This window comes from Coturnix japonica, chromosome 2, assembly GCF_001577835.2.
Source record: "Coturnix japonica isolate 7356 chromosome 2, Coturnix japonica 2.1, whole genome shotgun sequence".
NCBI lineage: Eukaryota > Metazoa > Chordata > Aves > Galliformes > Phasianidae > Coturnix > Coturnix japonica.
In genome coordinates this window covers 61824221-61896309 of record NC_029517.1, presented here as the reverse complement: position 1 = coordinate 61896309, position 72089 = coordinate 61824221, and positions in this window count along the sequence as shown.

The following is a 72089-nucleotide window of genomic DNA, read 5'->3' as shown; positions in this document are numbered from 1 at the left end:
TATGAAATTTCTGACTGGTGTCCTGATTCCCAGGCCAATGTGGCCTATAAAGTCTATCCTTCTTGTCTGAAACATCCTTAGCACAGAATACTTCCAAAAACAAAAGTATTTTTCAAAAGGCCAATATATTTGCACTGGAGTAATTAAGATGAACCCTCAATGCTAACATTCCTTCAGGATGTATTTGGCATAAAATACTCTATGAGATTTTGGATTCTCCATATACTTTTATTCAGCCACAAACCTTTGCAAGCACCAGTTTGGTATAACAACCAGAAGCTGCCCAAATACAATTCCCAAGATTGAGATATAGATGAATATCTCACAGTGGCATAGCCATTAGCAAATTCTATGGAAAAGAAGAGGGGGAAAAACAAACCAAACCAAACCAAACCAAACCAAACCAAACCAAACCAAACCAAACCAAAACAAAACAAAACAAAACAAAACAAAACAAAACAAAACAAAACATGTATTTGGAACACAAAAGCATGATAAAATCCTCAAGTGAGCATATTTGAGACCCTGTTTTCACATTTGATTTACAGTTTCCAAGTATTTATCACTTCAGGTGGGATTCTACATATTGACCATAGGTAGAACACACCCCATTTTATGATTCCCTTATCTTACCTAAACAGGAGACAGATAGTGACTTCTATACCTGCACACAACTTGACAATAGAAAGGAGTGATGTATTGAAATTTTTCTTATCACCTTCAGTTCCCACACAGGTGTTCCTGGCGATAAAACTGCTAAGTGTTATAAACAATGATTTCAATTAAAGGTAACAACTGATCTGTAAGAAAGTTTTTTTTAGAAAAAATCATTTTCTGAGTGGGAAACTGAAAATTCTTAAATACAGGAGCATCTGAATTTTGTCACTATGGCCACAAAGCATAGAATTACTGCAGTAAGACAAGTCCATCTTAGACTTTGTAGACTTTTATTTTCCTGTGAGAAATCAACAACCTCAGACCTATCCATTTTTATTTTATGTCTGCCTTATGCTTTCTGTATCTGTTTTATGCCTCAGTCTCTCTAGACCTTTCCATAATCACCTTTCTTTCACATATAGGTGTCTCTCTATGTAATCTTTGAAATTTGGAGTGAGACACTTGGTGGGTAAATTTGTTTTAATTGGTGAGAGGTTAGTGAAAGTAAGAGATTCTTTATCTTTCTTACACCTAAACTGCTGTTTATACCTAACAGTTTAAACTACTTGGATGTTTTCATAAGGTCAAGGCTTGTCTGAATAATTCTCTTTTAGCATCTACAAGAGTAACCATGTTAAAGGCAGAAGTTTCCAAGCCCACAATGTGTGATTTATTAGTAGTAGGATTCAACATACCTCAGCTACCCTTTACTTCCTATTGCTCCACATAAAATGCACAGTACCAGTACATAGGTGCAACATGCCACTACGCAGCAGGAACATCTCTACAGTATCTGCTTAGCAAGCACTGCTTTTTCAAACCCTCTCACAGAGAAAGGGTTCTTCATCTGAAATGGACAAGATTAGAATTTTATATTAACAGAACCACTGGCAGAACAGTTGTTGCAAGGGCTACTTCATACAGAGTATCAAATATCTCTAGACTATTTCTATACCTTCTGGTTAAGCATCAGATATGCTTAACACTTCTCAAGAACCCACTTCAAAGAATCAGGACTCCATCAATATAACCTAGCATGCATTAACCAAAATGGAATAGAGCTCTTGAATTGTTTTTACATTATTTTTATCTGGAGTGTCACAAGCTGTTACACAAGTAGTCTTTAACCTTGTTGTGGTTCTTGTAATGTGAGGGTTGGCTGTGGGTTACTCCTCACACTCCAGCACCACCAGTACTGTCTCATGGAGTTAGCTCTTTGTTGCTTTGCTCTGCCAGAGTCCAGTAGGATGCCACCATCTGTCAGAGCCTACGAGGAGGCATGGTGTTTAAGAGTGGATTCTCATGAGAAAGACGGCAATGTGAACAGGAAACAGCCCACTAGGAATCCTTTCTTGGGACGAGCTCCTGTGGAAAAGAACAAACCCTTATTGTCACTATTGCAGTTTTAACTTTATATTCTTGTGCTCATCCTTTGATTCATTCTCTCTCCCCCCACTCTATTCCCATCCTTCGGGTGGGAAACAGGATATTTTGTGAAATTCTTTCCTTCCTGTGTGGGTCTACATGACATCTTTAATTAGCAACTCCTTGCAATGGAAGTGAAAAAATAAAAATGTAACTATCCTGTCAAGGGGCTTATAATAAAGTTGCTTTTTGAGCAGGTATTTAAGGCAGCATTTTCTGTCCCTTACTAAAACTACTTATATTATTGTTTTAAAATATCACTAAAAAGACCTATTTAAAAAAAACATAAAATTGAAACATACTCCCCTGCAGACCTTGGAACCAGGGAGAGCTTTACTAAGAGCATCTCTCTTTGTGCCTCACTGAAGAAGAAAGGAATGATGTGAGAGGGACCTCTGTCTGCTTCCCCAGGCAGATCTCCAGCCAGTTGGCAAAACTCCGACCTGGAGGGAATATTTATTTCATTAATTTACCTGGGAATTGGTCAGAGTGTGATTACCTTCTGTGGAGATCCCCTGTGGCTGAGGGGTCTTTTCTAAGGGTAGGATTTTATGTTATGCAGGCACAGACAACAGTGCTGGATTGAAATGAGGTCTGAACAGAGAAAAACCTGGCAAGCTTGGAGCACCTGGCCCTGCTACTTCACTGCCTTGCTCTGTATGATGGTGTGAGTAAAGTTCTGTAAGACTCATTTAGAAGTGCTGGCCTTAAACACCATCAGTCCAGTCCAAGTGATTGCTCCCAACTCCTGGATCTCTTCTAGCCCTTTCCTCCAGATCCACTGAGCAGAAATTTCCTTTTCTAAATATCTCCAGGCTGCTGGTAGGGCTGCACAGTCCCAGGAGACACTGATATGGTTTCTGATACTCTCACACATATGGTTTTATTCTCTGATGTTTTACTTGGCATCTGGGAAAACTTATTTACACCACTACAGAGCAGCCTGCACTCGCTTTATGAAAACAAGCAGTAACCGCACAAGAAGGAAGAGCAGGGAAGAACCACGCTCTGCATACCAGTGTGGCATTCCTTCTGCACCAAAAGTGCAAGGGTGTGAACCAAGAACACCGTGGAATGAATTACAAAGTTGTGCTATCTGTAAGGTGTCTGACATGCCCCAAATGTACTCAAAGGCTGGTCTGCAAAGCACTGGAGGATCTCAGCATGCAAGAGATCACATTGGAGAAGTGTCTTACAGAAAACATGTAAGAAATTTTCATGCCAAATTTGTGCGCCCAATCTCTGAGCTGCTCTCCCACACTGTCCACAACCATGACATAATATAAAGTAACTGAAGGCACTTCCTCCTGGTTTTCGCACAGATCTAATCATGAAATGTGTGTGGTCACGTTTGTACTGGAACTGCACGTACAAAGTTTGCACGCCCCAATCAGTTATCTTACAGCAGAAAATAGAAACTACTGCTACTGCCAAGGGCCAAACCCAGCACTCTGAGCAAAGACTACCAGTGTGCGAATATTATTAATAGCATTAAATGTTTTTATCACATCTTGTAAAGTGTTATCAATCAAAGTATAGGTGTTAAGCAGGTAAAGGCTGTAGCTTGAGGGAATAGATAAGAACTTTTCTCTATGGATTTTAAGCACCATTCCATAGTAGCTCTTAGAGAATGTGTCAGGATATCAAAAGGAAGAAAAGGGAAGAATTTTTTCAGGCTTGAGGCAGAAAAAAAGAAGGAATTTGGTAGATAGTTTTAGGGGAAGCATCATAGGCCTCTCAGAATGACTTTCAATGCCAATCTCCTTCCAGTCACAACCAGCTGTTGCTTATACTTATGAAATAATCTGCCTTTTTCTTTTAAAAAGCATTTTCTGGTGTTATTAACAACTATGTCTTGTGAATTTGTGAAATACATGTGGGAAAATGGGAAAGGACATGTGAGCCATGGGAGCTTGTACTCCCATGGGCATCCAATATAAATGTGCAGCAACATTACACATAGGCCTATTTGCTACGCTGGGACCTATTGCACCTTGCTTGGCTTGCACCAGTCCTGTACCAAAGTGTTATAAATATTTAATAAACAGAATATAAAGAAATCAATTTTAATGCTATAACTGAGCCCCCTATAAAGTTCCACTATTACTGCTCTGCTGTATATTACACATAATCAATTCCTCTGGCCTCTTTTACAAATGAGGTGACTTGGTGGGTTGGGGCCTCAACCTTTTATCTACATTCAGATTCCACCTGAGGTTGGGAGGCAAAATGAATCTGATAGCTTACCCTAAACCCCTGTTTGAGTACCAGGCTCAGGGCTCCTGCAACAGCAGGCTCTGCTCAAGGCTGACATAATTCCACAGAGTGGCATGACTGAACTCACTGCACTGTGCCCACTTTCTCTGTTAAAAATGCCTCTTTCTCTCTGCAAGACCAGAAGGAGCTGTACACATAACAAGGAAAGACAAGAGACCCATGCCCATTGAAATGTGAACAAGTTTGTGTTTTTGAGCTGGAAATCTGTAATTCAGAGTAAAATTTTGTTGTTGTTGACCTCATTTTTTCCTTAAGTACTTTCTTCATCCTTTCTTCTTACATCAAGAAGGAGAAGAAATAACCCAAAGGAAAGACTGGAATAAGAGGTATGGGTTCTAAGCAGCCTAAAAAGAGGTGAAAAAGTAAAAGCTGTTTTTGAGTCTGTAGTCAGTTGTTGTTTTACAGCTGGGAAGAAGGGCAGAGTTGTAGCAAAGGATGCTGCTTGAATCAGGCATCAGGAAGCAGAGACCAGAAATTTGGCACTGCTTCTCCAGTTCTGAATTCCTGCTTCTGAAGCTGAATTCTGAAACCATGGGAAGTTCAAGCAAAAACCAGTCACAACAAAGCAAAACATTTACTCTACTAGAAAAAATAAAATAAATCTCTGCAATATTTTCTACATGTAAACTGGTATCAGAACTACCAGCCTCCTAAAACAAACCACTGCAGATGAACTTCCTCATACACAGGTGCATCTTTAAATGAGTTGATTTTGTTAGCATTTCAGCTGGCACTTGACTGTACAGTTGGTTCAGTTAAAATGTTTTTAATTACTGTATTTTATTACAGTGAACCACTCCTGTAGTCTCACAGCTATCATGAAGAGCCTTACTCTGTCTTTTTTAATCCAATGGCATAAATCTGTTTGCAAAGGCAATGCCCCTGAAAAGGTGAGAATTGCTTTGTGCCTTCACTGATGGTGGGTTGAAACTCACTTCCTGACTCTGAGCCCTTTGGAAGCTGGAGACAAAAGCCCTGAACTTGCCAGCCCAAGTTTTAGCTACCTTTGTGATCCAGGTATGGAGAAGCTAGCTGTCTAGGTGCACTGAGAAATAAGTGAGTTGATTTATCCCACTCACAAGTCTAATCTAACAGATCAGTCCCTCACCTGAATGCCCAATCCCAGTTACTAAGATTGACTAATTTGAGTAATTGAAGTGATCTTACTTAATGTTTACCTTAAATGATCTGGCAGTCTGATTCAGTTAAAATTTCAAATAGTCTCTGTGCTTTTGATCTCAAATTGACTTCAAAATCAACACAGGCTTGGCTCAGACAGAGTCCAAAATCCCTGTAGTATATCCTGTACCATAACCATGCTCAAGCACTCTTCCTGATTTTACCAGCTTAACTAAATCTCACCTCGACCCATCACACCTCTATTGCAAAGTGGGGTCTGAGCTGCAGGACAATGCTACAGAAACTCCTGAGGCTGAAAATAGGAGGGGGGAAGGAGGGAGATCTCTCTACCTCTTTCTTTAAGATGCTGTGATTTGATGGCTGCTTATCTCCTCAGATATAAGAAACTGTCTGTGCGTAATAAGATCAAGAGCCAGCATGTCCTTTCTACACAAGTGACACTTAATTACTTTATATAAGACACCAGAAAAAAGCATTTCTATGAATGAAAGCTCAAAGCAAGTTGAATCCTTTAAAAGCTTTCCTTCTCCCTCATGCTGACTTCACAGCACTGCTACAGAGAGAAGAGCTTCTAATATTCAAGGGCACTACACAAGGCACACCACTTCTTTTAACATGAAAAGCCCTCCTTAGTTATATATGCTTTTAACAGCTCCGTTCCTTTGTGTGTTTGTTTAACAGGTACAGTGTAGGTACTTCAGAGCAACTCTATAATAGTCTTTTCAACAGTGACTTAGGACCCTACCTACAGGTGTGGAGTGCTGAGCTTGCTGGTTTTCTGAACTGTGACAGCTAAGTATGCAGGCAGATGCCTGGGGAGGATATTTCAAGTCAATTCTGCAACTAAACTTGTACAAAAAAAAGACTCCCAGGCACCTTGTTTACAACCTGGTATAACAATATACCTTTGAAAATTGCTTTCTAAAGATATTTTGGCTCTCATTTCTCTGTTCATGCTTAGGCTTTTTGCTGCTAATTCCTGATTTTAAAACCAAGGGAGCATAAGTGCAAATAGCTGCAGACACACAGCCAGGCACCCGAGGCCTATTAATATCATTACCTGTAATTAGCATCTCTCTTTATCATTTACCCTTTAATACTGTTGAAAGGAGTAATGCGTAAACACTTCCAAAAATCTGGTCCTAAGAGGTGAAGTATTTTCAGGTTAAACAGAGGTTCTCAGCTCCCTTAGAAATACTACTTTATTATTCCTTTTTTTACCTCGAGTCTACAGAAATGTTTGTATACCACCTAAAACCACAAAGCCTGATTTTTATTAGGCTCTCGGTAACACTGGTAGGTTATTATTCTAAGATACCATCGTGGAAAAACTTCAGTTATAACTTAATTAATTTAAACACTGTCATTACTTTTGAATGGAAGCATTTTATCCAAGCAAAGGATCGCTCCTGAGTGGCTATATTTGTACTGCAGAATAAGCATGGTTCTAGGGTTCAGCTGAGGTCGGCAGTTGGTTATTGTATTAACACTTATGTTATACTGCTGCCTACAGGTCCATATTTAAAGTTAGGGTGTAATACTAACTTGTGCTTAAACAAGGCTCTTGTCCTGAGCCTTATAAAACATGCAGGATAAGAAAGGTATGGGAGAAGGTGCATAGCCAAAGCAATTTTATCTTTTTGACACATTTTAACACAATCATTTTTTGTGAATACAATTGAATGTATCTCTTCAGCTGCCTCGTAGCCATGACACAAAGGGCTGGTTTTATTTTGTTTGTTTGTTTGTTTCAGTAGAGCTGCATACAGGAAAGCAATTCAATAGGAAGAGGGTGATGCGGGTGCTTGTGTTAGTGGTACTATGGAACTACTGGGAATGCCAGCCTTCCCTGCAACAGGGAGTATGGAACAGGTACTATGGAACAGTGGCAAAATCACTGATGATTATTTGTAGCAAACTCTGATTTACATTTGTGGACAAACACGTATTTTCTAAAGCAAACATAGGTGTACTTTGAAATTCTTACGTATACAGGTTATGCACAGAAAACACAAACTTCTAATACCTAATCTATAGTCTACATAACCCTTCCATGTTGCCCATGGACACTAAGAACTTCTCACGTTGTAGCTCACTAGTATAATGAAAAATGAAATGTTACACTTGCCATCCACTTCATCAAAATAAAAAAATAAATCACTCTTGGGAATTCTGGGGTAAAGAGAAGGCAATTTTCTTCTTCAGTTCATGTTCACAGTTCTTCCTTGGGCCAGTACCTCTAATTGCCACAAACATGTTTTGGATTTTAGAATACTGTCTGAATACTAGAAGTTTTCAGCCTAGTGCCTATAGAAGAGCAAAGCACATCTACAGACACTGCGTGTCCTTACACAACTGATTTTGACAACCCACAATGCCACTGACTTCAGGAAAAGCTAATGGCAACTGAAATGGTGTTCCTCCATGTGCCACAATACTGCATTTGCCTGTAAAAGAGATCCCTTTATTTGAACTATTAGCAAACTGCCATCACATGAAGATCATATAACCTAATAGAAATGTTAGCATTTCACAGTCAGCATCCCCTGCACCCTGGAGGCTGGCTGAGGTATTCGTCATCTCTAATTAACGTTGTCTAACGTTCCTAATGCTAGGAAGTGATTGCCACTATACAATTTTCTATGTAATGATTGGTCAATTTGTTGTAATATGTCATCAGGATTATTGAATTATTAGCTATAATTACAATCGCAGAGTCAATAGCAGAGTCACAGCAAGGGTAAGTAAACACTACAGAATTATGAGGAATGGGAATACCTTTCTAACAGCTATGGCATATTAGTAGTACAGAGACCACCCACCGTAACAGTGAGGCACAGTGATAAATTCCTGCTCAGAGAAGATGGAATTGGGTATTTCCCCTTAATGGACTGAAGTCATCTTGGTGACATCCCTTTAAAGCTCCTCTCTGGTTTCTACCCACCATCTGTGGAGCATGTGTGTTAGGTGGTTTAAACTAGGTAAAAAACATGCATCTTGCCAGACTCAGTTTACAACTACCACTTGGAAATCATTCACACTGATCATACCTGAGGATGTACCTTTCACACTCACAAAAGTTTACAGCCTGCTTTCATACACCACTTCAATTACCCCAAGTCCTATTTTCAGAAGTGGCCTGAAAACTTCCCACAGCCTTTCAAGGCATAGGCAGATGCTTCATTCTCCAATGCCCAGATCCTCAAACAGTGTATAGGCATTAATTTCTTGGTATCATTGATAGGTTATATGATCTCTTGGAGAGCTCATCTTAGTTATTTCTGAGAATGGCTCCACAAGGTCCTCTATGGAAGAAAGGTTTGATGGAAGTGACTACTGCTTTTCATTATACTTTTCAAATAACAGAATATTTGCTCTTAAATGCCGGACCCCACTTTTTAGATGTATTCACCATTTTAAAGAATGCCAAAATTTTAGAAAAAGAGGATGTCCAGGTCAAGTTTAGTACTTTCAAGGAACCCAAAGGAAAACTGTTTGAGACAAGATATTCCAGATTTCAATCTGACTTCAAGGTGTGCTGGGAAATGGCCAGAGAGTTGAGTGGATGGAAACACAACCAGCAAATTCCAGCAGAGACTGCAAGATTCAAAGTCTAATTTAGGGCTGTTGCACAGATTTATAGATTATCTAGCTGATGTGCAATCACAGCCTCACAGGTTGAAAACGTGACACCATGTTTTGAAACAAGAAACAGATCATTAAAATTAAATCAGCACAATTAACATCACAACTTAAGCTTGTTCAACCAGCTGTGGATATCATTCAAGCCACCCTTTTGGAGGAATTTGAAGTCAAACATTTATAGTTATTTTACATGTTTACAGCTGCCACAAAAGAATTCTGGGTAGGCTGCAGCTCTGCCAAAACCCAGGGTAGGCCACAATGGTATTGGAGCTGAAAGCAGCCGGACTACAGCAGTCAACCAGAGCCATACGTTGACTGGCTGTGCGCAGCTGTGTCCTGCCCTAATGGCCCTTACTTAGTCTGTTTCAGTGGAAGATAAAAAGGTTGCTCAAGCTTTAGCTATGGTGAAAGCGATTTCCGAGTAACAAAACTGTAGCTGTAGTCCTGCACCCTTTTTTGGAAATTTGGCACAGCTGTTTGTTGAAGAGGAGGTCTTGATCCAAGCTGGCTGGGTGACAGTGCAGTATGTTCATTCCAAAACTCCGCAGGTATTCCAATTCGTCTATGATCTTGAAATGAAAACAAAAGCTTTTCATCTGGAAGGATGTTGAGACATTTATTTTTGGGTTAGAGAGATCAAGTTTTCAATCAAGCTTTCAGATCAAACATGACTGGAGACCTCAACCTGGAGTACTGAAAACTCCCCATTCATCAACACAAGGCTCTCTGCAAAACATTTTGACATTCAAGCAGACATATATTTCAGTTAAAATTTATTTCATCGAACGTGTTCTGACCAATTCTATTCTTGAGATGACATTGTGTCACCAGTCTGTGGATGGATCAGTATTAAAAAAAAATGAAAAAGCACTCATAAAAATAGAAGTCTGGAAAAGAAGCAGAGAAACCACCAATTGGTCAAAAGCCATTTGTCAGCAAAATTAAATATAAATGTAGACATATTCTGTTTCATCACATACTGTTCCTTCTAGGGGTGAAGGGCACTTAAAGTCATTTCTCTATTTTGGAATGAGACTGTAAGACAAACAGTTTATCTTCAGCTTGGCAAAAGAAAGTTACATTAACGTCCATCTAGACAAAAGTGGTGCGAAACAGAAAATTTTACAGTTTAAATAGTATCTCTTCTTCAGCTGAGTATAAACTACTTCTTTTTCAAAGGATGCAATTGAATGCCACTGCTTTGATAGAAAAATTCCAGGGAATTTGGGAAGCACAAACCCATGTGCACACACACATGCATATATATATATAAAAATATATATATATACAATATATATATATATACATGCACACTACGTAGGATTTATGCATAGATATATTGGTGTATACATGCATACAAATGACATCTAGAGTTCCATTAAAATACTTTTCCTGCCTCCTTAATAACCATAGTTACAGTAATCAATCTCCTTAGATGGAACAGAACAGGACTAAGCTCTGCATTCTCTGATCACCAGTATTCATACAAGGTAATTTTACGTTTCATTTGCACTAGTGATGACAATCAATTTTTCCCCATAAGAAATTTTCTAGTAAAAGGAATGTTTGAAATGTTGAAAGATTTCCCCAAAGAAAGGTTCTTGAAATGAATGGGAGCTCATTTATCTTTTTCTTTGCATGTTGGGAATGGAGAAAATTATGAATCTCTCTCCTCACACCATTATGTTATCAAACTACAAGGAAGTATGAATGGCATTATTTCTGATGAAGCAGAAACTGGAGGGGAAAAAAAAAAAAAGCAGAGAAAATGCAGTGTTTAAAAGCCAACCTCCTATTGGGTGGAAACATCACCATTTTTCATTCTAACAGTCTTCTCACCTTTTTAGAGGAAGATGAACTGAAACATGATGCACATTTTCTGTCAAATTTGAAACAGTATTTCAAAAACACCTAACTTCTCATGAGACTTCATAGTTTGCTCTTTTATTTACTTTGAAACAAATTTCAGTGTATTCTACTTTGCATTTTGAATTATCTGAAATTTCAAACTGAAAACTTCAAAGCAAGCCATCTCCGCAGCCATTACTTTTGCATGATTTTGATCAAAGCCATGGAAATTCCTGGTTCCACCCTGGAATAATGAACTGGTCCTGGTTTCACTTGAAATCCAGCTCTGAGGAGCTGACTTACCTATCTGGCTTGAAAGGATCCCGCTGTCTTCACCTAACCTGAGAGCATCTCCTCAGAACAAAGCTCTCCTCCAACTGGAGCACATCCATGCAACAGTCTTCATCCTTACTATGTGGGGGGCATCAATGTTTCGCTGTCAACCTCCAGTTTACCAATCTCCTCCAAGTTCAGAAAGCTCTTTCCTCTGTGTCCTGAAGATCAAGGTTTTTTAACAATTCACTCACTAGCTGTGTTTGCCTGAAGAGACCCTCCCACCGCTCTTTTATCCTCTGAAGGCAGGCCAATTTTCAGCTACAGCCTGATGGTTGCCTGGGTTAACCTCTGCCTTGTTTCATGAGGCTTACAAACCCCAATACACATTCTGAATAGCGTGTCTGATCACACTTCTTTGGCAGATAACCAGAAAAATAGGAAAGCACAAGCATGAAGCTCCTATCATCTTCTGGGGGAATGCCCAGCAGGCAAGCAGGCAATCATTCTTGTGCATTGATTTCTAGGTTGTTTGCAATGGAGACCCAGAAAAGGCAGCTCTGCAACAGTACTGTAAAAACACCATTTCAGTGCACATGCAAGGCAAGACCCTGGTGTTGCATTAATGCCGCATTTTCTCCTACAGTGACTTTGAGATGAGCATCTTGATAGAACTTTTTAGCCCTGAAATATGTGACACTAAGACGGCTGTTAAAGATGAAGCCCACCCCTAGCTTAATTCAGATAATTTATATTCAAGTATTCTGGATTTGATTTTTCATTTTTCAGTTCAAGGCCTTTTATTCCATAGGCAGTCTTGCTATTTTTAAGACATCTTTCCATTACACTGGATACCTCTACTCTCGTCAACAGTGACTGCATGCTGAAGCAGTATGTAACAACACAGGCAACAGGACTTGTTTTACTTCAGCTTACTTTGAGTGTTCACCCTTCACTGAAGCGTGTGGGGGGTGTTGTCTGAAAGCAGGTTCAGGTTCAAATGGAAACTTTAGGCAGGAGAATCCAGGTTTTGTCGTTGGTCTAGCCTTCAGTCAGCAGAAAATTGTCCCTCTGTATAAGTGGAGCCCTACAGGCTCCTCTAGCTGACTCTGGGGGTTGAATACATTCTCTGGACACACAGAATTCTTAGAGCATAAGTTATCCTTCCTAAAACTGGATGTTGCCAAAATAAGTGGAATTTAAAGGAATATGCATATTTGCCTCGTGTTATTGCTTCTTTGCTTTTCTTTTTTCTTTTTTTTTCTTTTTTTTTCTTTTTCTTTTTCCTTTTTTCTTTTTCTTTTTCTTTTCTTTTTCCTTTTTTTTTTTTTTTTTTTTTTTAATTAGAAAAACTAAGCAGCTCAGAATTCACAATTAAATCCCAGCTCCTTAGGACTCTGTTCTCCCTTACATATTTCATTGCTTTGCCCCAAATCCAAAACATACATTTAACCACCTCTTGCTAAGGTCAGTAGGATTTATTTAAATCCCTGTCCTCCCTGAAACACAGAGGAACCCAACTCCCCTGCTCTTATATCACGTAATCTTCTCAGATTTGTTCCATAGCGTGGCCTGGGAAAGAAATTGTTTCAAGGTGTACAAAGCATCTGCTGCTGTTGATGGACTAAAACCGCTGAGGAGCTGTTGCCAGGGGAAGAAAAAAAAAAAGATCCCCCAGGGCAAAACAGAACACACAGGAGGAGAAAAGAAAGTGGGGCTGGAGGCACAGAGTCCCCCTTGGACTCAGCCCTTCTTCCAGATTTACTGAATTCAGTGTGGGCACTGGGTCTGGCCAAGCTTGCTCATTATCTGCGTTTATCTGTTTGAGGCCTCACAAAGCTGTTCTAAAAACAGCAGCTCTGACTCTATTTCCTGGCAATTTATTACCTGATAGTGTGTCAGCTGAGGGCACCCAAAGCTGCTTATTGCTTAGAAATGTGTTTCCCCACACAACATCCTCCTGAAGACACCTGCATGGCTGCGGGGAGGAAGGGGAAAGAGGCAAAGGTGTGCCACCTCTTCACAACTTGGAAACACACCGAAATGTTTTATCACCCACATTGATTTGTTGATCTCCATTTACAGTGCAAGAAATTGGACTACACACCCAGAGGCAGCAACATTAAAATTTATAACCCCCCCCTCCATGAAGCCAGATCTCCCTCATACACGGCAACAGATTTGAAAGGAAGGGAAGACAGGCACAAGAAGGGAAGTGTGAGATGGAGGGCAAAAGCCAAGGGAAAGTCCTGGAGCCTGTTAGTCCTTCCCTTAATCCTTAGTCTTAAACTTTCTCTTGTACGTGCTGCCTCCCCAGAGCCATTTTCTCACGTTAACACAGCCAGCATGCCCTGCTCTCACTAAGCAACATGGCTTGTTAACAGCAATCAAATTAGAATCCACCTTTTAGAGCTCTAAAAGCTAAAGCAATCAAATGGGTAGGTACATAATCATACTTTTCTTCACATATTTTGGGGTCAGACATATATGCAACTTTCTCTCCTGCAGCTTCATTCCTAGTCACCAACAGAGCCCTCCTTTACTCAATTTTAGTGATAACAATTTTCTCCTTGTCGAATGACACTGCCAATATTTGTCACACCTTTGACTGGGTGCTTAAAGCAGGTGCACACATTAAACCTTCCAAAGAAAGGAACTGAGTATCAGATAGGGATATTCCTCAGCATAAGATTTCACAGTTCACTTCAGTATACAGTGGATAACAAATAACATTGTATTCCACAGATTTTTATCAAACTATTTCAATGAAGGACTTATCTCAGACCAACTGTTAGATACAAACCAAGGTTTTATACAACAAAGCCCACTGGAAGACAGAGCAAATAACATTGAAGTAGTGGATCATTTATATACTAAGCATACTTTCCAACTAAATTCTGTCTTATCTAACAATGCAAAGCTTTGTTTTGAAGCAAGTTCTACTACTACTGCTCAAGAAACCTTTCCTCAATATCACAGTGAGAGTAAATTTCTCAAATACTAATTCACAGCACTTTTTAAAAGAACATGTTTATAGAGGTTGGAAGGAAGGCCAGATCAAGTTGATGCATCATGGCAGTACATATGTGTGAAATGAATTGTTTTAATAGGAAAGAAGATGAAGATAATCTTTCCACTCTGTTTTCTTTACTGCTTTTGACCCTTTTGATCATCTCCGTGAAAGTAACACTGGCCACTTTTGTTTATTTTTCTTTAATTGAAAATTTTTAACTCTGAAAGCTGAAAAAAAATGAGGTATCATGCTACACCAGCACATATCCTTGTTTCCAGATGCAGCTGCCTCAGTATGCAAGGGAAAAGGTGATTTCTGTCCTTCTCCCTGAGTTTGTGCTCTATTTGCAGTAGCCACCGTCTGTAGAGAGCAGTTTGGGTTTGCTTTGTGCTTACTCCAGGTATGCTAAGGAGCTGCATGGAAAGGGGCCTTACCTGTAGACAGCCTAAACACTTGTAAAGTTGGTGGAAATAGGACGGACTCTGACAAGCAGGGGGAAAACTCCTCAGAGGTGCCCTATTATCAGACAGAAAACTGGGCATGTTGATATTATACAACACAAATGCAGTACTTGAATCATAGCATAAAGCTTGGGATTTTGGTGGTGAAATCTGAGTGGAGATCTGAAATCCAGAGGCTCCCCTTACCAACATTTCTGTGATCCCAAGGCCTTACTCAGATAAGAAAAATTTCCCATTCCTGGATGGTTGCCGAAGTTGCCTTTATAGTGTAGTTTCTTATTTTCTTTCTTTTCTTTTTCATTTATTTTTTCTGTTTTCCTAGCAAAGAGGGATAGACAACTAGACATAACAGGTAAGAATTCTTGTCATACATTTGAAGGAGAAGAGAGAGCCTAGAGAGACAAAACCAAGTTTCTACTGTTCTTTTGTCCAACAGACTAGAAACTGGAGACTTCTTTCAGCAGACTTGGGTATGTTGGTCCAGATCTTATCTTACCTCATGTCTAGGGCACAGACTTGGATCCAAAGCCCTGTGTCCCATTCCAGTGTCCTGTGAAGCAGTACTGAGAACTCCAAGAGTAAACCTAATACAGCCTAGTTACATCCCATCCAGGATCTGAGCTAGTATTTTATTTTGTTGATCAGTTTTAATGGCAAGCTTGGAGCTTGCACAGGTTTCTCCAGGTCAGTGATTGCTGTAGACATGCCCTAAGAATACCCTACATTCAGCTCTACAGAAAAGTGCTGGCAATAAGCGTATATTTATCCTAATGCTAAGCAGGTACACCGAGTCACTCTTCAATTAGGAGAGCAATTCATTGTCCAAGGTATTCCACAAGGCACTTGGATCACACATGAGCCAGTGGTAAAGATCCTCTCATTCCACAGAGAGTATTTCTTTGCCCAGATAAGCTGTGGGTGCCTCATCCCTGGAGGCATCCAGAGCCAGATTGAGTTGGACTCTGGTAGGTGGCAATCTTGTCCATGGTATGGGGTTGAAACTATCTGGTCTTTAAGGTCCCCTCCAATCTAAGCCTATGAGTCTCATCTTGGACAGAAAAAATATATTTTTCATTCAGCTGCTGGTAAACAGTTATAGTCCAAAGGCTTTTTCCTAGTTTTTCTGTACTAGATAGCCTCTACCAGACCAACTACACTGACACCCATCAACCACAAAGCCTACAACTCATGGTGCATTTGAGCTTAACAAAAGCCTTGCTACACTGCAATAATTAAGTCCATCAGGCTCTCAAGCAACCCTTGCAGACTTCACAGGTCTCTTACAGGTACAAAGTAGCACAGTAGCAAACCGAAAAAACAACACATGGCTCCATTTCCCAGCGTCAGTAAGAACACTTGCTAAGAATGCAGGATCAAGCCATTACAAGGAAATGTGCTCATTTCTGCATTGCACTTGGAGCACTTCTGAGGTTACTGTTCTGATGTAATCTGGACTTCTTTTCTCAAGACTGCAGTCATGCCCAGATGTATTCCTTTGGCAAACAAGAAGACAGTTTGTCTCCCCAAATCTGGGAGTGACTTTTCTGTGCTGCCTGTCCTTGCAGCTTGTGTGTCTGTAAAAAGCACCTCAGTTGTGCTAGGCAGCTCTCTATGCTGCACCCTTTAGCACCCTTCCAGCTCGTTTCAGAATGCACTGTAGCCACAAAGTGGGGCTGGAATTTTACCATACAAGTTAACATTTTTTGCAAGGGATAACTTCCTTGTTTAAACTATCTGAGCAGTAGGAAAGTGGAGCACCTTAATAATTTGCTTTTCTCTTTTATTAGTGAAATAAAATGCTCAAAATATCTGAGGGTGTTGGAAGAGAAGTCTCTCTTATTGCATTCCTTTGCAGGCGGCATTGCTTTTGCAGGACACCTGTCTGCATGAAACTCTGTAAACGCTTCTTAACAGGTCCCCAGGTAGCAGAAAGAACACAGCTGCTAAAGAGCGTTAATGGCAGGACAGCTGCTTGGCTGACAGAATTGGAACCAGCACGTGCATGTGCTGGGACTGTAAACAGGAATGAATTTTCCTAAAAGCTTTATAAGTAAAAATGTTTATTTTTGGAATATTAGCAAAATAAAAGAGTTACAATGTTCCTTTAATTTTAAGTCAAAACGTAATGACATGCAGCTTTTAAGAAGGTTTATTTTATAGAAAAGTCTTAAATTGAAACAAGGTGGCTTAGAAACAACTTCAGAAATACCAAGGATTTCTTCTAGATGTATGTATAAAACACACTTAGGCTTTCTCTTTTTTTTTGCCCTTAATGTGTAGTAAAATTGGTCATGAAATCCTTCTTTCTATAAACCACACATCAGGTACTGGGGAACCCTTTTCTGGCTGCCAAGTCTGCCATAGATAAAAAAAATGCTTGGTGTATGGTGTGTGGAGATGTCACAAGGTAGGTGGAATAGGTCCTTCACAGGCTAAGGTAAATCCTTTGATCACTGTGAGTCGCTCCCAACTTGGGTTACTCTATGATTCAATAAAACAGAGATTTTCTATTTCAAGGATGGGCTCCAAAACACCTGATTCTTAATCTCAGCCACAGCCTTCCTCTGAAGCAAAGAACTCATTCAGTGCCAAAGAAGTGCCCTGTTTTGGTGGACACAACTCAGACATGAGACTGCTTACAAACAACTAGCATCCTTTTGGAACCTCAAGGACCTTTTGCTCAGATCTATGTTGCCTTCTGTGCTTTAGCTTTCACAGCTGTGAAATGGAGATAGCACTACTTAGAAAATTTGCTCTGCCAGCTGCTGCAGTGATTCAACCAGGAGTGTTTAGGAAATCTTCAAGCCCCTTTGAAGGAAGCCAAAGTGTAATTTGTGTTGGTAAAGAACTCTATTTATTTGGTTTGGAAGGTTCATTTCAGGACAGCAGAACTCAAACCCCAACCTACTTCCCCCACAGCACTTTAAACACAGCACTCCAGACCTCACCATGTGAGCAAAGCTCACCTTGTCCTCTTGAAATGCTACCTAGTTAGGATAAACAGAGACCTTTAAAAACCTACAGATTTCATCCTGTTTCTCAAAGTCTCTTGAAGGCATTTCCTACCGCCCCTACTACACAGCCATGAAGCAATCGGTGTGCTTCATGAAGGGGTGGAAATAGCAGCCCCATTACCTGTACATAGCTGTTCACAGCTTCTCATCCTGAGCCTGGAGCTGAGTTCAGTTTAAAGTTATTAATTGCCTTTTTCACAGCTGGCACCACAAGCCTCACATGTTGGCTCAAAGCGTGATGTGATAATTAGGCAGGGTGAGGAATCTTTATAGGTTTTGTTCTTTGGCAGTATTTTGCCTTTGATCTTCTCTGCCCTCCTTTCCAGGAGAGTTATAGCATGCCAGCAGGAGCCGGTCCGGGCCTTTCATCAACCTGGGGGGAAAACTTCTTCCCATGCCCCACAGCACTCTGCTCTAAGTCTTAAACTTTCCATTCAGTTGACTGTTATGTGCTAGCTGTGAGGTGCCTATCATCAGAGAAGCATGTATGGTGCACCTTCCACCACAACACAGATCAAATCAACACATTAAAAGAGCAGCAGGAACAAAGTTCAGTAACTAAATACACGAATAAACAGGCTTCTGCTAATGCTTTTTCTACAATAACTTGTTTGAAACCTTGTCTTTTTCTCTGCAGATCTGACAAAGGTTTCTCACTGAGGCTCCAGATTCTAACTCAAACAGATAATTATCTTACTTACTTTGCAGTTACTTATTGAATAATTATTAACCAGTTAACGGATGGTATAGAAATAGTTAAAAAAATGAAGGAATAAGTCTGAGAACATTTATGGCTTTCTGAATTAACTGTTTCCCTAAAATGATCATTTTTGACTTTAGTCATTTATCCCCTCATCCAGATCTAGTCTTTCTATTTGTTGCACTCTGTCTCTCCAGTCCTGGACTGACATGAAACACGAAGGCAGCAGGTAGGTCTGAACTAAAGAAATTTCCCCCCACCCCAGGCTTTTAGCAACATAGCATTGCAAACAGTAGGAAAGTATCAGGGCCCTGGGAAGCCTAAACTGGTGGGAGTTTTACAGCACACACAGAATAAGTGAATGAGAGAACATTTAGTATAGCTATTTGCTTTTTCTACCCTGCAAAGGAAATAGAGCTTCATTTTAATTTTAAGTTGAAGGAGGTAAGATTTAGGTTGGATATCAGGGGGAAGTTCTTTACCAGGAGAGTGGTGAGATGCTGGCACAGGCTGCCCAGAAAGGTTGTGAATGCCTCCTCCCTGGAGGTATTCAAGGCCGGGTTGGATTGGGCCTTGGGCAGCCTGGTCAAGTATTAGGTATGGTGGATGGTGGCTCTACATGAGGCAGAGGGGTTGGAGCTTAATTATCACTGGGGTCCCTTCCAACCCAAGCCATTCTATGATTTGATGATTCATGTTAATTACAAAACAAAAGCATAATGATACAATTACCTGTTACTCGGGGATGTATGTTGAACTGAGTCATAAAGCTGTTTTGAAAATGCTACTAGAAATTAGACATGGATAAAATGCCTGAAACTACATACACGACAACAAGGTTACTATCAAAGCATATGTATGTTAAGAAATGATCAACTGTAAGATATGCTATACATAAAGAGTAGCTCTCTAAAGCTGCTTTCCAAGATAATTCCAGTGGCTTCTTGTCCTCCCAAACAGAGTATGACAGCCTGCTAGCAGGTTTTGCTTACTGCTGTGACTGTTTTAATTGTAGTAGTAAATAGAAGTACTACACGTCTCCTCAAGTTTCTTCTAGGTAAATCTGCAGAAATTCCCATAGGAGATTTCATGTGAATGTTCGGGAGCTGAAGCTGGTACAGAAGCAGATATCTTGCCATTACATCTCTTATCTGATGGCTAACATGTTGCTGCTGTTTCCCCAGAGATAGATCAAAAGAACAAGCCCCTGTAAGTGCATTAGACCTCCCCTTCAATCACAACAGGCTGAGCTGTGGCACCTTTTGCCCTCTTGTAGTGCACTGCCTTACCTCACTTCCAGATTCCATGTTGCGTCCCTGGCAGCAGCTGGCTGAGGCTGCCAAGAAGGAGCAGGGACACAAAGCAGCAGCCCACAAGCTGTTGCTCAACAGCCACAGGACAGCAGCACAAAGGCAGGAAAAGGATCATGTAGGAAATAAAATTTACCAAGGAGATATTCCAATTTCAAGACCCAAAGACAGTAAGAGGGTGTTCTGCCATGTAAGTACTGGACTGTCTGTGGACTGTAACAAGTCAGTCCTTCTCATCCTTTCATGGGTTCAGCTTCAGCAGGTATTTTTAATACTCAATAATGCTTCCTACAGTCTCCTCTCCATAGGCAGGAAACAGTCACAGGAGTGAGGTGAGTAATTAACTGGGCTAGGTAACTGACTCACAAAATAGCGAAGAAAATGAAGAAAAACAGTGGAAGAATATGATCAGAGCCTCAGAGAAACTTTAAAAAGAAAACAACAGATATGCTACAGCTACAGCTAGATGGAAAATAACAAGAAGAAGTCCGTGTAAGGGATGAAAAGTATAGCAACTATGGCCAAAAATAAAAAAGAAATGAAAAGGAAAAAAAAAGGTAGCACAACAGGTACATCAGCTTAGAACTGCATCTATGGGTTTCTTGAATATTTCTAGAGACAACAACTCAACTAACTCCCTGTACAGCCCATTCCAGTGCCTGACCACTCTTTTTGAAGAAATTTTTCCATATGTCCAACAGAACCTCCCCTGGTGCAGCTTGAGGCTGTTTCCTCTCTACCTATGGCTGTTATCTGGCAGAACATATTGACCCCACTTTTCAGGCAGCTGTAGCGGGCAATAAGGTCTCCTCTGAGCCTCCCCTTCTCCAGACTAAACAGTCTCAGTTCCCTCAGCCATTTCTTTTAAGACTCATTCCCCAGTCCCACACACTAGTTTTGTTGCCTTTCTCTCAGTATGCTCCAGGACACAAAGACATTGATGTCTTTCTCATAGTAAGGGGCCAAAAACTTAACACATTACTTAAGATGCAACCTTGCAAGATCTGAGTACAGAGGGCCAAACACCTCCCTGCTTCTGCTGCCTACACTATTTCTGGTACAAGTCAGGATGCCATTGGCCTTCTTGGCCACCTGGGCACACTGCTGGCTCATGTTCAGCCAAACATCATGCCACTGAAGGACATCAAAACAACCAGCAGGTGGATTGGTCAGCTAGGATAGTAGTGGATCAGGCAAATCTGGATTGGCAACATAAGGGTGATTTATTTCTGGCTTAGTGGGCCTATGATACTTCAGGTCATCAGGAAGAGATGTAACATATAGATGGGCTGAGAATCTAGGGGTGGACTTGATAATGAATGCTATTGCACAGGTTACCCATGAATGTGAAACGTGCTGCAATTAAACAAGTCAAACAGATAATGCCTCTGTGGTATGAAGGACAATGGCTGAAGTATAAATATGGGGAGATCTGGGAGACTGATTATATAACACTCCCACACACACACACCACAGCAAGCATTATGTGCTAACAATGGTGAAAGCAACCAGATGTCTGGATACATATCCCATGCCACACACTGCTACCAGAAATACTATCCTGGAACTTAAAAAGCAAGTCTTGTGGTGAATTGGTGTCCCAGAAAGAATTCAGTCCAACCGGACTCATTTCTGAAATAAGCTGACCAACAGCTGTGCCAAAGAGCATCTCATTACCAGGTATATCACATCCTCTATTGTGAACCAGCCTCTAGGAAAATCGAATGATACAGTGGACTGTTAAAGACTACACTGAGAACAGTGGGATATTCAAATGCTAGGGCACATACTTAGCAAAGGCCACCTGGTTAATGAACATTCAGGGATCTGCCAGTCAAGCTGGTCCTGCCAAATCTAGCCTCCTACATACTGATGGCTCATGTTGAATCTTTCATCAACCCAGCTCCCAAGTCCTTCTCAGAGCTGCTCTAAAGGCATTCTCTGCCCAATCTGTATCTGTGTTTGAGATTGCCCCAGACCAAGTGCAGAACCTTGCTCTTGGCCTTGTTGCACTTCATGAGGTTATCATGGGCCCACCTCTCAAGCCTGTCCAGGTCACTCTGGGTGGCATCCTTTCCCTCTAGCATGTCAACTCCACCACTCAGCTTGGTGTCATCTGTAAACTTGCCAAGGGTGCACTTCATTCAATGGTCCGTATCACCTACAAAGATGTTAAATAATACCAGTCCCAGCACCGATCCCTATGGAACACCACTCATCATTGGTCTCCACTTGACACTGAGCTGTTGACTGCAACTCTCTGAGTGCATCCATCCAGGCAATTCTTTATCCAATGAGTGGTCCATCCATCCATCAAACCCATTTTTCTACAATTTGGCGATCAGTATGTCATGTAGGACAGTGTCAAACACTTTGCAAAAGTCCAGGTAGATGACATCAACTGATTTTTCTTTATCACTGACAGTGTAGCTCTATCAAAAAAGGTCAGAAAGCTTGTCAGGCATGACTTGCCCCTGGTAAAGTCATGGTGGTTGCCACCCCTTACTTATACATATAATTACTATTAAGTTTTTGTTTCTCTTTTCCTTTTCTGTTGTAAGTAGTTTTTTTCTGAACCCACAGATCCTATTTCTACTTCTCTCCCTCACCTCTCCTGGGGGGGACCAAGCAAATGATTGTGTGGAGCTGAGTTGAATGCCAGGCTAAACTAGCAGAACAGGAACAATGTAAAAAAAGATGAAGTACTGAACTACTAAAGATGGCTCAGAACTACATACATATCAGAAACTTTAAAATTTAAATCATCCAAGAAAGTTCTTTTTTCAGGGTCTGACAACAAAATCCAGTCACAACTGACAACTTGCAGATTAAGAAGTCACGAGCTCCAGGAGTGAAGGAGGACATCTATGCACAGAAAAAATTTGATATCCTTACCAATAGGACACAGTATCTGCTTCAGTTTGACTATCAACTCATTACCAAAAAGCTTGGCAGAAATTTTGAAAAAAGGGAAATAACATTATTTTTTCCAAGCTACCAAACATACGATCAGCAAGACAAATTTAACCAAGGTTAATGCTGCAGGCATACATCTTTCAGCCTTCAAAGAAAGTCTAGGGAGACAAACTAAATTTGGTAGAAGACAATCTGATTTTAAAAGCCCTGTCCAGATGAAATACGGCCCATGAAATTTGTTCATGCTGGAACAAACACTTAGGACGTGACCCCACAGAAAGGGTGTAACAGTCTGTAGTTTGTGTTACAGCGATTGGGTTGCTGGTTTTTAAGTGCTACTTCTCTATCAAAAAGAAAAAACAATAGAAAAAACATCCTGAGAACTGTGCCTTAAAGGCTTAAGCTACTCAGAAACTCTGAAGCTATTATCATCTTTAGGCACAAGATGCAGGAAAATGTACTTCTACAAATACACTATATGATCCTTGAATACCATGCTGCTCCACCTGAAGCAATGCTTTATTATCCAACTCCAGTGCCTCCCCACCAATTGCAGCAGCAGTAAGCACTGGACTTATTAATAAACTTGTAAATCCACCTGTGCTTAGTATATTCCAAGCTCATAGGCACCACTAGAATCTCAAACGTAAAAAACACATACATCATGAACGTTACTACTGCCCAGTCTATACTTCCTGTTCTGTCCTCTGAAGGCCAAAGTTTAGTGGTGAGATGCTGGTGTTACTCAGTATTACACTAGTGACATGTTCTTGGGAAGTCTTTTCGCCTTTTGTATGTTTCAGGTTCAACATCTATAACCTGATAAAAAGCACTGGGTTCCACAGAGATCCTGTGTGAAACTACTGTGAAAAATGAAAACAAAAATAGAAAGTAATTAAAAAAACAGTAAACTAATTACTTTGATTTTTTTATTTTGATTTCTTAAGATGTAAAACCCATCAAATGCAAAAAAAATGGCTGACACTTAAGTTTGGTAACAGACTTCAGAGGAAAGCTCGATTACTACTGACTGAATAGTGACACTTTTTAAAGCCACTCTCTAACGTGTCACTATGCTAAGTTTGTAAGCCTGGAGAGGAGGCATTTGGGAATTTATTGCTATGATTTTCCCAGCCAGAAAACATCGATCTGTCCAGAAACCAAAACAATTTTTTTTTTCTCCAGAAAAGAATCCTTTTCCATTGATCTCCCTATTAGAAAAAACAACAAAAATGTTTCCAAGATGAAAAAACACATCTTTATCATATTTTTAAAAGTTTTTTCAGGCAGTAGTTTCAAGTTCAAAATTACTTTTGTTTGATTTTTATTTTTTTTTTATAGCTTCCTAGTAGTTACAGAGAAGCAGCAACAACAGAGCCCGAGTTAATATATATATACATGTGGGTGCCCCGTCCCTGGAGGTGTTGAAGCCCAAGTTAATATATATATACATGTGGGTGCCCCGTCCCTGGAGGTGTTGAAGGCCATTTTTGGATGGGGCCCTGGACAACCTGGTCTAGTAAATGGGAAGGCTGGTGGCCCTGTCTGGCAGGGGGGGTTAGAGGTTCATGATCCTTGAAGTCCTTTCCAACCTGGGCCATTCTGTGATTCTGTGATTATCGCTTCCCAACCTCCCTACCACAAGTAGGGTTGCCAGCTGCTAGATTAAATACTAGATAGAGTACTCAGGGCCCCATCCAATCTGCCCTTGAACATCTTCAGGGACTGGGCATCCACACCCTCTCTGGGCAGCCTGTTCCAGCACCTCACCACTCTCTCAGCTTTTCCTAACGCCTAATCTAAATCTCACCTCCTTTAGTTTAAAACTATTTCCTCTTGTCCTATCATTATCTACCTTTGTAAAAAGTTAATTTCCCTCATGTTTATAAACTCCCTTTAAATACTGGAAGGCCACAGTGAGGTCTCCCTGCAGCCTTCAGTTAAAGTGAAAGCAAAATAATAATAATAATAATAATGAGCACATAACTACTTTCAGTATTGATTCCTTTTTCTTTAAGAGCTTGAATGGGACAAAGGAAGGAAAGTTACATACTGCTGTGGGTAACAAAGCAGGCAGGAAATATGGCTTAGCAGTCTAAAGAACACACACGATAAAGCTCACCCAAGTTCACACACAAGAACAATATTTATCTCCTCTTCCCACCGCTATTAGAAAAATACAGAGTCCAATAGAGCGTCTCCTTGAGCAAACTGCTCAGATAGAAAGGGATTAGAAAAAGTAAGTCAGGAAATAAAAAACTGAGGAATTGGAGGCAGAAGAATGTGGTATCAAGAATTCGTGGGAGAACATGAATCAGAGATGAAAAAGAAAATGAGCTCTGTCTTGTGATAGATAGAGACAGGTGTAAAATCAGACAATCTATCAAACACCTATACTCAACTACAGGCTCAGCTCAGCAGTTATGAAGACAGAGGTTAGGCTGTACTCTTGGAGTTTAAATGTAGTGTATGTGTATTTATGTTCAGGCAAGCTCTGAGCCCTGGTTTCAGTGTGAAAATGCTCTCTTGTGTTGGACTTCTAAGGTACTTCTGTGCTTCCAGATTCTGGTGTACTCTTACTTAGTTTTAACTTTGCTTTCATCATATGGAAAATATAATGCAAGTGAAGACCTCAAATAACCTCAAGGTTTAAAAGTATTTAGTGGAAGGCATACGGTTTGGATCCAATTATAATAAGCGATGATAAAACAAGGTTAAAAAGGAAGAGTAACCAGCCTGAGTCTTCATTAATATCACAGGTTGCTTGACACCCACACCACTTTTTCAAATAAGAAGTCTGTTTATCCCGTGCCTGTTGTGTTGGTTACTGTAGCTTTGCAGTCAGATTTCTGTCCCTTTCTTTAAAAAAAATAAAATGATTATCCCTGCACTTCTTGGCTTTAACTGGATTAATAAATGCTGACAAAGAATAAAAAATACTCCTTTCAAAATGTCTCCAACCCAGCTGAGAGCTGTCCATACCAGAAATCTTTCAAGAAAATCTGTTCTCATCTTATTTCCAGCTGGGCTACATCCAATTCCAGAAGGATTTGTGCCGATGGTGAGAGAGAAATATCTGGATATTGATAGTTATTTGAATTGAGCCTCTGAATTTTGGATTCTGGATACAACCAACATTAAAAACACCAGAGATGTGTGGGAAGGAGCCACACTGAGGACAGTAACAGAAGGGAAAGGTGAGATGAGGTAGCTCCTTCTTCTGAATACTTCTGAGTACTTCTTCCCTCAACTCCATTCCTCTTGCTGACAAAGTCAGCAGCTCATAACCCCAGGCTCCCCTACCCACTTTCTAGACTTTTCATTCACACACACCTTTCTCTTTTCTTCCACTTTTGAAAGAGTTGTCCATAAAGACCAATGCAGTTCTGTATTCCACAAAATGCACTGTATAGAAGTCCTCTGTTGTAACACCTAGAAGAGACTGCAGAGGTACTGATATGCCACCTGAGCCAGGCTGATGCACAGCTTAAATACTGATGGGCATATTCACAGTGTTTTCCTATGTTCTCTCATCTCCCAGTGAGCCTTGAGGAGGCTGTCTTTTTGCTCTCTGTTTATACAACACAGAGTTTCTTATTTGTGTGATGATAGGATCAAGGAGTCCTAGCCACAGATAACAACAGGTAATGATTCAAAAGAAAAGCCAAGAAAAATATGAGGTTGAGTTGTTTGAATTGCTTTCATGCAGTGTTGGAAAAAAAATAAAAAATAAAAAGATAAAATCATTATTTGGTAGTAGCAGAAGTGACTGAATCATGTGTGGTTTTTTGTTGTTCTGTTTTTAAGTGCCGTGTTGTTCCAAGGTTTTTGTCAACAATCATTGTCAGTTCTAATTCTCCAAACAGGCAAAAATCTCAGTGGAAATCCTGGCTCCGCTAAAGCCAAGTGCCAAATTTCCATTGGCTTCCACAGGCCTGGAATTCACCCGGTCACAACCTAGAGGAAGAATATTTGTAGTAGCAAACCAAATAAATATACCCATGTTTTTCTATGAAAAATCATATTGAGACCTTTTTTTTTTTTTTCCTGGCACGACTAGCCAAGAGTTGCACATAGTGATATAATACGAGATACGGCAGTACTTAAAACAGGAAATGACTGTGGACACATTGTCAGGGCAGTGCTATGCTATCCCAAAGGCTGAAGCAGAGAAAACTCCTTAAGAACTTTAAATGCTCCGGGAAATAAAATGAAATGAAATAAAAAACAAACCCAGAAATAAAATAGAATGCACAATGAAAATACCACAGTTGAAATTGCTGTGAAATTGAGATGAAACAAAGAGATAGCAGACTGTATTGAAAGAAAAATAGCATTGCATGGTGATTGCTGATAAGGTGCCAGATGCTGCCCTGTGTAAGAGAGAAATCATCCTGAGAGGACTTCCCAAGGAATACAGTAGCAACACAGCAGAGTACCTTAGGGGGAAACAACCCTCCAAATAGACATCTTGATAAAGAAATTTGGGATGGGATGGAACTGCTGTTACACATCCAAAGAGTGACTTTCCCATTCAATAGAAACAACATGAACTGATGCATGTATATATGTACTCAACAGATCACAAGAAATTGAAAATGGCTCTTTCATGGATTATTAACAATGCATGTGCTGCCTAAATAGAGGTAATACATTCTTAAAAGCTAGGATAATTATGTGGAAGTAATGGAAGGACATAAGTACGTAAAAGATGTTTTCTGCATCAGATATCAATGACACTTTCAAATATTTAGTAATTTTGCTCAGGGTAACAGTGATTCATTGCATCACGACAGAGCACTACACAGCAGAGGAGGCAGTTATTCGGTGAAGTGATAGATCAGAAATGCTGAAACTATCTGTGTGTGAATGACTTGGTGTCTGAATGTGACTAGAGATACTCTGTAACAGACACAGAAGTTCTGTATTTTTGGGGATGTGGCTGCCCACTTTCTTTTCTGCAAATGGAACTAGCTAAAAAAACTATTTATCTCATTCATCTTTTTTTCCAAATCAGAATGCTTTTCCCCCACTGAAAATAGACTTTTGGCATGAGTTCCAGAGCCATATGGACTAAAAAGGTTCTTTCAGGTGAATAATTTAATAATAAAATTTAAGAGAATTACTTCTGTGACACCAAATTAACAGGTAATGGTGAATTCCTGTGATGATTTAAAGTCATGTTTCCTTGGAACATAATCTGCAGCAATATTTTATATGACATAATATGGCATTTTTTTTAATGCAAGCATTAAAACATCATCAGAATCAAGGATGTCATCAAAAGCTTAACTGGCAAAGCCCCAAGTTGCATCAAAACTGGTAATCATTTATGGAATATCATGGTATATATTTCTTCCCAGCAGTGCAGATTGCACAACTCAAAATTACATTCACTCCAACATCCATCTTTAATATTTCCTTGTTCTTGATGAAGAACTACTAAGTATTTCCCACATCTCTACTTCTAAACTTTAAAATCTTTTGTGCGTGTGTGTGTGTGTTTGATGTGTATTTTATATGAACATCCAGCAGAGGGTTTTGCTGACAAGAACATGGTCTCTGAGCTCATAGAAATATGTTGTAAGTAGGTGTGGACTTGTCCTGTGAGGGAAGCAAATAAATAGAACACAAGTGCCCTGCAGTCACCCACAGCAGCTTACAACAGAGCTGCTAATATACAGACAGAAGGGTGACTTTGTTAGTAGAACTTTGATTGCAAATCAGTACCTTCTCCCTGCAGTTATGCTCCATGTCTCAGTCTCTAGCTCATATGTTTAGATCTTTATTGCTGTTCGAACCCCAGAAGATGCAAATTTTCTTCCTACCCAAACAGTGACTTCTGCTTTCTTCAGCTTTTGAGACACAAATATTTTTTCTTCAAAATATTTTTTAGCAATGCAAAAGAGTTTGTGGAAATGACTTCTGGCTCACAGGCAGGAGAACATACTGTACTTTTGTCATATGAGAGCTTCTTTTTATCTCCTTTTTTACTCACATGAACACTACCTTGCAGTCCATCTCACAGACCCCAGCTCTCTGGATGGTTTCAGAGGAAGATGGCTGGGCCTCAAAACAACTTTTATATTAAAGATTAACACACATTATCTATTTTACTCCAGTTTTCTATAGCTTTAATAATATTTTTTAATGTACGTTTTCCTAATATTCTCTTTTTCTCCTCTCTTTAACTAAACCAAGGGGGGGGGGGGGGGGGGAGGATGAACAATCACAACATGGCCATTTTAAAATTTTAATATTAGGAAAAATAATAAAAAATGAAAGAATGAGATAATGGCTCTTTAATTTATTTTTTTTTTTTAACATCAGGCCATTTTTTCTTTTCTTCAGTCCAGGGTTGTATGACAAACTTATCTGACATCCTGGTAACAGCAGAAGTTGTGAGGTGATACCACCAGTGATAAAGATAGTTCTGCTAACACTTCAGTGATACAGAAGCAGTTCTATCTGGAAACAGTGTTATTCCTCCCTTCAGTTTAGCAATGGAAAGAGGAGGAAAAATAAATAACACAAATGAAAATCCCACTTTTCTACTATGTATTATCCCATATCAGCAAGAAAAGCTCCTCTGGCAATGAACTCCTCAGGGCTATTTCAGACCAGGCTGAAAGTTGACCTTAGACAGCAAATGTAATATCTTTGTATTAAATGCACCTGTTGCTTATTTTCTACCTAAAAAAATGCAATGCTATTAACTTTAGTGCTTGCAGTGGGAGGAGGGCTGTAGTCAAGAAGTAATTCCACATCCAGCAAATGCTCCTATTTTTCATATCACTGTTCCACGACACATATAATGGGAAGTTAATTCACCATCAAAAGCAACAAGGTTGAACTGAACTCTAACAGCACTATATTCACTGAGCATGCAACATCAGCACAGTTCTTAATGAAAAAAGATGAAAGAATTCATCTGAACTGCAAGACCAAACCAACAGAGGCAGGATTGAGCTAATTTTGCAAGAATAAACCTCACAGTATTGATATACTTTGGTACTTTCTGCATTTGGTATAAAACTGGCACCATTCTTTTGCACAAGGAAGTTAACCACGCCAGTTATGTGGTAGAAACAGGACATATGTCAAAACAGCTTTGTTGGAGCAAACAATGCACATTGTGCAAGCGTGTAAAGGCAGATGTGACTTTGCAAGTCTAAAAAGCAAAACAGAGGAGCACACAATGGTAAGTATAATGGTTAGAAACCAGATATCACACAGGCATGAACTTTTATTTTGATTGAGGGAAAGAGAAGTTTGAATGGCTCCTCCACACAACATCATGGACACTCATGTACAGAAATAAACTATTTCAGTGAGCAGAATAGAAAGCAGAAGTGAACTGTGAGCCAGCAGGGAACAGCAGAATTCAAAAGACCCATAGTCTGAAACTATAACAGTATGACATCAGGAAAAACATTCTGTTAGAAGAACGAACTTGAAGTTTCTTCTCAATTTGCTTAGGTTTTTTACCCTCAGTTTAGATAGTTTCTTTATTCTTCTTTAAGGAGGAATGAAAGCATATCCCTGGATTTTCTTTTTGCAGGATAAATAGATGAGTAAAGCTGTTTCCTTGGGCAAGCCTAACCATCCTTGATAGGGGCTTTCTTAGGTACCATTCACAAGAAACTATTTATAGCAGAGGTAAATTCATAAGTGACAAGAAAATACTCACATTAACATTCCTTTCACTGAAGTGCTCCATCCCTATGTACACCATCAAAAGGTTTACAGTCATCACAGTATCTATTTTAGCTTACATACTGGCTTTTTAAGCATACATATCAACATAAGTGAAGAAAGTTGTAAGATACAGCCATGCAGAACCCCTTCCTCACAGCAAGAGCAGCATCAGAACATGTCCAGCAAAACCCAACCATGTACAAAATCTGTGTTATGAAGACTAAGAGAAATTATCTTATACTAACACACTGTTATTGAACTGAGCTCAGGAAGTGTGGTAAAAATATATGAGAAAATCAGTCGGTGTATTTAAATATGGTGAGTCATTTTCAACAGAGACTATGCTGTGGCTGCATAGACAGAATACAAAATAGTACACGAATTTCAAACACACAAGATAAAGGGGAAAATGATAATAATAAAGCCAGAGAACTGCTGACCAAACAGTGCTTTGAGAACATTTTTCAATATCAGATAAAATAATAATAAGCAGGTTAACAATATATGAAGAGAAGATAGTTAATGTTTTAGAAGCATCAATATTATATTAAGGCATAGATTAGATAACAGCTTGCATGCAATTGGTCTGTTAGCAAAACCTGGTTTGCTCCTAGCATCATCACCTGCAAGTCATGGCAATGGGAGCACAAGACCTTGTAAAGAACCTAGTTACCCAACTATTTTATTGCTGTGCATCAAACGGTAACTGCCATCTCTGTTTGGCTATTTTTGTCTTGTACTTTTCTCTATTGAATAAAAATGCCATGCAACAACATGTCTAAGATATTATATAAGATATATAGTGTACATGTTATTATTATATGGCTTAGTGGCTTGTGGTAGCAAGAGTAATGGGAGGATGGTTGGACTAGATGATCTTGTAGGTCCTTTCCAACCTTGTGAGTCTATGGTTCTATTACATTAAAAAGGTGTGTGCTTTTTGTTTTGCTTTGTTGTTTGTTTGTTTGTTTGTTTGTTTTGGTTTTTGTTTTGGTTTTGGTTTTTTTTGGTGGAAATCCTTTTATTTTAGGATTCAGAATCACCTGGTGTTACATTTTAATTTCTAATCAGGCTCAAAGTTCCTACTTGCAGAATACACTGGGAAAGTACAAGGAGATTTAAAGTGGAAAGTGAAATATTGAGAAGACCTTTTATTCAGGTATGTTGAATGGAAATCCTGTAGCTAGTACAAATGAATGTCAAAGTCCCTCATTCACAGACAAGAAGAGAGAAATAAGATAATCATTTTACAAATAAGAAGGAAAAAATATTCCAAATCCCTCACTTTCCTCCTCTTTCTACATACTACAGAAATACACATGTCAGTGTGTCATCTTGTTAATACTGCTGCTGGTGTGCACACAAACACATCTGTCTTCTTTGTTTATTCAGTCATCAAAATTCCAAGTCTGCAAGCTAGTCATAATTATGCCTTCCAAAGAGGCAGGCACCTGCCATTTACTGTACCTTTTTCAATTACATCTAATTGAAGACTTGAGCTCAAATAGAGGAAGGGAGACAAGAGTTCTTCAAACTGTCTAAACACTTTCCACTGAATAGAAAGAAAAAAGTAGTCTTTTACTCCAGCTCATAATAAGCCCTCCAACATGACAGGCATTATAAAGAACTGGGACACGAGACACCTTCCCTTCCTCTAAGCACCCCACACCATGCAGATGCTTTCTGCATGTTTGATGGCTCACAGACAGAAGAAAAGTCCCTAGCCTTCCCAGTCACTGCTAAAGATAAGCTGTAAGTGCATATCCTTAGTACTGAAAGTTGTTCTGGCTGTTCCAGTAACTTCCTCTTTAGAAAAGCACCCAAATGATGGAGGGCAGCAAGTTAGAGATTACAAAAATAAATAAATAAATAAAATAAAAAATAAAAAAGAAAGAAAAAAATTTTCCAGTGATTTTAAAGTTTAGATGACTGATCATAGATTATCTTCTCAGAGTACAGCTGTAAAATCCTTGACAACAGTAACCTAATAGGCATTGAGCTAGAGTAACCTAGGAATTGAAGAAGATAGAATAAGCCCAGCTGGCTCCACTTACATAAGGGATGTAATTAGACCTAAAAGAGAGGCTGATTTTAGCCTGTATGATCTGCATTAAGTCCCTTTCTGAAAGCATTTTTGAGAAGGTGCTTCTGATACTTGTGTATGTGCACATGTGTGGTGGGATTTTCCCTTTCCTCAGGCAGTACTGGAGAAGTGTATATCAAAAGACAGTAGGAGGATATCATCTGGGGACAACAAGACAAGTTAGAGAAATTCTTTCTTGTGACAGGTGATGTGATGAGAGAAGCTGACCACAATGGTCTGTCCCCCAAAATCATAGGAAACAAACAAACAACAGCTCATTTATTTTTAACAAACTACACTAAAAACAAAACATGCAAATAGAAAGTATCTTGTAACCATCAAGGGAAGAACCACCGTTGAGCTGTAGAACACACGCACAAGAAAACCATTATAGGTGAAAATACAATAAATAACCATCACATCAGTAATACAACTAAAAAGGTGCACCAACATCATACATCATCCTCTTGTAATCAAAGCTAAGATGATATTTTTAATCCACGTAAGTGACATTACTAAACCAGCCCCATTACTAGCTTCCTACATGCAGAGGAAGCCTGTAGTGTTTATAAGTTTGATTTTAAGATAATGGATGATAAGTGCCATTTAACCATTGAGAATCTGTTTTCTACATAAAATCTAAGCTTGAGGAATAAAATGTAAATGCTAAAACGGAGCTATCCTGGTTGTTTGAAAGCCTGAAGTATTCAGTGCTTTTGACTAAAAAAGTCAAGGTTAGCAATCTTTTGTCATTTGTACTGGCATCTGGAGAATGCAAACAGCTGTATAAGAGGTAAAAGAATGCGAGATTATATTTTCCTGCCTTTGCACATTTTACATTTTCTACAGGGAAACGTGGGCTCCTCACCAAGGCCAAGGTGATTCCTTCAGATTTCCCTGGACAGAACTGCCCAAACAATTGTATGGTTGCTTCCTCATCAGGGACCGTGCTGCCCTACCAACTCCAACCTGTAAATAGCTAAGCTATGTATATCTACTCCATTTAAGTCCTGCTTCAAGGGGTTAAAATCTACAGCAGAGAACAATCCATTTTGTTCCCTAGTCAGATACTGCAGAAAAAGATAAGTTTGTCAGGTCACAAGAGCGTAACAGTACAATGAGGTATATTCTGTGGGTTTTAATAAATGAGTACTCTTTATACGATCATGTTTCCTTTCTTGCAATAAATAAAGACAAAAAGACAAGATTGATTTGTCAGTCTGTATCACAGAACAGTTTTTCTTATGTTCATCTCCACATTTATTTATTTATTTATTTATTTATTTATTTTGTAGTGCTTTATGTTTCTGGTGCTTCATTTTCCTATGGTCTCAATATTCCACTAGTACTTAAAGACACAGATGACAGGCAGATGACATTGCCTGTCAGACAAGAGACCTAACATTCAAGTCAGTATTTTCAGATTTAATGTGTTTTCCTGCAAGGATATATGTTGATAGTGATAAGGAGTGCCAGATCTGATGATACAAAACATGCAGAACTTCAGGTATGCAAAGAATCATGCTGAATTCCTTGGGATTACTTGCATGGTTAACCAGAAGCAGGTGTGGTAATCTTTGCAAGACCAAGGTCTTACTTTTAAAATAAATTAGGAGGTCAAATTCATTTCAGAGATCACTTCACTGGCCAAATAAACGCAGAATTGATGAACTTAGTGCAATGACTTAAAAGTTTCATTTGACTTACAGTCTTCTCTGTCTATTCTTTCTCCCACTCATTAATGCATTTAGCAATCCACTTGGGAAACTAGTGTAATTTCACTGAATGTTTCAGAACTTATTTGAAAGTGTAAGGGAATATAAGCACACAAAATGCAGGCACGTTATTCTTTTGTTTACTTTGGTATCATCATCTCCACTTTCTGTTGCAGTTTATAAGCCTGGCATTAGCAATAAAGCACTCCGTTCACTTCTCTTTCACTGATTTGAGCAGAAAGTCTTGTTGTTTGACAGCATGGATTATCTGGGTTCGTGATGGCCTCTGAGTTCAGAGGGAGATTGAGAAATAACTCTCAAGTCATTCTTTCTCCACCTAAGCACTGAGCACTAATTCAGTTTAAGCTTTGGAGAGAGAAGCAAAAACAAGACAAGCCCAATTATGCTTAGGAAGATGACAAGCAATCCAGGGGAGGAAAGGCACACAAACTGGTGCATCACTAGCCTGCTAGAAGGGAAACATGAACTTACTGAGGCAGGTTCAGGGCTTTGTCCATGTAATCCTCTCGCGGCACTGAGGACAGACTTCAGAATGGTATACAAAGATACTAAACAAAGCAAATTCTTATATTTGCGATGAGGAGCAGTAAGGGTGAATTGCCTCTTAGGACGGACTCTGTCTCTTATTAGAGCTTGTTTCATACATGCACAGCAAAGGTAGCACCTCACAGCACACACTGGTAACAAAAACAAGAACTCCCTTTACATCTTTTATATTATTGTATTAAACACACAGCTACCTACTACACTTTACTAGCATTCCCTCTTTTGCTGTTCCTTTTATTTCACAGTCACTGTTATTTATGGTCTATGTCGTTCCTTGTTCACTGCTTCAGAAAATGAAGATAATGAACAACGTTTGTGGTTTGCCTTCTGCGCTGCTGGTTTCTTGGTTTTTTTTTTTTTCATTGCTTATTCCCAAGATGGCTGCCCTGTCTGTTCTTTTTATACTTACGTGATGGATAGCTCCAATTTTCTTCTTCAACATAACACAATTAACAAGGCTTTCTAAAAGCACCCAATAGTCTCTCTGACTTTCTAAATAGAGAAGCAGTGAGTGAGATTACTTTTACTACAGCACAAACAGAATAAATAAAAAGTAGGCAGGGTAGACTGAACTTTTGTATCCAAAGCATGCTTTCAAACCCAGAACTGAACAAAGCTCTTTCCTATATAGAAAGGGGTGAAAGGAAAGCTGGGTCAATTTCTCAGAGCAATATAATGTGTTCTGGGAGCTGCCCCCATGATCCGTGGGACTCCTCGTGGTGAAGGCTGTTCTCAGACAGAGTTGGGGTCTGGGGACAGCTGCTTGTCCTGGGCACAAAGGCCTCATGGCACAGGCAGCCTGAACATGTCCCTTCCCACCAAAAGTAGGTGTAAGTCCATCTTAAAAGAAAGATTAGTCAGGGTAACCCCATTGCAGGCACCGGGTGAACTGCTCTGACTATGCCACCAAGCTCTGACTAGCAAGCATGGGTAGTATTCTAAATTTAAGTTACCTAAAATAGCTATGTTCACCTACATGATGCTGCTCAGGAACACTGTGTTGGCTCCACAGCATTGTGCTGCGTTGACATAATCTTAATTTTCCCTTGCTAGATGCCTCTTCCTTCTCCTCATCCTTTTACCCTGTCCTCATATTGCTTCAGATTTAACTTGTTTCCTGAGCATTGGTTTCAAGGGTTGCACGAATCAGGGTGACACAAACTTTGCCAAGCCACTGTTGACATTCCAAGAGTGGTGCAATAGCAAGAGAAGAGATTGCAGATATTCAATAAAACAAAAAGGCAGGTTTGTTTTTTCTAGAAAAGTTTCATTTGTTCTGGCAGGTGTGTCTGATACCTTTTGCATAATGATAAACCCACACACATTCTTCATGCAAATAGTGACCCAACAGTTGCTCTTAGTTGCTTCAAGTAAGTGCATGTAACAACCTGCACTTACATATACACACATGTTTACAAAGCATTCATACAGTACAAAGTAAACAGAGCCCATTGTGCTGAGGGAGGGACGCAAAGCACTTCTGGAACAGAGGTGCTGTACCATAGCCAACATGGTCCAAATCAGCTAAAACTGTCAAAATTCTTCAGAAATATAGGGATTCTCTGATAAAGTTTATCTTTCTTCTAGTGTCTACTACCAGATAATTTTTTTCTGACATGTGCATTATGTGAAATGCCTCACTTATCTCAACTATTCCTGTCCCATGAAGGCTTCGGGAGCAGTGCACTGGAGCTACTAGAGATGTAAAACATGAGTAGCTGTAAGCAGAGGCACATCACCAACCTCACTTGAGGAACAAGTGTTTTAATGTCCAGTTTGGCTGCTGAGGCTCACAAATTTGGACCCTTCTGAGGGCAGAGATTAGCCCTCATTTGGGTAAATACATGTGCTCCATACAACTGCCTTGCAAACTCAGGCTTGGCCAGTAGAGAGTTTCTCATGTCCTTTGTCACATCCTCTGCTAGCTTTCTTCTTTAGATCCTCCATTGCTGAGCCTTGAAGGTCTGCAGAATATTCCTTGTACAAGTCCCCGCTATTAATTAGATCAGATAATTACTAAGAGCTTCATTTTTGTTAGAGTTTTCACTTCACAACTGAACCCAATCTTGATAGATTGCTGAACAGTTTCTGAACAGAAACAATAAATAAGACTGTTCATCAATACAGTTGTTTTGGTAAACTTGTACCTTGCTGATGATTCTTCACATTGCTGTACTTTAAAATAGAAAATAAAAAAGCATTTCTGTGTATGTGGTAACATCTGTACATATCTAAATCTACTTTATTAAGCCAGAATTATAATTTTCATGTGCAACTCTGCTACGCCAAAGGTACGTTAATACAGTTAGTATAGCTGAACTTTCTGCAGACAGCCAGCAGGTCAAATTAGCTTTGTTTGATATAGAGACAACTGTAGTACCTGACCATGAGCTTGGAGGGACTGATTTATAACAGATGAGAAGAAGGTACAGCACTGCTTTTCTGTTGTACTTGCTGGCATGAGCACTCTCCGGTGTCTGCGCTGAGCAACAGATAATTTAACTTCATCCTTTTGATCCTGCACCAAAAAGGACTGGCACTGTAATCACTGAAGGAACAAATTAATAGTTCACTTTTCAGACCCAGTGGCTCATCTGTGTTTTCAGGCCAGCCAAATGCATGGCTTTTAGCTATGTAACACTCCTGCAGGAGTAGTTCACATTTCCACACTTGACTTTGCACTGAAATATCCTAGGAGCACCCCACAGCTTAAAAAACATTTGTGGAAGCCAATGGAAATGGTGCCTGAGCACCCAGCCTGGCATCAGCCACCCTCCTCCACTCTGTCAGCGCTCATTTATTCACTCATCATTTCACCACAAGCAGCACAGCAGCTTCTGTGGCAATGGAAAGCAAATTGGAGTCTGACCACCACTGAGAATGCTAAAACTACTCAAATAGCCACAGTTCAAGTCACACCTAAAGACACTTCATGCTGCAAGGAGCTAGCATAAGCATGGGCAACGGGATGTAAAGGGAGCGTTTCAGGATCCTGTAAATGCAAATGTGCTTAAAAACCTTTTGGATGTGGTGCTCAGGGCCATGATTTAGTGGGGGGTTGTTAGACTTAGGGTAGTATGGTTAGGTTGTGTTTGGACTTGATCTTTAAGGTCTTTTCTAACCTGAGTGAATCTATGATTCTAAATGAAAGGCAGGAATGTTCCCCACTGGGACTGAGATACTGTCCTTCAGGAGTTCTACTGTGAGTTCAGTGGAGTCAGGATTTCATCTTGTCATACATTTAATATTCTAAAAGGAGCAAAGCTACACAGACTTTGATAACCAGATGATTAATTGTGGTTCATACAGAGAGGTCCTGTGAAACATACTGCTACCACTGTAAGACAGTAAATGTTTTATGCCTGTTTGGGTGTAACTGCTGCAACTTGCCATAGGAAGTAGACCAAATAAAGCCAAAAATCCAGATAGGTTTCTGATGCTTTCTAGGAGACACTTTGATCTTTGCATCTTCTAATGTGTCAAATATATTATAAGTTTTGTCTTTCCCTGTGAGTAAATTCATTTGTTTCATATTACGCTCAGTTTTAGAAAAAGCACTAGAATCAGTTTCAACGTGATTAAGAAAATACCTAATAATTGTCATCAAGCTTATCTGATTGGCATTTTAGCTTGAGTTCCTACTAATAAAAAACTATTTGAGACTTTAACAGAAATGTAAATGTTGAAGTTTCACAGGTCATTGAGTTTTATAATATTGAGTCATTGGCCTATTATGCATTGATCGAGCAAATAGCAAATGGTGTGACTTGTCAAAGAGCATTACACAAATATTGACTAGGAATTCATGACAGTCGGCTACTCTCCAAAGGCTGCAAAAGTTAACAGGAAATTTTTACCTGGGGCAACTGCAAGCCTCTGCTTTAAGACAGACATTTACAGTGGTTCCTTTTTGTAACCATCTTTTCTAATCCAGGCAATCTTACCGTAAACAGATACACACTTGAAGAAAGTGCTTCTATTCATGTCAGTCTTCTCGCTTATCTCTCAGTCATCTCATAATTCCAGCAATCTCCATTGCTCTCCTTAATTAATCATATAAATTAAACAAGCAGAAATGCAAATATATGCAGTGTACTGCTTCATGCTTAAATTTGATTTGTATGAAGTGTAATGTATTTTATTTCCATCAAAGGCAGGAGTTTGATCCTAGTGCTCATTTGCAGAGGGCAGCATTTCAGGTCAGAAAGGAGAAAAAGCTCTCACTAAGCTCTTCTCAGAGCACCTCCTGGAGCAAAGGCTGTTTTGTAAACATCCAAATATCTTCTTCATAGAATCACAGAATATCCCTAGTTGGAAAAGGCCCACAAGGATCATCAAGTACAGCTCCTGGATCCACACAGAAACACCCAAAATAGAAACCCTGCATCTGAAAGTGCTTTCCAAACACTTCTTGAACACTGGCACTCAGGGCTGTGCCCACTGCCCTGGGCAACCCGTTCCATGCCCACTGCCCTCTGGTACAGATCCTTTCCCTAACCCCCAGCTGCCCCTCCCATGACACAGCCCCATGCCATTCCCTTGGGCCCCGTTGCTGTCACAGAGAGCAGAACTGAACAAAGCCAGGGACCTCAGCTGTTCCTTGTACTCCTTGTCCTCCAGACCCTTCCCCATCTTAGTAACCCTCCTTTGGACATAATAGTTCTGTGTCCTTCTTACACAGTGGCACCCAAACCTGCACTCAGTGCTCCAAGTGAGGCCACACAGCACAGGGCACAGCAGAACAGTCCCTTCTCTCATCTGATCAGCAGCACTGGGACTGATGCACTCCAGGCTTAGGGTTTCCACAGAGCACAAAGCACCACTGAGTAGATGCTATCTTAAATCCAACCTTTTCCTAGGACATAGAGCACATTACAGGGGTTTCAGACCCCGCTTCACAGTCGGAGGCAGAAGCATGCACCATTTCTCTTAAAGCACAGCTGGAGGAGGTTACCCCTAGTTTATCCACCTGGCTCAGAACCAGAGGCCTCACCCACATCCACAGGGGAACTGGCTTCATTTCCCCCTCACCACAAAAGAATTCAAATCAATTCTCTTGAAGAGACTACAAGGCAGCTTGGGATTAATAACATCCATTCCTGAGGAAGCAGTTCCACACTACTTGGAATAATCAGATATTTTCTTAGCCAGGGAGAATGTATAGTCTCTTAGACATTCAGCTGGAAGGAGAAAACAGAGTGTCAGTCCTTGTTCTGCTGCCTATTTCATACTTCTGTGCTGTACATTTAATAAGACAGGAACTGACATCAGTGTCTTTTGTCCCAGGTGAGCAGTTAACACGAGATCTCAGAATCAGTCTCAATCTCCTTCTTCCCTTTTCATCTAACGGATGCTGAACTAGTCCCTGAAAATCAGCCCAATTTCTTTAGGAGACAGCAGCCGTGACGAGATAATGTCTTCTGCACAAGCTGGTAACTGAGCTCAGTCTCTGGGCTTCTTACAAGACTGATAGGGCAGCCTGGACACCCTAAAGACAGGCTTGCTGCCCTTCCCAGCCACTGCTACACCATCAGGTGAACAAAAAGTGCACCTCCATGGTCAGCTATGTTGACAATCCTCAAGAGGCTTTCAATCACCAGCTAACAGACAAAGTCATAGAAAAATTATAATTTGAATTTCAAAAGATTTGCATTTGCATCACTATTTTCCAGTTTTCCTTAAAGCTCCAAGCCACAGACTGGAATGGGATTCTGGTCTGCATCTGGTTTAGGAGCAGAAGCATCTCAGAAACAGCTTTTGCAGTTTCCTGCCAGCAGAGTACACCCAGGAAGACCATAGTCCTGAACATGGATCCTACCTTGAGGATACAGGCACTCACTTCCACCATCTGTGTACTAAGAACACACAACCATCTGTGTACTAAGAACACACAACATCCAACACCTCACTTCACTCATCCCTAAAATTCTTTAAAAATACATAAAGCTGCTTTGAAACTCTACCATTTTTGGCTTGCTGTGCTTTCCAGTAGATAGAACTTCAACACTGCTGTTCTTTGAGTAGCAGTGATTTGAAGACAGCTGAAATAGAACTGCTGCACCTTGCCAAGAACATTTCTCTTGACACAAGCTCGTGACGGATAGATCAATAGCTTCTTGACTCCTCATATCCTTTTCAAATTACTACTCCTGATATATACCTGAGTAGGCCATCTTATCAGATAACTTAAACAAGCAACCTGTCTACACTTTAATTGTTATTGAGGATTAATGCTGTTTATAAAATGAAATCAATACAATCTCTATTGCTTATTAACAGAAACATTCTGGGCTCTGCTTTGTTTGCTTTGCTTTTCAATTAGTTTCTATTATTTTCCCTATTAGCTTTTAACAAATAGCTGTAGAAATAAACTTAATGGTTGTGAAACTGTTATCAGAGTCAACAAAGCCCCTTAATGGAAAGTCTTGTATATTTAAATGTAAAAAAAAAATCCACTGTTTAATCATTTGACATTATGAGATAAGTTTATTACTATACATCTGTTCTGTGCTGGGCCTAGACTTTTTTTCTAAGCTGAGCAATTAAGAGTTCTTAAGAGTTCTCAAAAGTTCAGGTGTCAGAACAGTTAAGCTCTTCATTGCATGTAAGATGAATAAACTCTGCAGTCTCTTAAAAAATAGCAAAAACAGAGTGGGCACAAAACAGTGGGATTGCCAGGCACCTAATAAATACTGTCCTATTACATTGTAAAAGTGTTCTTAGCACTGTGCATCCGTTAAGTATCTGAAATATCTTCCAGATACTATCCATGCTGCCATCAGTCACATCGACTGCTGCAACTAAAAGGCTTTGTTCCTCTCCAGTAGAATGGAAAAGAAGAAAGACAGGCTAAAGTTCCTCAGCTCTAGATACACTTTTTAGTATGAATCATAGAATCATTAAGGTTGGAAAAGACCAAAAAGATCATCTAGTCCAACCATCAACCCATCACCATCATGTCCGGTAAATCATATCCGTCAGTGTCACATCCAAATGATTCTCAAACACCTCCAGGGATGGCGACCTCCTTAGATCCAGAGTGAGAATAGATGATAGTGAAGGCCAATGGTAATTTGGCAAGGAAGAATAGATTTGAAGGTGATGAGAAGCAATAATCTACGCAACAAATCTCAGTGTATAGTGTGATAGCAGTGCATCATTCTCCAGCTAGCACTGAGATAGTACAAATCTTTTTTCTCAGTCTTTTTCTTTGTTGCTGCGCTTCAAATAAAATCAACTTTGCTTCCGTGTTGGTCACCACATAGAAGAAACTCTGTGTGACTGAGATTGCAATGGAAACTTTCTATCTATGGAAATACAGTTCTACCAAAGTTGCTGAAAGCAATGCTGTCTTTTTTGTGCCATATTTTCACCTATTATTACTCACAGCCAGAGACAGATGCAGATCTAACTCTCTTGGCTCACTCTTTGTGCAGTCTTGGTAATTTAGCTGGACTTGGTCATTAAGCAAACAAATTTCCAACAGACAGAAAGCTGAGTGGTTGTGCAGTGTCTGCTGCCACTCACACTGCAGGCACTAAAAACAATGGAATGATACTTGCATCCCTGTGCAGAATGAGCCTGACTTGACAAGCATCACCTTGCCTCTTCCTTCACTGGCATAAGTAGAGAACTGGTGTAAATTCAAGACGCTGCTGAATAGGTCCAGGAAATAGATACATTTTTGGATGCAAGTGTATAATTCCTTCACAGACAGGGAAGACAGTGCAGGCCCTTTGCCATTTTGCTCCACGCCATGTATTCTGAACAGCACATAAATAAATAGGTCTGAAAGCCACTGGACACAGAACACAGGCTGCCTATCAGAGCCAGTCTCCGGATGGCTCTGCACTCTCCTTGGTTTCAAATAATTCTGTTTGCAAGTGAAAGAAACATTCCTAGCCTTCAAGCAGCGCTGACACATTCCAAGGTGGGGCGAGGCAAAAGGTTATGAAACTTGCTCAGGTGTCATTTATTTCATGAAAGTTTGCTGGTTATTATAATCAAATGTCAATTGTCTGTAATTGCTGTATGCAATGGAAAATCCCTACTCAGGACATGTTTTGCCACTAGCTGTTAAAGTACGCTCACCCTCAACAATGAAGCAATATTTTTAAAACAGTTTTGACATGTAAGCAGGCCCAGGAGTATAATTAACATATGTTTATTTTGATTTATTTTTTTCTTATTGTTTTCCCTGTAAGGAAACCATCCTATATTTCAAAAGAAGGGTTCAATGTAGAATGAAAGACTTCTTCCAGCCCATTTTAATTCACTGTAGTTATCTTATTACTAATTAATAACACATTCTGCTTTGATGGCCTTTGTCTTATCTTGCAGTAATCTCACAAGACACGACTGCATCGGTGGCTTACATAGTAAGAATCAGATCATGGAGCACAGCTAGAAGTCACCTCATATGCAGTTATGAGAGTATTCTCTGATAGCAAGTTGGCAGTAAGAGCTGCAAAATACAGTGAAAACTGTTGTGATCCAGAACTGTTACTATTCTATGATTCTACGATTCTATATAGGGATGTGCTTTAGTGGGCATGGTGGTGATGGATTGATGGTTGGGCTTGATGGTCTCAGAGGTCTTTTCCCTCTCTAACAATTCTATGATTCTATGATTCTTTGATTCTATTATATGTTTCTATGAACAGAGAAGTAAGATTTGGTATAAGAACTTGGACTGTGCATGTGTTGGGATGGGAGCGGCAGACAACATCATTTTAATCTTTTTGTGTTTTTATCTTTTCTTATAAATGAAATGAATTAATGGATTAGATATGCATATAATAACAAGATTACTGGGGGAGGAGGGACTAGAGGTAGGGTGACAACACTTAAACTGATGGAGAAAAAAAATAAGAAATTTTCCATTAGCTAATATCTTCTTAGTTTAACAGTCTGTGGGAAAAAAAATAAAGAAGCAGGACAGCTTATGTTCTGGAGCTGAGGATAAAGAAATTCATATCAGAATCCAATGCCAAGGTCAGTTTATGCATGGATGGTGTAGACTTGCTGTCACTTGCAGATTGAATTTGCAGCTGACTTTCTGAAAAGTTGCTGGGGTTCAAATAGTTGCTCTGGACTTGATGCAGAAACTGCTCCGTGGCTTGTTCTATGCATATGGGAAAACATGATTCATATCTAGCCTGAAAATCTTTGGCTCTGTGGAAAGAAAAGACATTAACACTGCTCCAATAGTCAAGCAATCAGAGTAGTTTACAATGAGGTGTACTTGAAAAATTAAGAGGGGAGCGGAAAGAGCCAGAGGATTTCTTTAGTATGCCAAGTTGGTCTAATGTTCCTCATCAGTGTTTGCATTGTGTTTGTCTTATGTTTTCATTAGAACTGCCCCACTGTAGGTGAAAATATGTGTAAAAATGTGCAAAATTTCCCTCAGACTTTACCCAAGTAATTCTTACATTGGAAATCATCCATACTCATTTTAACTGGCAAGCAGAAGATAAATACCCAGATTATATGCAGGTAGTTACAAAAGCTGAATTAGGTTGATCTGTAATTGTTGATCCGGGGATCCCTTTAGTACTTTTTAATATATGCATTTACTTTCCTCACAATGAGAAATGATGTAAATGTGAGACTCAGTGGGAATTCATGTTTATATGTGTATATACAATGAAGAACAGAAATTGTGGAACAAACCCAAATAAAGGCATACTTTAAAAATCGTATACAATTATGCATCTATGTAAAAAATATAATTATATATGCTGGTCATTTTGCAAAATGACTAAATTCTGGTTATTTTAATTATTAGTGCAACAGGAATTAATATTATGTTTACTGTACAGTGACAATCTTTATACTTACTTCCAAAACTGCAGACAATATTCCTGGAGTTAACATTTTCGCAGCTTGAACTGTGATGGATTTATCCACTGTGCTTCAGATCTCCTCTTTAGCATCTGCATCTGTGCACTCTTTGGGACTCCTGTGACTTCATTTGAAACAACCTTGACCTGCATTAAATGACTTGGTTAAGGCTGATTTAGAGGGACTGCTTTATTCTTATTAATGTGCGTGCCTGTAGGAAAATTGGAGAAGTGGTGTGCAAAAACAGTATTCAATTTAGTAGAGACAAGAAAGAAGTACTATGGTTTTGGCACAAATATACAACTCTACAGTCATAGGATGCAGAATAATTGGTTAGCACGATTGTGGAGTTATAATGATCTGCAGGCTTAACTTGAAATAACAGTGCTCAAGCTCTGAGCAAGACTAACCACAGACCAAAATTTTCAGAGAGAAGACATTTCAGGAAAGCATCTTGTAATAATATATTGTGCACACAGAACATGAAAGTGGCTGAAGTTCTAAACCCAGTTTGCAAACAGCAAATCATTTCCAGAGGCCAATAATGGTTAATAGGTACTGCAAATGGATAGGAATAACCTGAGCATTCAAGAGAACATACACCTAAGGGTGGTGAATTGAGAAAGAGGGACTGTGTGGCTGTAAATGGGTGGTGTGCTACCAACCTCACAACCAGGCAAACTGGTCCCAGTAGGAACACTTGTGTTGCCTTGCACAGAAGTATAAAGATTTGACCGTGAGTGGCACACTTGTGGGGCTGACCCCATACCATGATCATTTGTTCCATGTACACAGACCCCAAGTGCTCACTGCAGTACATAATGCTGGGAGGGGAGATGCAAGGCACAGCAACTGCAGGGAACACAAGCAGTAGAAAGTATCATTCAGGAGTTTAGAGAGGAAACAAGAAAGGCAAATGTATATTTTATGAGCGTATTCTCCTATCACTGGTTATATTTTTTAATTCTTTTTTTTTTTTTTTTTATTACATGGATAGGTGCATATGATACAACTCCCTATGGAAAGAAGCCCAGAGAAGGCAACAACATTTAGAAAAGTTGGCTCATGTTTAGGCTGACAAGTCAAGTTTCACACTCCCTGTGGGTTCAAGTTTGCTCAAACAATGCTGTCAGTATTGTTTTATTTGCATGTAATTTCTATCCAAATTTCATAAAGAAAAAAAAAAAAAAGTAAAATTGGATGCCACAATGCACACTTGTTCTTGTAGACAACAGGATCAGGTGCCTCCAGTTAGCATCCATCCCTTTGCAACAACAGAAAGGCCTGCTAATAGTTAACTAAAGAAGTTGTATAAAATACCAGTGTGCATAATTAAAAGCACTAACAAATGCTTGGCAAAATAGTGATCATTTCTCACAAAAAGTTATAAATAGAAGGAATATTGAAAAGAGCCTGACTGGAGGGTCTTTTCTAATGCCTTTTCTTTTTTTTCCTTTTTCTTTTATTTTTTTTTTTTTAATGAAGTTCTACTTATTTATTTGAAACAGTAGGATAAAAGATACACTTTGTGAATCTGATTAAATTTCACCACCGTCACACACCCAAACTGAAGTGTGTTGGGTTTTTTTTTTGCCTCTCAGATCATTTTATATGAATATTTCTTTGCCATAACTCTGGAAGTGATCTGGCAATACCTGGGAGCCAAAGCACCCTGCAGCAGGAATGGAAACAGCAATATCCTCTCCCAGCAGACCTGAGGACTGCCTGGTGAGTTGCCAGCTTTCTGGTGGAAAGTACCCACATTTTTTTTCTGGAGCAAGCTGTTCCACCAGCCCGTTCTCTCTTTCTGCCCTCTGGCTCAGCAACCCACCTTCTCCCCTGTCCTCCCTCCACCACACCACCTGCGTCAGTGCTGCTGGAGGGAGAGAAATTTTGGCTGAGCTCAGGAGGCTCAGCATCGAGTGGTTTCATTCCACCCTGGAAAGAGCCCTGTGAAAGGAGTGTGGCTTCTTCCTGCAGCCTACTCTCACACGGGACTGGATTCTAACAGAATGAGGATGCAACTCATGAATTGGCAGTTGGAATAGTTTGGATATTATGCACGTTGTCGGAACTGGTCTGGAATGAACACTGAAAGAGACAAGGTGCAGCAAATAAAAACACGAACATAGCGAAGCTACAAGAGGCTGAAAGGAAAACTACAACCGTCAGCAGCAAAAGAGAGCTTGAAGTGAGAGAAGGTAACTACACATGCATTCACAAAAAGATGTGACTTTGAGGAAAAATTATAACAACAACAAAACAGAAATAGCCCAGCACAGTTTTATAGTGGGCCTGCTGCCACATGACTTCGTGGAACAGACAGCAAACAGTCTGGGCACAAGAGCATCATTGAGGATTATATTTATCTAGAAATTGCTGCCTGGGAAAAAATAAGGATGAATAAGGAAGATGAGCAGGATCTGCCTGACTCACAATTGAAACAACTGAATACAAAATCTAATACCAGGACCTGCCCAGCTCCAAACTCAGCTGAAGTATGTACAAATGTCCGCTTATTTTCAAGTTTTTCTCTGATCTTGCTGGGATTTATCATATAGCCAAGGTCAAACGTGTATTGCTGTGATGTGGCAGGGCCTGAACGACCAAGAAAAGACAAGGAAGTTTTCAGGAGAATATATATAAGACCATTACTGTGACTGAAGAAATTCTTTCCACCTTCTGGATTTCTTTTCCAGTGCCTCCAGCTAAATTGAAAGCAGAATGCAAACAAATTTTCATTGACTCTTTCAGCACATTATAATTAGAGCCCATTTCATCATGTTAAACATCCAAATAAATGATGACTTGATATGCAGCATTATCAACAACAGTGAACTGACAATATATAGCAATCCACATGCATTTTGCTTCTAGTTTACACTGTGCATATTCACATGACCAGAACCACGGTTGTGACCAAGGAGCTCAGGCTGCCATCCTAGCATCTACAACACCCATTGCCTGGGTCAGTGTGCTTCCCACAGCTGCCACTCATTAATGACCTCACAGTTCTGCACCAAGTAAGTCCCATATAAACCTCTGAGTCCTGAAAAAAGAATCAGAGTAATTTATCCCTAACTCTTCTTTTTTCTTTTGAACTTCTATTTGCTGCTCTAATAATGTTTGCTTAGTAAGCTGTTAAAGGCACACTATTTCCAGTTTGCTGACACAGTGTACAATTTATGGGTACCAAGACCACAGCTAATAACATACCCCAACATCTAAGTCCCTCTATTTTGTATGGTATTAAAATAAGCTTGGATAGTAAAATCCTTGCTGCCTTTGTGTAGAGAATTATTATCACATAAAAATAGCACAGTGGTGCAATCACTAGCTTGATCGACTATGTCTGATGTGATCCTGTGAATGGTTTGCACAACAAATTCCTTCTGATTACTTTGAAAGTTCTCACAAAGAACTCCTTCAGGTTGTTTGCTATCCTGGATTTTCACTCTTATATTCCTCTACCGTACAGTAGTTAACAATACTGTATGAGCAGGGAAGCACAGATATTATGGCCACAGTTAAGAAAAGTGAAAGGAGGAATTCAATGGCCATTACAGACCTGTCAGCCTGACCACTGTTGTATGCAAACACATGGAAGCAGACAGAAAATAGCATAAAATGTGGCTTGAGTTGATTAAAAACGGGCAGCAAAAGATATACTGCTAAACTTTCTCTAAAAATTGATTATTTTTGTCTTTTTGAAATGTGGCAGGTCTGTGTTAAGTCCTCTGAGGCATCTGATGTAGTAACATATAGGAGGTTTACTTTTTTTAACTAGAGAATATAGGGATCAGTAGAAGATATAAGGCAGAAAAGGAGCTGGTAAAAATGGGAAGTAGCAGTATACAGTGCTAAATTCATAAAAATATAGAATCATAGAATCACTAAGGTTGAAAAAGACCATTAAGATCATCTAGTCCAACTGTCAACTCATCCCCACCATGCCCACTGTCCATGTACCTCAGTGCCACATCTACGCATCTACACCTCCAGGGACTGTGACTCCACCACCTCCCTGGGAAACCTGTGCTGCTGCCTCACCACTCTTTCTGAGAATATATTTCTCTTACTATCCAACCTGATCCTACCCTGGCACAACTTAGGGCCACTACCTCTCATTCTATACTACCTGGGAGAAGAGGCTGACTGCCATTTTTCTACAACCTATTTTAATTCCTTTCAGTTTCAAAATTGAGAGGGATCGTCAACCTAAAGGAAATTTGAGAATATATCAAGAGAAATATATATGTATAATTTATAGAGACAAAACTAGGCAGCCTTGAAGACTAGAATAAAATTAGAAGAATAGAATTTAGTACCAAAAAAACATAAGAATTTACCTTTGGTAGCTAACAGATATTTCACATGTAAAAGAAGCCATCCAGAAGGAGATTAAAGAAAGACAAATACACTTGACCCTGCACCTATGCTGTGAGACAGGAGATCACCATGCAGCATCCCTTGGATGTGGTTCTCCTTCATCCACTTCTCCCTTCTGTCCTATTAACCTGTATTTCTGCTCTGAAGAAACAAGTGAAGAGCACTTCCGGAGTGAAAGCATACATGCTTGTGTGTCTCTGGACATAAAAGTGAAATGTTTCTTTGGATCAACAGCTGAGAAGCACTTCTGCATCCCCGCACATACAGAATGGGGGTAGGCTGCCAACAGTAATGCACCATGGACCACTGCTAGTATATGAACACAACTTTCTGGTCTATCAAAACAGATTATTGTCTTTACAGTAACTTGCAGCTGCTTCTTCTGGAAACGACATACATGAAAGTCTATTGGGGTAAAAATATCCCAAATTTTCAGACGTACATTGTAACAGTTTCAAATTACTGGAACCATCCACCAAGTCATCCTGTTCTGAAAAGACCCTGAAGATGTTCAGCCCAAATGCTCATGAACTGGTTGCTCAAAGCACCAGGGCTCTGTTTTGGACTGACTCTGATGCTGAATTTCAGTCTTCAGGATTTTCTGTGTAAGGAGTTGTTGTACAAACCAAGTGAGGTTGATGAAGTATTTAACATCTGCTGCCATGCAAGCTCCCTGGGTTATGCAAGCACTGCTGGCATGTGCAGTTGGCTGTGCAAATCTAGAGATTTTATGGGGTTCATCTAAACACAGAGAGTTCTAATTGCTTGCTGAGTCCTATAAAAGATACACTGCCTAATACAATGCAACCCTAGATGGAACAGGGCTATTTCTTTTCATCTGCTGATGAAGCAGATAAATCTTCAGTTAATACAGAAATAAAGAAATAGAACCAGAAAAAAAATACTTAAGTAAGAGACAATGCAAGATTGCAGGAAATTTCTTCATCTATTTATTCCCAACCTCATGTTTGATAGTTATCTATAGATGGGCCACATGCCAGAATGGACTACATTGTGAAAGACGTGCATATTTTACATACACTGCATTGCTACATATAGAAAACAATTTTCCTGCCTGGACTACTAGAATCCAGGAAAATACTTTTCTCTTTCCTAAAAATTCACAAAGTGATCATGTTTTGTAGCAGGGAAAAAGAGTATACGAATTCAAGGTGCTTTTCAGAATTGACAAGGCAAATGAAAGGAGCCTAAAAAAAAGCAGAAGTCAAACACCATCCTGCAAATTCAATTCAACCAATGTATTTCTATTTTTCTCACTTCAGTTTTGAATTCTGGGAGGAAGAAAATCAGTCTAAATTCACAATGAAATGATTTCCTGAAAATATTCTTAAGGGGTATTTGATGACCTCAGAACTTTTCCAAATCATTATTTAATAAGGAAATAAACCAAAACTGAATCTTTCTCGAAAGTTATTCTGTTGTTTTGAGGGGTGGTTTTTTTTTCTTTTTCAATCAGAGTGTTTTTTCCCCTCCTCCTTAAGGTAAAGGCAGTTTGCTGAAGAAATTCCAGCCCACATTATCAATTATGAAAGTCCTGTGATTTTGCAATAACCAGCTCGGTAACCTGCATCTAGATGGAGAATAACTAGTGACACGCAATCTTGACCTAATGAGCTTGTCTCCATTAGAAACTATACATCCAACTACACGTGTAAACATCACTTCAGTCTATTAATACTGTCGGAAAGATTTCATTGGATGAACTGAATAAATTGCTGTCATTATTTCTTTGCCTGAAACCCTCTTCTGAAAACAAAATGAAATTACTAAATAAAACACATCCAATTAGATTTTTTTTTTCTCTTCTAATCTGTCTCACTGTGATTAAGCTGGAGCTTGCCCACAAAAGTTAGCCTTAGGCTCTGTTGTACAGTAACCTCTTCCATGTTCCAACATGCTGTTGAAGGTTTTTTCAAGCTAGGCAAAAAGCAAAATATTGAGCTAGATGAAGTTACCAGGGTTACTGTTTCTCGGCTACTGTTGATATGAAAAAGAGATATACCATAATTTTTAGAATGAAACTATTTACATTAACAGGGAAGAATCTGTGGATATATTGATCTAATTCTGTCTCCATGGGAGAGTTAGAATTTATTATGGATTTTCTGTTCCTGGTTTCCCCTGCATATCACAAGAGTTTAACTAACAATTCCAACCAAAGTACAATGAAAAGGTCAGTTAAAAGGACTGGATATTTAAAAGGATATTAAAAAATCGAATGGCCAGCACCACAAAGGATATATATATATATATCCTATATATATATATCGAAATTTTTGAAGAACATTTGGGTTCTTTACAGTTCTTCATAATTTCTTGGACTCTCATCATTTTTCCATTTCTCCTTTTCTTTCCCCAACCCTTTCTCTTTCATGCTTTTCTATCCCTCTACGGTCACTTGCTCCTTCTCAGCCTTTTGTTCTGTTGTCCTCTCATCTGAGTTCCTAGATAGACCTTCTTCTTTTGATCTTTCCTTCCCTTCCATCCTTTCGACAATGAAAATTTATTTCCAGTGAAAGTGAGCAAATCTGGTTATTTGCTAATCCCAGAGTATCAAAATTTACCTAAATATACCCAAAGGTGTATTCATTAGTAGAACGTCGTTCTGAAGCCAGAGAACTGGACATCTTTCTAGTATTAGATTATTTTTTGCTTCTTCAGAGAGGAGGCAGAAAGAGTTAAGATTGCAAGGTCCACCAGTTAAGTTACATGAACTATATGCCCCACTTCATCACAACTGTATGGTGGTGTACTCAACAAGCACTCCTGGTCAGGAATTCACTAAAACTAACCACTGACTGCTTGTTGTTGAATATTTTCCATTGACCTGTGACAACCCTGGACTAACTCCTGTGATAAATTCAGTGGCTTGTGGACTGAAGCTTGCTATGCAAAATCTTTCCCAGGCAGAAACCAAGTCAGTCTTCATTATCCTTCAGTACAATGAAGCAGTATTTTGCAAAGGTGTATTTGTTCCTGGGTTTTATGTTAAACTTTAATGTGGGTGTAGATATATACCAGCATCTCAAGGAAGGAGTAAGAGGGAGTCATTGCAGATGGGTTAGAAAGGATGATCAGGCAGTTTGTGGGAGTGAAATATTTTGCTGGTCACCTGCATACTTTCAGGACCTTTTCAAAGAAGCCTGTAGGTCTACAGCTGTTACTAAAGGCTTCAGTGAAAATTCATCTGATTATGTCAGTTGCTGTTCATTAATGCAGGAGGGACAGGATGAGGGGTGTCAAATACTCTGGCACAGCCATGTTGATCTCACTAGCTGCTGGTATATACAAAATGTTTTGAAGGTGTCTTCTATTTATGTGTCTATGCTTTAAGCAAACATGCACCCTGATAATAGCAATAGCTGCCACCATACCCTTCTTACTTTGGTCCTGTCCACCAGATCTCCCTCTGTATCTGTTTCTCTTTGTGGCTGCTTTTTAGTAGAAGAGCTTTGGGAAGCAGGAATTGCCTCAGTTTTTGGCAAATAACTTTATAATAATACCTCATTAATAAAGGGCAGAACTAATCTAATAGATGTAGCAAGCATTTTAATGTCTTCAATCTGCTTTTAAATGTCAGCAGTGACTGCATATTTGAAGTTTGGTTGGGCAACTGATTCCATAACCTCCAGCTACAATTAACCTGTAATCAGGCTAAGACATGTTAAGTAACATAACAAGGTGGATCTTAATATATGGTTATAAATATAAAGCAAAATAACTCTGACTAGCAATGCCCACTCAAGTCCTCAGGACAAAAAACTTCAAAACAAATGCAAGTTGGTCAGTTCCACTGTGGCTTCACTCTTTGGTAGTTAGCTTCCACTGTGTGGAATATATTGGAAGTGATGCTTAGAGTCAGCATGGCCAAACGTCACAACTTTGGTAGCAGGATTTTGAAATTAAAATCAGTAACAGGAAGAAATCAGGAATATCAACTCCTTGGCTTCAAATGGGAAAGAGTTCCTTCTTTTATGTTTTCCATCCAACATAAAACTAAGATAAACAAGCAGACAAGGGGAAAACAAACCAAAACACTCATAAAGAGGTGAAGGTGATCTTATCACTGAATCATTTGAGTTGGGAGAGATCTTAAAGTCCATCTAGTCCATCTACTTTTCAATGAATAGGGACACCTACAGCTAAATCAGGTTGGTCAGAGCAACTGATACAAGCTTTGATGGGTGGGGCTATTTGCAGAATTGGAAGAGATTTGAGAAAAGGAAGAGGAATGTTCATGCATCTTTCACAGGTTATCATCTTGTTAACTTCCCTTTTGGTGTGATGCCACTTGTTTTATCTTCCTGTAAAGCAAGATGTCTGCAGTTCTTTTAAACTCTTAAGGGTACTGAAGGGTACTCTACTGTTAGCTGTATCTACCCAGATTTAAACACTGGGGCTTTTTTTTTTTCCTTCCAAAGGGTAAATAATTGAATTTTTAGTTTGATCCTGACTCACAGTGGAGAACCACCTTCTGGCAACACATGCCTCTTCCTGGCAAGTCTCTGATATCCATAACCAACTGAGCATCCCAGTATGGAATCACTTATCAAACACTGATGAGGAAAACTTCACTCTTCCAGCCCAATGAAATACCTGGTATGTTCCTTCATGCAGGAACAGATGAGGTTTTCATAGAAATTCAGTTGTCACAATACTTAATTATTGTAACATGGAGATGCTGAAGAGAGCCAGCTGGAAGTGTAGAAGTTTCTACTTAAAATACTAAATGAAAACAAACAAAACAAGAAACCCCCACCAAAACTGGCTCAAATTGGTGTCCATTTTATTACAACAGTGTATGTTTTTATACATCCAATTTCTACTTTACATCTGGAAGATTTCAAAAGAAAAAATACCTTTTTTATTCTTCAAAATTTTTACTTACTAGTAACGCCAAATGTCACTGGTTAAAATAGCAATAAAAATTTAGGAAGTGATTACATCATTAAGAGACACACAGTATTGAACCCTGGGGAAAAAGTACACAGGATTATGCAGTCTCTTCTAATGAAATTCATAGGTATAAAGCCCTTTTAGGTGTCTTTATAAGAAGACTTTGCCCTTCTGAAGAACTGAATGGGTTGAGTATGATGTAGTGATGTTCCGGTGACTGCAATACAGCCATGCCAGTGCAAAGACACTTTCAACCACTTTGAGCATTAGGGACTTGCAATTCCTATGGCTTGATGAGTCAGAGACTAGCACTGGAGATCAGATTTCATACATGGCTGTTTAGCTTAACATTGGTTTAGATTATAATGCTCTTGTTCAGCCACCAGTCAGCAGACCTCCTGCAGGAAATCTTTATTTGACATTGCACTTTGTGCTGGAGGTCAGACTAGAATATTACAAAGTTTCCTTTCAGCCCTTCTATTCACAGTAATCTTGGAATCCAGGGCTGGCCCAATTCAGTGAGCTTTGCTCACTGTTTCCTGCTGAATCATTATTCCAAATCTGATTTATTACTGCAAGGAGGGCTGAGATTTCAGCAATATTGTACGGAGAGGTCATGCAAACATTTGACTGGATAAAGAGGCAGGTGGTAAGAACAAGCCAGGGGATGCAAGACTATGCATCATAAAAATGCAATGTGATTTAGAAATGAACAAATAGCAAAGAAAATAATAATCACAAGAGCTATGCTGCTTCTTACCATATCCCAGATCACTGACTTAGTCTCATGGGCCTCTTTAACAAAGATCAATACAGACAATATTCTAAAATCATAATGATTTTTCAATGGTTTTCATTTCACCTGAATTCTTCTGAAAAACACACTTATACCCTAAAAGAAGAAATTTCCCTCAGCCCCACACACCATCATGTCATTCAGAAGGGTCTTTTCTGGTACCACAGATGTTTTGTGCTTTTATATAAAAAAAGAAGACTAATCTCCACAAGTCTGGAACAGTGGCTTCTTTTATTTTTAGCAAGTGTGGGTACCACACTAATCTGAGAAGAACTGCTGGGGAATTATTTTTTCAGATGTTCATTCATAGCAAGGTTGGGCTGGGGGAGTGCAGTCTAGACAGAAGACAGCACAGAAGACTCGCTTCTGCTTCACTGTCTAGCTTATGGCTTCCATACATTGCCCAAGGACTGAATGTAGTATAAACCATTTTTCTCACAGAGTTCAGTCCACTGTTGTGCTGCCAGATGTATTATTACACATAGGTGTATGAATGCTGCTACAAATGTAATGCCATCTCTTTTATTATGTTGGCCCAAGATAGCAGAGGCAGATATTGGTGGTATGGCAGTAGAGGTCGAACTTTCCCACCAGTGGGGAAAAAAAACAGTGTTTTGTAGCTCAGAATTTGTTCTATCTATCTTTATTGTACTCTCTGTAGCCTGTGTCATTTTCATGGAAAAAAATAAAATACATTACCTTTTGGGGCCACCTATGTAACTTAGCATGCTTGAAATGCAAGTTTAAAACAGGATATCTGGGGAAAAGTCTGAGTAGCTCTCCTATGCTGAGTGAATTGTTCATTGCAAGAGCAGGGAGTTGTTTTACATTGGGAAATTATGCTTTGTGATACATTCCTACACAGGCGCTATATAGTACCCTAACCTAATGTTGGTTACAAGAAGTCAGCTTTACGGAACAAAGTTTCAGAAGAGCTTGTCAAATGTTTATGGCTGCTACTTGTCAGCGGTATTGAGCATAAACACCTTCATTAAATTCAATCAAGCAGCCTCACAGGTGCAACCAGGTAGAAGATTCTTCTTCTGGGATTTGTACCGTGTCTGCCTCCAGTGAAGATCAGTGCTTGGATTATGAAGTTTTTGACTCAGTATCTTTCATAAGAACATAAAAACATACTATAAAGTGCAGGAAATCAAATGATGGGTTGTTTCTTTTTGTCTTTTTTTGGAGAAAGGTCACTTGATGGGTACTATCCCACTGAAGTCACACCTTGCAGATGTACTGGTTTCGGTAAGCCAAATTAGAGTTGGACGGAAACCCAAACTGAGAAGCAGACCACAAACCATTACTCACCATCTCATGGCAATGAATAAGCATAGCTGCCTCTGAAAGTACTCAGCTAGCCACAGAAGCATTTTACAATTGCTTCTTAATATAAAGGACAAAGCCTTTTCCCTCCTTTTAGCCTTTTCCCATGGCCATTGCTCGTGTCCTGTAATAACTCATCTCTGAGTAACAAAGTAAACAACATTACAAAATAATTTCTGAAGCCAAATATCTGATAAAGATGATTAATGCCTCATGAAATATCCAAGTCATATTTGCAATAATTGCAATATTTGAGATGGATAACAGAAGAGAATTATAGGATTTGTTGTAAGGCTGAATTATCTACAGGAAGTTCAGGCGAATGTTACATTACCTTCTAACTCGCTGGTACCTGCCAGGCACACTCCTTAGCAGCTAGTTTATTTGTTTTCAGGTTTCTAGAAATAGAAAAATTGAAGTTTTGAGAAAGACCTTCAAAAGTAAGCTCATTCTTGAAAGAAATTGTATCGGCCTAGAAACAGCTACAGAAATGTACAAACCTTATAAACTGTCTGGGGGGAAATAGTATCAGATAGTTGCTTGAAACAAAATTTCACAATGTTTGTTCAAGACAAACATTGCCAACAAGTACAGCTTTCTTACAGTGAAAGAAATTACGAGTTTCTTATTCAAAGTACATTTCCCAACACAGACTCGGGCTTGAATGCTCATCAAATGTCTTGGGGGAAAACAGAATGAAAGGTACCTTCCTTACAGGAATGGAACCTTTTTTATAATGTACTCCACAGAACAAGATACATTCTAGGAAGAACTTCCTCATTTTTTTTCCCTTGCTATCTCATAAATGAGTTCTCCTCCAGTGTATAACCAGGCTGTCCCAGTAGCTAACTACTGAACAATAATATGACATCTGATAAAAGAAGAATAGGAAAAAAGTTACTATTGTTCACAACTGCCTACTCCAAAGTTCAGAAATTTATTCACGTAGAAGTATCTATTACATCATTTTGTTAGTAATGACTGAACGCTTTGTAATGTTTGTTATAAAGCTAAATTCACAACTTGAGTTGTTCTGACTGGACACAACAGTTTTGTTTTGTTTTCATGATGCCTTAAGGTCCTCTTATAATCAGTCACTTCTCTGATGCTAATGAAAAGCCTTGCCGCAAATTCTCTAACTTAATTATTTTTCTATGACCACTCCTATACCCCCCAGCCCCAAATTGTACTAACATGAACACTGGCAGCAAGCAAGCACAAACAGGGCATGGAAAAGGTCAAAGAAAATTTGTTTTCAACTTTAATGGACTTTCCCTGTAAAACCTTCCGGCATCTGCTGAGTCCTTATAGCTCCTAGAATTTTCTGTACTCCTGCCAACCGTTCATTTCACATGGAACAGCGGGAAAGAAATATGTAGAAGAAAACTGGTAATGAGGAGTATTCCTCTCTAACCTCTCTATAGTCACAGTATGATCCAGAAGGAACACAGACAGACTTTTCCCTCAATTCCTAATGCCAACAGGAAAGATGTGGGAAATGCCTTGCAGGGTTAACCAAATACATCTTGTTGGGCAGGGATACAGATAAGCCACTGCATGTTACACGTATTTTGTACAAGTCAGTCTCTTATATCAGGCTATACAGCTGTCTTTTCCTTAAATTTTCTATACTATCATTATTAGTGAAGATACCCCACTTGAGCCCTTTCTGGGTGATTACAAAATCCTGGAGGAGGTAGGGCTGAAGATTAATTTTATGAGACTCTATCATAGCTTCTCTCTATACCCACCACAGCGCCATGGCAGAAGGCATTGACGGAAGTAGCAGCACGGCCCTTATTTACTCCTCTGGTGCTCCTTTCATCACTTCTGCTAAAGATCATTGACTAAATTCCCTTCCTCCCTTGTTAGCACAGAGAGCAGTTGGTCTGAAATCAGCTTAGTCATGATCACCAGTGCAATTACAAAGTGCTTGTTTAATTGAAGGAAAGCCTTTGTTTTCCACACCCAATCTGATATTATATTACCCTGCACTGTAACTACAAAGATTTATGGAGCTTGCACATGTCAACAGTGGCAATTTTTCTAACAAATTCAAGGGCAAAGGAACATTCGCAAACAACGAAGCAAAAAGCCAGCAAGAAAGCAAGAAAGAAAAAAAACTGACTTTGGAAACAATCATCTTTCTTTTATGTACAAGGAACAAATAATATCATGAGAATCAGGCATAAATGAAAATCAGCCTCCAGCTTTCACAAATGAATAATCACGTATAGAAAACATAGCGTTTTTGTTAAAATAATTATGCAATTTGCAATTAACTAAAGAGCAAGAACTATTTCTTCTAGAGCCAATGAAATGTGATTTTTACAGCAAGCATATTCTGATCTCATCTGTTTCCCTATAAGAAGAGAAACTGATCTTGAGTTTTCCTGTTACAGATCAAAGTGACGGTTACAGATGTTAGTAAAACAAAGCCTCCCCTAGTGTCAGACAAAACAGGATAAAAGGCAAAAAAGCAAGAAATAGAGCACACGAATATTTGGCAACTTGGGAGAGTGTTTCTGCCATTCCAGGAAAGGTGAACATCTACTAAATCCTGGATTTTAACAAACACAGTATTATGATAGACTACTACTTAGTACTTATGTGCCAACTTTCCTGACAATCCAGTTTTTATATTCCTTGCCTTACGATGTCAGTTGTTCATATATTTATTTGCACTGCAATATTGTGGAGATGCAGGCTGTGATCAGAGGTCTATTGTGTAAGGTGCTATACACACAGCTTCAGAGAGCCTTCAGTCTAAACAGGGAAATTCTAGAAGTCCCACAGGGAAACAAATGCTTGCAAAGTTTCCAAAAGAGGACCAAAAAGTCTTTGGAAAAGCACGTCTCAGTGGCATTTCACACTCAACTCAAACTGATGTTCTAGTTTTGGTAATGTATTTCCCTGAGTTTGTGTCATTAGGAATCTCTTGGGTTCTTTTTCCTTAACGATCATATCATAAGAGTTTCAGATAATGAAATTTAAGTGAGGCTCAGAATTTTATCCATAGCAAAATCTTCCTTAACCACAGTGCCTTTCTGTCAGAGAATTTGTTGTTTAATTAATCCTAGCAATTTGTGCTTAAACATCAGGCACCAGAAATTCCTTGATTATTCCTCATCAGAAAACATTGCGAAACTTCCACCACTTGAATGTTTTCAAAATTAAGGCCCTAAATATCTTTAGAAGGGTATTTTGAATACCTCTTCTACAGAAACAATGCCCAGATGTGGCTCATGTAATAAAAAATGAGCAAAAGAAGAAAAATAGGTATTTCATTACGTTTGTCTGCATCCATGCAGAGACATATAACCATATACATGGCAAACTGGAAGATTGCCCTCTGAACATACATGTACTTGTGAGAAAGAAATGTGTTTATGTTAAACAGAAAATAAATGTTGGACAAGACAAAGGGGTACAAGGAGATTACATAGCTATGTATGCTATTGCTTGAGGACATAAGTTTCCATCTGTCTTCTAGGATGCATAAGAACCAATAAGAGAACTAAAAACAAAAACATCAAGAGTAACACCAAGAAGATGCTTATGTTTGTGTTCCAGTCCTTTGTTTTCCTTTGTTTGATTCTCAAGGAGTCAGTAGAGAAGTAGATAGACACATGATGTGTTTACTACTGGGCTGCATGTTTGGTGGACTTTCTCCACTTAAACATAGTTTCTGCTACTATAGATCTTCACTAAAGTTCAGCTCTACACAGTTGCAAGAAGTGGAGATGATTTAGAAGTACTACTTTCACTGTATGCTCTGGAGGAAAAGGTAGGGAGAAAGAGGGAGACAAAGAAAAGCAAGTTTTTCAATGATTATTTAGACTAAGAAAGATCCCTTAGCCTTCCATTGTGAACATGTAAGTACATACTTACACTTCTAGAGAAATGTTGGTAGTTCAGTGAACTAAAATCTGACTTGTATTGAACTGTTGGAGGGTGTAGGAAAGAACTCACTACCAGTGCTTAATAGAAGATACAAAGTAAATGGTGACTATTTTGCCACCTTGTAGTTGTCAGCTGCTGTTCTTATATTTTAACAGTTGAACACAGTAAAGTTACCCCACGAAAGTCAGACCACAAATTTCAGTGTTGTTTTTCTGTTAAGTGAAAAATTACACTTATGCACTGTAATATCACTAAGAATTTCTTTTTTCATAACCCATCTTCTCAGTTGCTCACTGTGTGAGTCTCTACTAGAGCTGGACAAGCTAATTTTGTGAAAAGCAGAACATGCTTGATTTAGTGTTTTCAAATCTTCTGTTCATAGTCCTATCAATGACTGAAGTGAATAAGTATTTAATTGTACTAAAGTTCATTTGATTTTGATGAGAAAAACCTTTCATAAGAGAAGCTGATCAGCTGGATAGGAGCCTGACATGCTGTATGGCAGACAGGAGATCAACACCTGTTATTTAGTAAACAACCTCAGAATTCTTGGAGCACAAGGAGAGAAGACAGCCAAAAGATTTTTGAAGGCAACTGCAAGTGAAGGACCAGATAGTAGTGAAGATATCAAATGAAACATGAACATCTTCACAATTGAAGACTGCTGGTTGACTTGTATTTACAAGAAGGGATGAGACTGCAGAGTTACTGAACAAAATTTGCTACAACACTGTCATGTGTATGTTTTTATGAAATTTTACTAACAAAAATTCCTACAGTATTAGAGTTTTAGCTAACACTGATGTAAAATTCCTTTAAAGCAGTTGGTGAGCAAACACTTATGGTACATGATTCATTATGTCTTCACCTTTGCCAACAATAGCTGAAAATGTGTCAAAAATGACCACAGTGGCATACAATGATCCTTATTTCACATTGAGGCTAAAACCAAGGCAATTTGAGAAAGCTGGGGGATGTAAGGCAAACAAAACAGAGGAGAACAAAATTTTCCTAGTATTTTTTTTTCAATAGACCTGAACTGAAGCCTTCATGCTACTGAATTCCAGAGATGCTGCAATGGCATCTTGGGTCCATGCTGGACAAAACTCCTCAGTCATGCAGCTACTCATGCAGTGTTGGGCTAGCAGGCCTCCAAAGAAAGTTTTGATCTGTTCAGGCATCTCATTGCAATTCAGACACAGCACAAATGTGAAATATCAAATAATATTTGCAAATCCTATGCTTGGCAGGCAGCCACATCTCTGTAAATTCTAACTTTGGGCAAAACGCTCCTGTAAGAAAGTTTCTCTAGACTTTTGTTACATTGAAGCTATTCTTAGACTAGAGAGGTTTGTTGTGTTTTGTTGTTTTGGTTTGTTGCTCATTGCTGTTAACTTGAACAATGAACGACAATTTGAGTCTTAAATATAATGCTTAAGGAATGTATATATACATATTCCTTAAGCCATTTCTATTCAAGTGGGACTAGTGGTCTGTAGATTTGTTGTGGAGAAACAAATGCTGGAAAAGCAATTGGTGTTTTGACAAAGCACTGAAAGGGTGAAAATGTGGAATTTTCTAGCTGAAGTCTCTATTACTTCTCTACTGTTCACCATGATACTTTTCCCTGTGGCATTAACTGAAACTACAGTATAATCTACACAACAGAGAGGTTCCTTTCCTTTGGATAAGGCATTTTAATCTATAGCATTTTTTTTTTCCTCTTTAGTGGAGTCTTAAGAATTCAAGGAACAAGCAGCCTATTCTTTTTTTTATTTTTTATTATTTTTTATTTGCTAAATTAAACTTGTCAAGAATCACAAAGAAGAGAGAGATTTATTTAATATGCTTTCCACTAGGGCCAAGGACTCAGGTCACAGTTCATGTTTCTTTCTTATGTAACAAGCATCAAATGAAAGATGCAGAAGGATTCCATTTTTAAGACAGAGTTAAAATGAGATATTTAATATCCTAAAATCTGATGTATATGATATTGCAAAGTCTACAATGTTCTGCGTTGTCAATTGCTGCCTATGTAATTAGAGAGATTAAATGGATTGTGTTTCAAGAATAACACGTGAAGCTATTCAGAAATAATTTCTCCTCCTCTCAAGATGAGCCGTCTATTATAATGGCATGGCAGACAAAGGCCAATATGAAACTCTCCCATGGTTGCATGCTGGGTGAGAACACGCACCTCAATCATCTCAGCACAAGCCTGAGGTTCTCTTGAATCTAAGCCACCAAGAGAAGCTCTGCACTTCCTCCAGCTTCACACAAAGACCACATAATACCACAATTTTACATGCTCCTGAGAACCCACAAATCAGGTTAACTGCGAAACTGACCTAAGTTTATGCAAAAGATGTATGAATATTGCAGACAAGTCAAGACTGCACACAGCTAGGCTGCATGGAAATAAATTTCCCAGCTAGAGACGATGGTAAACATTTCCCACCTGCAACTTTCTTGCACATTTTTTCTTGTTTTGGTGTTCTGTAGGCTATTATGTGGTAATCAGTTATCACCACCAGTGAGTCAAAACAGTATAGACAGCTCTTTCTTGGCAAGAATGGAAGAACTGCAGGGATAATTAATTAATTAATCTTATAATATATAATTTTTTCATAGGGTTGTATAATTACACAAAAACTCCATCTCTGGTTTGGGAAGTCTCGCAACCACAGATCTTGCGAGGCTGAAGAGCATCACTGCTTGCTTGCCCCATCCTTGGTCATCCACATTAAACACTGACAGGGAGATAATTCAAGGCAAGAAGAACCTTTAGTCTGGCTTGGTATACTTGATGCTGTGCAAGTAAGTGCAACATCAGATGGACCTTTTACACTACTTCTGTTTACCAAATGAAAGTTTTGTTAGATTGCTCTTCTACTGGTGTACATAATGAAAACTGAATCAAGGCTAGAAGAAGTGTGTATGAACAGGGTATGTATGTGCACAGCTGAGATCTTGTTTCTAGTAACTGTAGAATTCAGTTTCAGTAAAACAAAGGCAGCATGGTTATTATAACAAAAAGTACACTAAGAACCCATTATGAGGCCAAACTCAAAAGAATCTGTGTTGGTAGTATGAAAAACTAGGCATGGTTGTAGGCTTGTGGGTTTTTTAATTCTTTTAATTATCTCCTCCTCATAAAAGTTTCAGGCACTTTAGAGTAACAATCGACCAAGAAATAAACATTCTATTCACTTTATGCTTTCAACTTCAGACCAAACTGGTGTCTGACAGAAGTCAGTCTTTAAAGAATTTCCCAGTGCCTCCAGTGGGTCAACTGTTAGTCTGCATATTGGCTTGGAGTGTACAAGCTCTTCCGATCTCTGCTACATTTGCCTAACATCTAATTAAAAATAAAAATTAAAAAGCAAACCTGGAGAATCAGGAAAATAGTATTCCAGTTTTAGGAGAAAGGATGGTATCTTTATCTTTTTTTTGTTTTGATAAGACTTTAGTTAATTGCCACTCTATTTAAAATAAAGCTTAATTAAAGAACAGAAGCTTGGAAAAGCAAAACTACAGACAAGTACTGTGTATGCCAGCCAGTTGCCACTGGTGTTTACCATGACACAGGCTTTCAAGGATGTTTTTCCCATAGCCCTGCAATTCATAAAGCCTCTCTTCCATGTTGATCACAAGTGCTCAATGAAAGAAGAGTTTGGGATGGAATCTTTCCCTATGACAAATATTTGCCTCCATTTGAAAATGTGTAGAAACTGATTACCTCTGAAAATTCTACGTGTCCACCAATTTTAGCTAAAACAAAACTGAGTTCAAAAGTTCCTGAGAGCGTTGTTTGGATGGACAGGATCACACAAGTACTCATAGAGGCAGTAGTTAACACTCATTTCTTTAGGAAACCTGAACCCACGATCAAGGATGGGTTTAGAGCCTTCTGTTAAATCCAGCTGAGTTCAGAAATGGTTGGGCTATCGAAGAAGAGGTGCCATGAGGTTTACGTAACCCAGCTGCATAATGGCATTTGACCTACTGCTTAGCTGAGCCTTAGCTCTGCCGCCAGCAGCAACACCAACCAGGAAATAAGCAGGGAGGAGGAGACAGAGAACAAAAGGTAAGGGGGAAAAAAAAGAAAGAAAAAAGCTTTGCTAGCTAATCTGGTTGATTGATGTGATTAATTGCCACCCACACAGGTAGGTGTTGCTACTGTTTATTTAGCATTCTGCCAGTAACAAGTGGTTGGGATTCCTTTTGGTTGCTCCATAGACTTTGTCTACCTGGAAGACAAAATCAGTTGTGCTTTATGCATCACCACCAACTGAACAAAACATCGGGAGCATAGGGTAAACCTCAACAGCTGGATGGCAGAGACACTGCAGGCTCTTAGGTCTTACTGAGAGCTGTGAGTAGGGGGAGACAGGCGACACTCCTTAACAAAAATCATTTTCTTGTAAAATGGTTCCTTCATCAAAAAGATGCTAATGTAGCACTGAGTAAAAAACTCACGGAGATATTAACCCCTGGAAGCTTGTGGGCTTAAAGGTTTAAAAGCATCTCCTTCATGTTACAGTTAGCAAAATGAGGCGGGGGAAGGCAAAGGGAAAAAGAAATGACATAACAGGACAGTTCTACTGAGGAAGAAAACTTAAATTCAAGAACACGTAGATAGTGCAGAAAGTGCTTGGATCAGGAACTACTCTTATTTGGGGGCTCGGTTCTGTACTTACGCATCCTGTCTGGACAACAACTGCTACATTTACAAAGGATAGTAGGGAAAAGAAACCATGAAATATTCTAAGTTAGAATACTTATATGCATATTTGCATTCCACAAACATATCTTTCTGAAAATCTTTTCCAATATTAGTCACTGACAAAAAGTACATTTTGAATACAACTATGCATGTCTGCAAGAGTTGAATGACTGCTCACTCTTACCAATTGGTTTATGTAAAGATAAGTTACTGCTCCCCTGTCAATCAGAGCAGTTAGCATTTCAAGTATTGTTAATCTTTCTACAGATCAGATTTTTTTTGCACCGGTTTCCACATATTAAACATAACAACAGTATGCTACAAACACGTCAAACATTTTCTAAGATTTCATCTGCAGTCTAGCTGGCAACATTTTTTCATCACATTAGGACTTCCCAGTAAGTCTATGAACATGCATCTCCTTCAGTAACCTTCACAGCTCCAGGCCTGTTCTCAAGAAGCAACATGCATGCAGATACTTGGCAAAAGAAAAATCTAGACTATAGGAAAACAAACTTTTGGTCAATGATCTATGCCTTAGAAAAGAGAAAACATACAAGAAAAAGCGGCAAGTTGATCAGCAGCTCTGTTACAGAAGAAAACCCATGGAGGGAGCTTGCAGCATTTTGTATCATGCTGCTTCATTGCTTTATCTCGGCCAGGGAACATACCAAGTGTGGTTTTCCCAGCTGAAAATAGGTGTCCATTGTTTTCACTTTTGGTCAGAAGCCAGTTAGTTGTCAAACAAGCTCATCACAAAATTGTTAGTGTGCAAGGCAAAAGAATAGTTTATTTACATGTTCACTGTGTCAGAAATAAAGTGCAAGTATTTCCAGCTGGAATAGAGTGGAGGGTACATCTTCATTCACAGGTAATCAAGATGCAAACTTTCCTATTAAGCTTGCTAAGTTAAATTGATGAGGAAAATGGGTGAGGATTTATCGACAATTGGCCTGCAACACCTTGAATAGGAATTACACAGAATGTTTTAAATTCTATGGTACAACTTCTACTAAATTATACCCCCTCTTGATCAGATGTGTAGCACCTGGGATCCAGTATTTCCATTTGGCCACTGAAATTTTATTTTGTTCTCAGTGTTTGCAGATGACATGAAGATATCTGAATTGTCACAAGTTCAAGCCAAAGTAGCACTGTACCAGAAAGAATAAATTTGTGCTAGCACTAACTAGTAACAACAAATCTGAGATGTATCAAGATGTATCACATGCCTGCTTCCGCCTATTAGTGTTGCAGCATTCCTTAGTATGTAATTAGCACTGTTTACCCGTCTTAGCCAACATCTCTTGGCCTAATCTGCGGCATTAAAACTAATCACCCAGGCATAGCAAATGACACATTTCTAGTTCAGGAATAGGCAAAGCCCAGCCTCCACCTGCTTCAGACTGTTTTTGGACCTTGCTTCATCCTAGCCAAAATGACCATCAGCAGAACAGTTTTTCACAGAATCACCAAACCTAATGAGCATCTGTTTGGGCAATGCTTTCCAGGCTGTCCTTGCAGTCCAGCTGAGCAAGCTCAGGTGTGGTCATGTCCAGCTTGCCAAGGCCTATCATGCCTGGGGCTTCCAAGACTGGCCATTGCACGTATGAAGGATGATGAAAAGCTGATGCATGGCTGGATCTTTCTCAATATTGCCTAAATTCTTACCTTGCTTGTGTTGGTTGACCACATCAAAGCTAACCATTAGTATCAGAGACAATGGCTACTTAAGGCACAGGATCTCTGGGATACCTGTGGGAATGGACCTCCAAAAGGTTAGTAAAGGCCAGCAAACATTGTGGTCTACCAGCTGAATAACAGAATTTAGGAAGAATATGGGCATGTAATTTAGCCATGATTAATAGATAATTCTATGGCCACATCAAACCTAAAGCTGAGTATTCTGTTCCTATGTCATATATATTACCACAGATAAGCATGTCTTGTACCTATAACATTCACTTCTGTTCCTAGCCAGACTTTCATTTTCTAAGACCATTATTACTGCACAATGTTACACCTGCCCCACTAAAACTTTGTAGGCCAATACTCTTCTGCTGGTCACTAAGACAGTGTGCCTGCTTACCAAGTGGTGTGCCCTGGGTGAGACGGATCTTCTTATGCCCCAAATTCAACCACCAAACTGCCCCTCTCTCCCCCCTCCCCTGCCCCCGCCCCCAAGGCATTTTATCCATCAAGTCAAGAAAAATTCCCTGACAGTGTTGATGGGAAGAAGAAAAAGAACCTTATAGATATTCACTCTACTGAACCTACTGTACATGAAATTAGTATGAGGGAAAGTGCCTCTTAGGCAGATTTGGCTGGAGATACCTGAATCAAATGATGTTTTCCTCATATATCCACACATATTCCTTGTATGCTTACCACAAGCTTATATGGCACATGAACTTACGTTCTCTTTGCAGTGGTAGGCATGCTGTACAAGTTTATTTTCAGCTACTTAAGATTATGTTTCTCCTTGAGGCACAGTTTCAGTTTAGCTTCTTTAGATGCCACAAATTTAAACCACTGTAAAAAAAGGAAAAGGAAACATAAAAGGAAAAGGAAAAGGAAAAAGGGAGAGGGAAAAAAAAAAAAAAGGAAGAAAAGAGGACAAAAAGAAAGAGATTGTTGAAGAGCATTAGCAAAGCACTGTGAAAGACTGCCCCTGGGAGGAAGCAGAAGCATTGCACTCTTAAAAATTAAAAAGCTTGTACCCAGTTTGCCAGTTCCTATCACGATGAAAGAAAATTTCATTAATGTGACAGCAATTTTCTGCATCTGCACCAATGCTTTGCTCAAAGCAAAGCCAATAAATATGAATATATATATACAAGTGAATAGAACTGACATGCTGATACTACATTAAGAAGGACATTGGGAGTATCTGCCTCCTCTTCCACAAACATTCTTGTGTCAAGGCTTCCTTCCTGCAATAGGTTCACCTTCACTAATATCCTCCTGTCTTTGCTTTTCTCCTGACAGCAGGTCAGAGGAAGGGACAGTCTCTTCTAGTGCAGTGGGTTACTCACTCTCATGTACCAAAATAGTAACTTGTTCAACTGACACAAAAGAAAGAAAACATCCTCGCATCCTGTCCTGCTGCCAGCTTTCAAAAGGTAATTAAACATCCCCTTTTCAAAGAGCAGAGTTCTCCAGGACCACAGTGTTTGAGCTCTGATGTTGTCAAACAACAGGGGGCTGCTTAAGCTTTGAATGACCTTTCCAAAGACCTACAAGCAATTTAATGTGAGCCCTCTTTAGTGAAGACAGAAATGTCCCATTATCTGCTTCCTGTTGTCTAGATTGCTTGCTGTAATAGCAAACTTTGATTATTGTGTTCTTGAGGACAAAAATTGACCACTTCAGGCAGACTGAGAAAATCCACGCACAGAAGTTTTGTTCTACTAAACCTAGTGACATCTTGTTTGCATAAATCTGAGTTCCTCTTCCCTCAATCCATTCTGTTGTCTTTGTTTCTTTTTAACATTCAACAAGCTGTGATGACTATAAGCTATGAAGACCTAATCCCATCCTCAGATTAGGGGGTTAGGCTCTCTGAGTGTCCCAAGACTGTACCAAGTCTGTCTGAGAGTTGCTGAAAGATGAGAATGACTCTGGAAGACATGGTAGCCCAGTTCTGATGGAGCCCATCATACCATATTTCAGTAGCACCTGCTTCTTCCCTGCTCTCCATGTAGATGTTGAACAAATGCAGTAAAAATGGAAGTTCATTAGGGTAAAGCAATGCTGTCTGAGAAGACCTTACAGAAAGACTATTTCCTTGTTCCCATGCAATCCATTGGAAACACTAAAAAAAGTAAAAACAAAAAATATATATAAAAAAAAAAATCAGTTCAAAATTCTCTGTATGACTTGACTTGTGTTTGTTTTCCTTTAAACTGAGCAAAGATGTGCCCAAAACCAAATACTTAGTTAAATTCCACGGGCTCCAATGTAGCAAACAACCCACTCACTCCATGGGAGATTTGCTCGATTAAGAACCATTAAGTATAGCTCTGTTTCATGATTTTACTGTTCATTGAAAAGTCCCTGGAAGGCAGCCTCCAGAGAAGCAAACCTCTGCAGCCAACATGAGGTGAACAAGTCACACTTTTTCTATTCCGACTCACTTTAACCCAAAAAGAGGAAATGAAGTTCTTCTTGCACCAACCAACATTCAGCCATTTTCTTTATCTCAAACAAGAATGGTGAAGAAAAGCAGGCAGATTTTTGAGCTGGAGAGAGCCCTATAGTAGGCTGGCTAAGAGGCCAGCTGGCTGCAGGCAAGGCTCTGGCTTCTGCATTTTGTCTTTGACTCAGTGAGCTCATTCTTTGCACTGCCTTCCTCTCCTTCAAGTTTTCCTCTGTTTAGCCCTGTGTAGAATGCAAGAATTACTGGTAGGAAACTTGTCTCAGGTTTCTTCCCCTCTGCTCCAGATATCTGAGGATCAACGATGTTCTGGGAAACCAGGAGATTAAGAACAATTCATCCGTTCTGCAGAGCAGTCATTACACAAGCCTCCTCTTTCCTCCCTCTCTGAGGTGAGTGAGAAGATTTGTGGATACCATAGATGCAAGGGGAGAAAACAGTCATGCCAAACAATGTAACTTGGCCAAGTCTCTTCAAAACATCAATGGCAAGGAAAGGATTAGTGTGTGATTTTCAGACCAGGTAATAAAGAGAATTACTTAAGGCAGCAGGCTGTTTGCTGTTACTTATGCCTAAGAAGCTGCTGTAGGCAAGGGAGAGGGGAGCACAGAAGGATACAAACTACCATCCTGCTTTCTGAAACAGCTGTTACTTTCCCCCAACTTTCTCACCATGAAAAAGAAGGAGAGGCAGCCAGCCCAGGTTTTCTTCAGGGCACTTTCCCAGCCTGGTGGCAGGAGCAGACAGGTGTTAGCTGTTTTACCTTGGGCCAGCAAATTTAATTCTGCCAACACCACCAAAAAGATGTCTGAACTGGCCATGCTCAAACACAGGTCAGGGTCATACCTTGGGAGTTTCAAAAATACCATAGCAATCATAATGGCCACAACAAATTAAAGCAATGCGTCAAACTGTTGCTGGCATTTCTGGAAAGTACCTTTGGATTATGTTTTCAGCAAAATGCATCCTCACAGAAATCACACAAGTTCTGCAGTTGTGCAGAGGAGGAAATTCTGGATCAGATGATTTTTAAAAACAAACAAACAAACAAAAAACCAAGCAACATCATTTGCTGTGTATTTGGGAAGGAAAAATAATGAGGTAATCGAAAAATTGCTAAAGTAAATACTTATTTTTGATAATCAGGTCAAAGCACATGGTAAAGCAGAGGGCTGTTTCTTAAGTTGAGAGCATGCAAGTGCAGCACCAACTCTGAAAGTGATTTATGACTGCATCAATGATGTATTCACATGTTAACAAAAAGAACTGCCATTAGAACTCATGTCACTCTGAGATAACCCTGCCAAGAACATTTGAATAGCTTTGTATCAGTCTCAGTATAAACAAAGAACACAGAGTCAATCAACTTCTCTTTGCTCCATACCATCTCTGTATTTGCCTGGCTTCTTCATTCCCCCCGTGCTAGAATCCTAAGTCCCTTTGGAAGAAAAACATGAAGAAGGCCAACAAGATGAGGTTTGGAGTACAATGAAGGCAGCAAAAATTTCTGTGTATATTTTATCTCTAATTAAAATGAGGTGAACAAGATGGAAACCACCACAAATCCTTCCTGCCACTCAAGTATCTTTCTCTGATGTGAGAAAAAGAAGAACTCAAAGTTTTATATCCTCATATCTTGATCCAATATTCAATGGTTTTCAGGTTTCTTACATTTCTTAGACATATATGAAAAAAAAATCATCTTGTCCTTCCATGGAGAAAGACACACAGAAACAGTGAGGTACACAAATACATATGAAATCAACTGAGTTGAGCTCATCTACATAACACTGATTTGACACAGGGTAAAAGTGTAATTCAACATAACAAGAAAACTGCTTTCTCCTTATGTTTGAGGCTTATAGAAGTTATCCGCATATCATACTGGTTAATCAATAGCCTTAATGTTGTTCAGACAGTAGCCGCACACAGCTGATTCTTCTACCAATCACTACTTATCAGCTTCATTCTTTGGCTTAGTTTATAATCCTTCTTCATGTCTCTGAAACCTCTGCCTTTGCTATTGTGGGACTTCATTTTTAATTTTTCATTGTGCAAAGCAATCCATTAAACAAAGACAGAAACTGGCAGCCAGACTGTTTTCTTTAGGGGTAAGGTTGTTGAAAAAAGGGAACTAGCTTTGGAAGGAATTATTTATGGGAAATGTCAGATTCTTAACCCTTCTCACTTGCTGTATGATACTGTATATTGTATATCCAACTGATTTTGACTGGAAATATCTGTTAACGTTCATGAGATAGGCTATATCACTATACCTCTGCTCACGTATCCGTCTTAAGTACAAGATGAATTAATTTAATATACTCCTGAAAAATAGTCCTACTTTTCTCTACCCTGACCTATTTTTAATAGCTGTAACAGGAGTTCAAAGAAAAGCTGCTCTGCCTGGAGCTGCGCCTTCCCCAACATTATTGCATCACTAACAGCCACAAGAGGCCAAAGTCAGTGTAGCAAACTTTCATATGAACTGTGAAATGTATTCTCATGCTTGAATTCATAAGCAAAAGCATTAATTGGTTAGACTCTGTAGACAGTTGAAGTGATAAACAACCTTTCCCTACTGAGAACTTCCTTTCTCTTTTGAGAACAATAGAGACAAATTCCCCAGCACAGCTACAGAAGGCAACAAGCCCTACAGGTGTGAAAGTGGTTGGGTTAGTTAAAAAAAAAAAAAAAAAACACAACAAAAACCCACAATTAATTTGGATGCTAAGCTGACTTGAATCTCAACTGTACAATCAAGATCTTTTTCCTTTTCCATCTGCCAATGTGGATGCCCTACTTTTGGAGATCAAAATCTGGAGCTGCTTGGGTAGAGAAATCTTAAACAGCAATGAAAGTACTTTGTCTTGTTTGGATGTGAAAAGAGAGAACGTGGTAAGCAACTGTGAGGAAAAGACAAGTACAATCAGTACAGCTTAGCAAAGGTATGTACAAGCTTCATTGGAAAATGATTTAGGAAACAGCACAGACCAACACTTCAGTCCATGCAAGTCACATGAGCACCAGCAAAACCAGCTGTCTGCATCAGATCGCCCCTCACAAAGAATGGCTGTACAACCAAGTATGTAGATAACCAGGAAGATATGCCTCTGAAATAAACAGCTAAAATTATTATTGCAATTAATTGCTTCCGAATTCCTACATCTTGTATATTTGAATGTAAACAGACAGAGAACTTCACTTTTAAACCTCGGAGTTCTTTGAGTGTGTGTACACTCCAGTACATACACTCAAAGCATAACTATTTAAACTTCAAGATCCAGA